We start from the raw sequence: 71472 nt of genomic DNA, 5'->3' as shown, positions 1-71472 counted from the left end.
AGTGGACCTGCAAGAGCCCCAATGGTGAGATTAAAAATGAAATCGACTTCATACTATGCGCTAAACCTGGCATCATTCAGGATGTGGCCGTCCTCGGAAAGGTGCGTTGTAGCGACCACAGAATGGTAAGGTCTAGAATTAGCTTAGACTTGAAGAGGGATCGGAAGAAGCTAGTGAAGAAGAAGACCATTAACGAGTTAGCCGTAAGAGGGAAAGCACAGGAGTTTAGGATAGCGCTGCAAAACAGATATTCGGCTTTAACTGAGGAAGATGATCTTGATGTTCATTCAATGCACGATAATCTGACATCAATAATTACGGAGTGCGCAGTAGAAGTAGGCGGTAGGACAGTTCGAAAGGATACCGGGAAGCTATCTCAGGTGACGAAAGATCTGATTAAGAAGCGCCAAAACATGAGGGCATCTAACCCTACCGATAGAATAGAACTAACGGAGCTATCAAAGTTAATAAATAAGTGCAATGTAGCCGACATAAGGAAGTTTAATATGAAGAAAATCGAGCATGCCATAAAGAACGGAGGTAGCCTAAAGACAGTGAAGAGGAAACTAGGAAATGTATGCATTAAGAGACAAGCAGGGCAATGTCATTAGCAATATGGATAAGATAGTTAACGTAGCCGAAGAGTTCTACACAGACCTGTACAGTAGCCAATGTTATCAGAGCGTTAATGAGAAAGACAGCAGTGCACAGCAATGCGTCATCCCGCCAGTAACGAAAGATGAAGTAAAGGAAGCCTTAGAAGCAATGAAAAGGGGAAAAGCAGCTGGCGAGGATCAGGTAACAGCAGATCTGTTGAAGGATGGAGGGGACATCGTGCTAGAAAAACTAGCCACCCTGTATGCGCAATGCCTTATGACCTCGACTGTACCAGAAGCTTGGAAGAATGCAAACATTATCTTAATTCATAAGAAGGGAGACGCCAAGGACTTGAAAAATTACAGGCCGATCAGCTTACTATCCGTTGCCTACAAAGTATTTACTAAGGTAATCGCTAATAGAGTGAGGGCCACGTTAGACTTTAATCAACCAAATGATCAGGCAGGCTTTCGTAAAGGATATTCCACAATAGATCATATTCACACTATCAATCAGGTGATAGAGAAATGCGCAGAATATAACCAACCTCTATATATAGCTTTCATTGATTACGAGAAAGCATTCGACTCAGTGGAAACCTCAGCAGTCATACAGGCATTGCGTAATCAGGGGGTAGAAGAGCCTTATGTCAAAATACAGGATGATATATATAGCAACTGCACAGCTACTATAGTCCTCCATAAAGTCAGCAATAAAATTCCAATAAGGAAGGGCGTCAGGCAAGGAGACACGATCTCGCCAATGCTGTTCACCGCATGTTTACAGGAGGTATTTCGAGGCCTGAATTGGAAACAGTTGGGAATAAGAATAAATGGAGAATACCTAAATAATCTGCGATTTGCTGATGACATTGCCTTGCTGAGTCACTCAGGAGGTGAACTGCAAATCATGATCAATGAGTTAGACAGGCAGAGCAGATCGATGGGTCTAAAAATTAACATGCAGAAAACCAAGGTAATGTTCAACAGCCTAGCAAGGGAACAGCAGTTCACAATCGGCAGCGAGAGCCTAGAAATTGTGACGGAATACGTCTACTTAGGGCAGGTAGTGACAGCTGATCCGGATCATGAGAGGGAGATAACTAGAAGGATAAGAATGGGGTGGAGCGCATATGGCAAATTCTCGCAGATCATGAGTGGCAGTTTACCAATTTCCCTCAAGAGGAAAGTGTACAACAGCATAATCTTACCGGTACTCACCTACGGGGCAGAAACGTGGAGGCTAACGAAAAGAGTTCAGCTTAAGTTAAGGACAACGCAGCGAGCCATGGAAAGAAAAATGATAGGTGTAACGTTAAGAGATCGGAAGCGGGCAGAGTGGGTGAGGGAACAAACACGGGTTAATGACATCCTAGTCGAAATCAAGAGAAAGAAATGGGCTTGGGCAGGGCATGTAATGCGAAGGCAAGATAACCGCTGGTCCTTAAGAGAAACGGAGTGGATTCCAAGAGAAAGTAAGCGGAGCAGGGGGCGGCAGAAGGTTAGGTGGGCGGATGAGATTAAGAAGTTTGCAGGCAAAGGGTGGATGCAGCTGGCAAAGGATAGGGTTAATTGGCGAGACATGGGAGAGGCCTTTGCCCTGCAGTGGGTGTAGTAAGGCTGATGACGATGATGATGATGCGCCTATTCTTATGTGCTTATGCGCTTAAGCTCATATGTGCCCTGAACGTCAAGCCCATTTTTGCACCATAGCATCTGTTGGGCAAGTGGCGTGACTTGCACATCAATTTATCGGCTTCTGAACGGCAGACAGTTTTAGTACAGTGCAAGACGAGTAACATCTTATAGACTTAGGCGGAATGTGTTTGTGAGGCACGTCTCTCCTCTGTAGACGCATTTTTAAGCTTTGTAATCTCCATTTCATGCGAACATGTCTTAAACCCACAATCGTGCGCTTATTATTTTTAATTGTTCAAGAATATAATGGTGAGAATTTTTGCTTTGATGTCTTCAGTTATGCATGATCCATAGTTTTTATGCTTATAACCCAGCATATGTCACCTACTCATCACGCTTGTTGGAGCTGTCGCTTGATGATTAAATGTAGAGTGCTGCACTACAGCCCAGACTGGAACGCTCTTCGTGGGCACAAAAAGTGTGGAAATAAATAAATAAACAAATAAATAAATAAATAATGTAGACCTTATGTACACTCTCTCTTTATCGGTCTACACACGAGTGTTTAAATGCAGGTGAACAATACATTCACGAAATCCATTTTCTCAGTTTTTTCACTAACCCGGCATTTCATAATCTGCTATAAGATTCAGTGATGATGTAGCATATGACAAAAGCTAAGCCACTGACGCAAGTCTTAAAGGGACACTGAGGAGAAATTGAAGTTGGCTTGTATCGATAGAATAGCAGCTCCTGATCACAAAAACGCCAGTCTTCCTGAAAACAAGGCTCTTGTAATGTAGAAAATAGCAAGAACCAAAATGCAGGTATCGCCGCCACAGGCCAATCTCGCAAGTACAGGCGTGATGACTTCTTAGGACAAGAGGCGCCACCTTGGAGGAATTTTCCTTACTTCATGGAAGTCACGAATCTTTGAGGCTGGCAAAAGAAGGTTGCGCACCGCATCACTAGCCGTCAGAAATCACGGAGTCTGCGTTTACGTCACGATTCACAACACTCCGTTCTGTGACGTCATAAGAGTTGCCGTGCCGTCATAAGAGTTCCCTCAGTTTGAATCAGAGGGGCGGGAAAAACTTTTTCAACTTCGAATCCAAATTTCTTTGAAATAAATGCATCTTTCGCGTCCCGACAAGCGGCAACAAAGCCATGAAATGCCGAACTATCAGATTTTGCTAACAAAAAAAATTGATAGGGTTCTCCTCAGTGTCCCTTTAATATCGATGTACGGTCCGGGCGGCGCACGACAGGCATCATCCCATGTCCTGGCGTGCTTCTACGTTACATCTTGCCCGGTGGCGCCAGCTGTATTCGGAACGCATTTCGAACTCACGAATCTTAACTTCTTACCATTGTTTCCCGTGGTGTGCTTGGTGGGTCTTCTGTCCTGAGATGCTAAGCCGACTAAGAGACAGATCCCGGCGGTCAAAAACACAAGCGCGGTGGTCAGTATGGCAAGCCGGCCGTTCATTCTCATGCGATGTTCTGCGAATAAAGCGTAAAAAAATGCAATGTAAATAGTATAAATTGATATCTAAAGTTCACGGGCAAGTTAGCCAGCAATATCACTCGACACGAACTGTAAATCTATATTTCGACAATACAGAAGCTGACAAGAAGCACGCGAGCGAATTGTTTTAAATCGAAGCCTGTGGCAGAATCTCCAAGTATACAACACACGACGCGAAGACAGACATCCTGAAAGTCATCTAGCACAAATATAATAGCTTTAACCTGCTGGACGACCGCTGAAAAAAAACTTGAGCAACCAAGAAAAATACGCCTGGCAGCGATCTTCTGAACGGAACAGAAGAGGAATACGGAAGATATAAGAAAGGAAAGAAACAGTGAATTAATTCGATAAGCGCCCGGGATTCCATGTTCCGCTGGACGCTGGCGGGGGGCTCTCCACACTTTATTATCTTTCCATTTCCTCCCCAACTTACTCCACCGCTTTTCACTTCTCTTCATTTTTAAAGCCAGAACAACATTTTACTCTATTCTACACTGTCAACTTACTTTATAATTGGCCCCTTTCACTTAACCAGCGATATCTTACTGGCTTTGTAATGTATCTTTATCCTCTGCCGTGATGAAGTGGTTTGACTGAGTTCATCTCCAAAACATTATAGTCATGGTACGGATACATATAAAGCGCGGAGAAGGAAGTGGAGAGATCGGGGTTAATCATACCCAGCAATTCTGGACAAAAGAATTTTTGAGCCGGGAACCGTTTATGAGCGCAATTTTTTCACATAATGTAAGATGTCGCTACAACAAACATTATATCCGCAGATCACCTGACGGCAGTCCTGTATGTTTTTTATTCTATTAACCTTTTTACTGTCGTCAAAAGCGTTCCCCATTGGCTTTCTACGACACTCCTAACTCGGTGGAAACACTTAAAAGCATTTGCAACATATTATAAGAATGGGCCATTACCTTCGATGTTTCCACAACAGTCTTATAATGTATCTTTATCCTCTGCCGTGATGAAGTGGTTTGACTGAGTTCATCTCCAAAACATTATAGTCATGGTACGGATACATATAAAGCGCGGAGAAGGAAGTGGAGAGATCGGGGTTAATCATACCCAGCAATTCTGGACAAAAGCATTTTTTAGCCGTAAACCGTTTATGAGCGCAATTTCTTCACATAATGTAAGATGTCGCTACAACAATCATTATATCCGCAGATCACCTGACGGCAGTCCTGTATGTTTTTTTATTCTATTAACCTTTTTACTGTCGTCAAAAGCGTTCCCCATTGGTTTTCTACGACACTACTAACTCGGTGGAAACACTTAAAAAGCATTTGCAACATATTAGAAGAATGGGCCATTACCTTCGATGTTTCCACAACAGTGTCTTATAATGTATCTTTATCCTCTGCCGTGATGAAGTGGTTTGACTGAGTTCATCTCCAAAACACTATAGTCATGGTACGGATACATATAAAGCGCGGAGAAGGAAGTGGAGAGATCGGGGTTAATCATACCCAGCAATTCTGGACAAAAGCATTTTTGAGCCGGAAACCGTTTATGAGCGCAATTTCTTCACATAATGTAAGATGTCGCTACAACAATCATTATATCCGCAGATCACCTGAAAGCAGTCATGTATGTTTTTTTTTTATTCTATTAACCTTTTTACTGTCGTCAAAAGCGCTCCCCATTGGTTTTCTACGACACTCCTAACTCGGTGGAAACACTTAAAAAGCATTTGCAACATATTAGAAGAATGGGCCATTACCTTCGATGTTTCCACAACAGTGTCTTAAAATTTTGCAATTTTCAAAATTTTTGCCCGCGAATGCTGCACATGTCTAAGAGGATATTTAAAACTTGAGAGCTAAAGCAGACATCTTACGGCGTACCTTTCAGCTATCGGTGTCGACAAAAAATGGAGAGAGGGCCTCGCACTCCAGTCGTTGTAGCCGCTCCTTCTAGCCATAAAGAACGAGCGTCTTCTTGAGCCGCGCAATATATGGCTGAGGACATAGTTCTGATATCACCGATAACATCAGGCGATGTGGCTTTCTTTTGCCGATAGGAATCCTTCCCCGTCTCCAAGCGTGAACTTGGCTTCTAGCCACCATAGGCCATTTGCGGGACTGAAAGAGATCGATCGAGGAAGAAACCAGAATAATGTTTTGAGAACCAGCAAGAATTCACCGCAAAAATTTACAATGAGAACGCACATCGGATCAGAAACAACATGACAACCATCTAGGATGTGCATGCTTAGGATACAGCCGCGAAGTATTCATAGCAGCGCCACTCACCGCACTTCCTGATTTGACAGGCGCTTGCGCTGCCATCTTTCCAGAATTTGACATGTAGAAAAGGCGAAAGAAAATTTAGAGCGCATAGCTAGCTATGTTTGACTTGCAATGTATGAACCTAAAGCTATAAAGAAGTAAAAGATGCCGCCATAAAATTGTTGCCTATACTCGATGTCGTGTTTTTGCTCTTTTTCCTACTTTATCTATATTTCCAAATGGGAGGTTTTAACGCACTCTGATTGCGCTGCCCAAGAAAATTTCATAGCCATTAGAAAGGCACAGCGATTATGATGATGACAGCAGCTAAGTGTATTCACATGCTGAAATTCCAGTCGCAGGTACCTGGGAAGTAAGCTCCAGAAGCCGTAGCCAAGCGCAGTTTTTCCGTGGCAAACGAATAATCCGGTGCGCTGACTCCCATTGTTCACATATACACTTTGACTTGAATGTCGAGCCGTAGGGTATTGCCTGAAGTTGCTTTTCAGCAGCTTGTTACAACTCTCCTCTACACCAAGAAGAACTGGAAGAAAATCCTTATTGAAGCTTTCTGTCAAGTAGCCAAATAAAGCAAGATAACTTATTACATGCATGGAAGGAACATTATATCCTCATCAAAGTCCTACACGTTTATTGAGTACCCTTGTGGCCGGATCTCTTTTTTTTTTAAATTTAGAAAACTAATGTAGCGGGTCGACGATTGGCAAGTTAAGCAGTGCATGTATATGTTGAAACTTTGATGTATTCCCGTAATTTCAGTCATACCGAATGTTATTCCGCTCTCGAGGAGACGAGGGTGAATATGTTACCTCGAGGATGATCTGTTTCCTCCCTTTGCTTTCCAGTTGTGCTAGCCGCAGTAAATGTACGAACAAGTCAACAACTCCATCATCCTCTTTGAGACTGAGAGTGGCCTGAGATAGACGAAGTCAGCTGTACATGCGTTCTCGCTTAATATGACACACATTTATGTGTTCCGAACAAGCAATTCCCAATAACTATCTTTACAAGTATTACCACAGACGGCTAAGCTATTAGAACTCAGCTTTCGTAAACAATTTGTCAATATCTTCGAGTGGAAAAACCTCATAAACAGCGCCTGTTCCTCGCCGAGCAAACTATTTTCAACCGTAGCGTAGGTCACGATTGGACAAGAAGCTAGCAGGACGCATAGCATAGCTTGCGATGGAGTACTTATCACAAGGAGAGGAAGGCAAAAAAAAAGATCCGCAGCGGAGGGCCAGATTCGTAGAAAAAGCACGCTGAGTATGGAGGATCAGCACGGGACCGAATAATACGCAACCCTAATACGAAACAATGTGCTCTTTCAAATCGTGTGGGACCCTCATTCCACGTGTGATAAGAGGCAACGCCAGCGCTGATGGGTCCCGCACGTTATCAGTATCGCTATGTCGAAGATGGATTGCAGCACTCAAGGTAAGATATAGATAGGTGGGCACATAAGATAGGCACCTGCCAAAATGCCATGGAAGCGTGTACGAGACAAAGAAGAAAGGGCGCCCATGTCGTAAGTGAGGCACCCTATCTCAGCCCGAACAACTATGCACCGTCCCCCCTTCAATCAGCCGCACCTCGAGCCCGAACAAAGAACAACCCCCTCCCCACGGTGCGTGAACAAAGGCACGCCCCCTTTCCTTTCCTGCCTAGCCTTGGCTCCAGAGCCACAGAAAGCTCTCGGCTGGTATGGATGCCGCTCTAGCACTCTTATGCGCACCGGTCGGAGTATGTATTGCGCCGAACAGTGTTCTGGCCTAACAAAGCACTCTTCCACAACACTGAGGGAATTCCTAAGTCAAAATAAATGTTGCGTCGTAAGTGAGGCTTTTGGTGACCTAATGTCACGATCTGTACTGGCGAGACACTCTTGAGTGTCCGTAGAGTCCACACATGGGTCTCCGTCCTTTGAGTTTGGCGCTTACCGCAGGTGTACTTTGTTTCTTATCAGTGTGCTGCCATGGATATCAATAGTGTAGGAGCCTGGAGTAGCGCGTTCTACAACAGTACCCTTTTCCCAAAGCAGTCCTTGAGCAGGTGGTTTTACTCGTACCTTGTCTCATTTGCGCAGTGTGGGGAGATCCCGTGCCGTCTGTTATAGTACATTTTCATCCGCCTTGAATTCATAGTCCACTGTGCTAGTTGGTTCAAATCGCGTGGCTTTAAACGTTCACCTGTCCTTGGAAGTGTCATCAGAGGCCTCCTACCCCTGATTAGCTGGGCTGGATTTGTCTTTCTCGTTTGACATGGCATATTGAGATGATCTAGGAAAGAGAAATATGGATCGTGGACTGTTTCTAGAGCCTTCCTTAGCAAATACTTTACTGCCTTGACTGCGGACTCGACCATTCCGTTTCACTGAGCCAAACCCACACTTAACCTGTCATGAAGTAACTGCACTTAGCAGCAAACTCAGTGAATTCATTGCATGCAAACTGCGGACCATTGTCACTCACAAGTATGGTTACAGTGCCATAGCGGGCAAAATGCGCTTTCAATTTCTTGATAATAGCTGGCGAAGTGTTAGAAGTAAGCTCGTCAGCTTCAAAGAAGTTACTTTGGTAATCAACGGTTACTATGAAATTCCGAGCTTTGTACTCCATTAGGCCTGTGCTGATTCTGTCCCACGGACACTTGGGCTCTAGATGGGGCAAGACGCTGCCCTTTTGTTGAGCATGGCTATACTGATGAAACATTAAACATGTCTGGATGAAGTCTTTGATCTCACAGCTGATTCCGGGCTAGAAAATGCACTGTCTTGCTCTCTACAGACAGATTTCAAATAATAGGTGGTATGCATAAAGTGTCTGCTTCATCTCTGCCCGCATGTTCGTTTTGTAATTCTTTGGCCCCTGTAGTACAAGCCTTCATCGATTTAAAGCTTCCCATGGAAGCTGAAGTATGCGTATGTTAATTCTCAAAGATATGACCTGGCATTTGGCTATCCTTCCTGGATCAATCATCAGTTTGCACATCAACAAGTCGGTCTCAGTGTTTTTTGGTTATAAAGACACATAAATAAATAAGTAAATAAAAATAAATAGATTAACCCATAGCAGCGGGGGGTCCTCCACTGCGATGTTCTTGATAGCACACCTGCAGCTTCGGAAAGTAAACCCCGGATAATCTATACAGTTATGGCACCGTACGTCATCATTCTATACCCACCATTTGCAAACATTAGACAATTAATGCTCTTTGTCCTAATGAGAAAGGCTCGTTAGTCTCGGCTAGGTCATACGCCCGTTTTTCGTGGCGTTCTCTCCTAAACATCGGCCTTAGCTGAGGCTTTGGTCGTTTTGGCCGCCTTTTCATTCTCGCATGCGGCCGCCTGAAGCTGCCGTTTCTAAAAAATCGATTACTTCTTTGCGCTTTCCAATCTGTGCGTAGCGTTCCAGAGCTTCTATACGCTAACTTTCTCGAGATTCCGCAGTGTGTTGCGTCGAATACGTTGCCAGAAGTCGGAAGCTGCCTTCGTAGGCCCAACTCGTGACTTCCTGCACGTCGCTGCTGGAATTTGCGACGACATAAAATGAAAAATAATTTCACGCTGAGCGCTTCACGAAGACAAAAGACACGCATGGAAGGCTGTGCTTTACCGTAACACGCGGAACGAGACTGCAACAAACAAAAGCCATGCAGCCTCCCCGCGTTGTTGGCTGCCGTCGTAAGTGAGCCAGCAGCAAAATATTTTGACGCCTTCCTGTTCCGCGACTGTGAAAGAGACAAGGCAGAGAGTAGTGGGAGAAAGTGTCTCGTACACTATAAATCCCAGCTCTTACGTGCCTTGGAATCAAGTCGCTCGGGCTTGCTTGGGACAGCTACTAACCAGAAGCAGTAATACTAACAAGTACTGAAGTATTCAGCCAGTGTGTTCCTGGAAGGATATAGTGACAATGATTGCCAACGTAAGTAGTGTTTATTTTATACAAATTCTGAGTATTGGTCTCGAAATTTAGTTGCACTAGCCCGTTATTGCAGTTTCGATTCGAAATTAAATTGTCATTTAAATCGTCTAAACATAAAGATATCGTTACAGCCTGTTGGCTTTCTCATAAAATTCCAACATTATCATGCAGAGAGTGAGCGTTAAGATAAATATCATGAGGACGTTGAATTAATAGCACATCTTAGTAGCGCCAAAAGTTGCATAATGTATATGCGGCTATGAGCTGTGAATCACGGCGAATGCGTTACGTGACAACGATGTGTAAGGTACGCGAGGCCTTTATTTACTATTAGGCCTCATTCGAAAGGCAGGCTGCAACGTCACACCTGATAATCTGCAGTAGGCGTGAGACGTGATTGCTTTCAATCTTTCTCTTCTGTTTCAGATTGTCGTTGCTTGCATCTTCTCCTGCGCCTTCGCAGAAGAAGTGTACAGTAACCAGGGCTACCTGTACGGCCGCTTTCAGGGCCCGCTTGTAGCAGCGGCTGCTACACCTAGCGTCTCATCCGTGGAGCCATTCTATGTAAGGCGTTTTCGATCGAATACAATAACCGAAGAATAGCCTTCTCTTCGCGGGTCATTATGTTCCTGAAACGCTCTTATAAGCGATCGGTCTATACATGATGGCTTTCCGCCAATGGTGTTATTATATTGCACAGCTGCCACAATCGAATCACCTATGACTGTAAGGTAGCGTAAAATTTTCAATGTTGTTTACTTCATAACCTGCTTGATAGAAGGACCTCCACTTGTTTTTGGAATTAGATTATTTGAATAAAATAAAGCTGGAGGCCATAAAGTACGCATTTTAAGTCAGGTCACTAAAGCACGTCGCAACCAGTCAGTGAGTGTGAGATTGAAGCGGTGTGAAAGCAAATTAGGTAGTTGGTGGAAACCTTGCGGAGGCATCCATTGAACTGTCGTTTCGGAGCACGGAAATTGCCGTGAACTATTTTTGCAACTGGCCGTGTTAATCTCTCGAATGCTCAAGTCTAGATCAAATGTTTCACATAGTAAGTTAGTTACTCGAGTACATTTGATCAATCTTCGCTAAGAAAAAGGTAATAAAATACCATTCACGATGAAAAACAAAATCGCAGCCGCCGCAGCCATACAGCTTCGGCTACGACAATGTCGACGAGTACGGCACCCAGTCGTACCACAAGGAGAAAGGCGACGCCAACAACGCGAAGACTGGCTCGTACGGCTACCGGGACGCCAGCGGCATCTACAGGCGGGTCACCTACGTCGCCGACGCCAACGGTTTCCGGGCCACTGTGGACACCAACGAGCCGGGCACCGCCCCCGGTTACAGCGCCGACGCCACCTTCAACGCCAGACCGATCCGCGTGGCCGCAGCAGCCAAGTCGGCTTCGGCTCCATTTCCCGTGTACGCTGCACCACCGGCGTACGCCGCCCCAAACAACGTGTACGCATTGCGTGCTCCGTGGTCTTCATAAGTCGGAACCTCGTTCAGCTCCAACTGCGCTGTAAGAATAAATTGTGAGTAAATGTCTGTGACTGTAATCATCCAGGCTTCCATGCCAACTTCTTGTATAGTAACAGTTCGACCTTTTACAGCCATTCGTCACAATACGGTTTCTTTAGGGGCATAGGGCTAATTACAGTTCAGGAAGGATGCGTATACAGTAGTTCGTATCTGACAGGAATAGAGAGATAATTGTGCTATAGCTGCCGTGTGATATGAGATACACTGAGGTTGGGCGCGGTGTGTTAGTCTACTAACAGGCGCCTCAAGAAAACAAAATGCACTGAGGGGTCATTAAACTGCTCTGCTAATGACAGCTGAATCTGCGCCCCTGTTACTAGCGTTGTATTTTGTCCCCTTACTAGTTTATGGTGTATGGTTTATGCGGGTGTAATGTCCCAAAGTGACTCAGGCTATGAGGGATGCCGTAGTGAAGGGCACCGTGAATTTCGACCACCTGGGGTTCTTTAACGTGCACTGATATCGCACAGTATATTGGTTTCTAAAATTTCGCGTCCATCGAAATCCGGACCCTCACTTGTGTTTCCTCCGTTATTTCCCGAGCTGACACCAAGAAATCTATGTGCCAATCGGCTCAGGTTCAACCACTGCTCTCACATGTGGCTATGACCGTCACATGGGGCCACAGGGCAGTTATATAGCGCATTGACGAAGGCGACGAGACTCGCAGTGTCTGGTGTCAAGAGGATCCTGACATAGCCAGAGATGCTGTTCAATCTCAGGTGGCCGTCGTCATTGCAGGAATAGGGTGCATCGGGTCTGAAACCAAGCAGACCCATTCGGCGGTACGGAAATGCTCGGCAGTAAGCAGTCTCCCCATGGTGGTAGCCCAGAGGTGTGCTGTACTCGATAAGTCAGTCTTCCAATGTCATGACACATGGGGAATAGGTGCTTGGCAGTTTTATTTCGCGCCCTTGAGAAGAACACAGTGGAATGGAAGAGGCTCTCGGAGCGCGCCTGTACTCGCCGCTCAGTGCACAATGAAGAACCTCATATGGTCGAAACATTACCCAGATTCTCTCACTATTGGCAGATGTCGTAGCTCTCAGTGTAACTGGGGCTCGTAATATTTCATTAAACTATAAAAATAATAACCCTTCACCGACCATTTGTCCGTTTGAGTTTCACTTCATTAATATATCACGTAATACGTGATGCAATCAACAAAAAATGGCAGGCCATGCTATAAAGAGCACGGTTTGAATGCGCTAGCAAGCGTTGACCGCAATAATGGCTGCTTGTCTATTTTTCAAACCACTGCAAACACCTTTTGTTGGCCATTCCAAACACCTTTCATTTACTCTTAGCTTCTGATGAACCGCTGCCACCACTGCCACCACCGTCTTGTTCCCACCGCGTCAATATTCTTCTTCTGTCGTTTTTATTCGCAGCAGTGACGTGTTTAAAACACTCTTTTATGACACGCTAAGGCAACGGCCATTTTGCCTGGACCATGATTGGCGCAAGGCCGATGTAACTGGGCGACACGCAGAGGCATCACAGGCGAGCGCCCGGTAGCGTTCCATGACGTCAACGGAGGCGGAGTTTGTATACGTCATCCATGTTCTGTTTGGTCACGCCACCTAGGATAGCTTCATGGCAAGTTCCGCCGCCGCTGCTGCTGCCTTGACTATCTTCACCTCTATCCACCACGTAATACGGCACTCTTTTCTAATGCTTCGTTGCTTATGTGTGTTGATTTGCCAGTTTTCTTAATGTTTGAAGGCAGTTGATATACGTGGAACTACGCATCATAGATATATTTTGCGGAAAAAAAAACGTGGCTATCAGGTTGCGTATTTGCTTCCCACGAGGTGGAGGAAAGAACTTTGATTATCGAACAGAAATGGCATTCCCCCACCCCCCTGGGCACTAGGCCGGAGAGGCAGGAGGCCCCGCTTTAGGTGCTGGTTAGGTCTTTTATCACGGCGGCCTCTTCAGCCAGTCGGAGGAGGAGGAGCTGGAGCTCAGGGTTCAAACTAGGCTGCAGGTTCTTCCAGCTGGATTCTTTAGAACCGATAAATTGCACGAGAAATTCCTGGGTTTAAACCTGACCCCTGAAACTTTTTCTGTTTTTTTTCCCTGACTTTTTTTGACGCAGCAGGACCAGTCACGGAACGCTGAGATTGCTCACCACGGCCAGTAATGCTAGAGCATTAGTAAGTGTACAGGCGAAAGTCCAAGATTCGCAATTTCTGGGTGCCTGTTCACGTGTCGGATACTTCCTTACTTTCATATTGAACCAAACCTGATTGTAGCTCAGTGTGTTTTACAGAGGCACCTGCTAATCGCTGAAACCACAAGATCTCTGTCATAGCGATGTCCGTATGACGCACACCTTCGAATGTAGGCGATCACGTGTGATCGCCTGCGCGCCCTCTTTGACGGTAGGGCAGGCACGCGCTCGCGCCAGCACATGCTGGTACCTAGAATCACGCAGGATGGGTTCTTCTCATTGAATGTTTCCATGGCAACCATCTCACAGTATTGACGTAGGCGTCTGAAAGAGGAGGTCATGCCCGGCTTTTTCCGTGCCTCAAGGGGCTTCGAAACACCTTCCGGGGAGAGCACATCAACTCGTTCAATCACTGCACTGTATTGTCATGAGCACATGAGCCAAATAATACACTTCTACACGCCGAATAGAGCCCACAATCACGAAATAATGGTGGCGAGCCCTTTCGGGCTACTTTTTCATGCTCGCAGCCTCCTCCGTCGCTCGCACTTGCGTGTACAAGTTGGGAGAAGACTATTGGTTAGATTCTTCCAGACGTCAGGCAGCTACCATGGCCGCAGCCAACAAGCCGAGTAGCTTCGGCGGGTCAGGAAGCTCCGCCCCCTGAGGTGGGACCGGCGGAGGAGCGCCGACCTTTCAGTGTGCAAAATATGACGAGAGGAGAGGTAAAGGTGCGAAGGCGATGCCTATAAAATTTTGACTACAGACAACTACGCTTCTACAAAGCGCATTAAAAAAATTTTCTGCACAAAATTCGTGAAGCGGCGTGCTTTGATTTCCCAGGCATACGGCAACTTCACTAGAGCCGCTTTCAGAGCTACTTGAAGGCACTGTTAAACAAAACTGCTATGTGAAGAGAAGAGCACCACCTGTGGAAGCCGGTAGCGGAGAGTGTGTCACGACAGCCGCGATATATAGAGAGGGCTTCGATATTGAAGCTAGTTGCGGATGGCGTTGGAAAGCGAGAAGTGGTCGCCACCCATGTCGTATGGTGCAAAAGGTCGGTAACGTCGGCGCTCTGGAGTTAACCGGCTACGTAGGTTTCCATCTCATACATGAAGTGGGAAAGCCGGCTGTAACACACACTGCTGCTGCACAAGTGTAACGCCTCTAGCTGTATAAAAAGCCGCCGCCGATGAGGTTTGAGACACCCATGTTGTTCTTCCAAAGTTGCTCTTCTAGCTTCTGATAAATTTCACTTTACTTTTCCTTGGACGTTTTTACTTTCTAAACTACTGTAGCGTAAATAAAGCCTTTTAACCGTCCAGTCTCATGGTTTCATGTGGGTGGACATGATGAAGGTGGCCGCATATTTCGGCACTCAGGTGAATGCGAATGAGCAATTACTCCCTGAACTGAACGGCTCTTTCGTAGCTCTACTGTCAATAGTTCATAACAGACAAGATTTTCTTCTTTAATTTTTGGTTGTTGAAGTGAAGCGCTTAATTTTTTTATTTGGTCGCTCCTTGCCCTGAAAGCGAAGGAGTAGCTTCAATGTTTTCATTAAAGCTCTTTCGCTGCGGGCAGTGTTTCCAGTGGAAAACCATGTGGCGTATTTCTTGGGCAGCTAGCTGGTAGACAAGCTGACACAAGTAGGGCACATCTCTTTGATGTAGTAGGAACTTACGTTCTACCCAGACCTGCGCCCCTGCAAGAGAATACACCGAGGGTAATTGAGAAGGCAGGCTGCACTGAAAAATATTCATGTCATTGCGGCTATGATCCGGGAGAGTTGAAATTGATTCATGATGAAAACAACGACAAACGAAGGAACACAAAGAGACATCACAAGCGCTCACTCGCAACTGACTTTTTGATCCAGCAGATGCGCTTTACCTTTACGTGTTTTTTTTCCGGAACTCCCAATGTATCTTGTACGTGATTGTACGAAATGTACATGCACTCTCTGTTTTCTAAAGCCTCATGCTCGCCACACAGAAAAATCAGATAACGCGTGAAATTTTAGAAGCCTTCCATGTTCACAATAATTAAGGCGCTTGCATGAGTGACCCGTCTGTAAACCTCCATGATAAAAGAGTGAGCTACTTATACTGCAGGAATCTCTAACTTTCTGTGCGCTTGCACCACGGCGAAGCTTGTGTTTGATGGTTAACTTTTTTTTCCTTGAAAGAAAAACCTTTAAGTAAAGCGGCTCCAGATTAGAACCGCCATATGGGGGGTCGACGCATGTGTTGTGTGAGTGTTCTTTTGTTTTTTAGTGTGTTCTTCCCGCGCTCTTTCAACCACAAAATATCAGCGTCAAGGGGCTGGATAATTTTTCCTCAAAATTGCTGGCTACGTTTAACAGTCACAAGAAAGAAAAGCTCAAATGCTTCCTTGCTGTTGAGGCAAATTTTCTTTTGTCCTTTCTGTATCTTCGGTGACCACTGTCTATACATTCACTTCACTGCTGTAAAGATTGAAAGGAGATAGCTCTATCTTTTTACTAAAACTTTTTGAGTGCTGGAACACAGGACAGTCATTTTATGTTTATATGATAGACTGGTACTCGAGTCTTGCGCTGATTCTTTGCATTCATACATCCAGGACCTCCGAGGCATTTCTTAATACTGTGGAAAAGTTGACAACAGGTCAGACTTTCAAGCATGTTCTTAGATGAGGTGGTTTTTGGGGACAATTCCAAAATCACCTCATCTAAGAACATGCTTGGAATTCTGACCTGTTGTCAACTTTTCCACAGTATTAACATTACAGACATTATACGAGCAGTGGGAGGCAGCCCTGACCAACAATGGTCCGGAGGACCAGTGTCGCATCATCAGACTGGTCCAGGCATCCGCCCAAGCCACCGGAGTCCTGAACTGAGGAGTCCGCCTACCTGACTCGTAGAACACTTCAATGAAATAATAAATGTTTTCTCTCTCTCTCTCTCTCAGGCATGACGTCAGAGTCCTGCATCAGTGCCTCGTGGAAGAGCGTTATTGTATCCTGTCTGCACCAGTACCACAACGTCAAAATTTGGCACATTGTTGGCCGTCCTCCGTGACAGGCTGTTCGTCTTTCCAAGGTTGCTATGAAGCGGAAACCCGTTGTAATCGCCTATTTGTGTAGGTTCTGAACTTCCCTTTTGTGGTCTGCAAAATAGCGACAACCACTAAAACAACAAAAGAAATTTTGCGGGCTAAAACGGAGTAAGGTTCATTTCGTTTTTGTTTCAATGGTACAACAACAGGAAAAGGAAAAAAACGGTTAATTTGCAAGGACTAAGCAGACAGCGGAGACGACTGCCGGCACTACACAACATTCCTGTGTTAGCGCCATTACCCCCGTTTACTTTCTTGAGTTGTGCCTTATGTTCTATCTTGCTGAAACGATGAGCAAACAGCAAGGGCCTATGTCTACCAGCTCTACGCGAAAGCATGCTTCAGAACATTCATTGCACATTTGTGTCTGTTGGTTCACTGAATATATAAACCGTCAAAAAAGAACTGACGATGATGATGGTAGCAACATTACTGATAATTGAGGTGGTTTGAGTAAGGAACTATTTAGGTGTCATTGTTTGGTCGTAAATGTATGTTTGCGTGAATTTGCCGTTGTTCCCGACTATAGCTTACCAAGGGATTTTGACTGAAGAACGGCACAGGACTCATAGTCTGCGTAAAGAACTCGGAATGTTTGTGGCGCTAACGTCTCATCTGCAAAAACAAAGAAAATAAAACAAGAAACTGCACCATTACCATTAATGACGACTGGACAGAAAAGCCAAGGAAATGAAGGAGGGGAAGATTTTACCAGAAAAAACTCAAGGGGCCTGAATAATGAAAGTAACGATAATGCTCTCAAATAGGCATAATACAGCACACACCAAAAAAGAAGCTAAAGCATTATCAGGAGTTTAGGACACCGGCTACGTTGCGCTGTCACCCAGTGGTCTGATGCTACACAACAGAGATTAAGAGGTTCTCAGATCACCTAAGCTCCCGCAGCGTATCTTTTTTATAGCAAAAGACGCATCCCTCAGTTTCTTTTCATGCGTCGTGTCGGAGAAAAACAAACCAAACTAGACCGCTATCCTCAATTTCTTGTAAAATTAACACCTGAAAACTCAATAAAGTAAGCCGTAAATGTATATATGAGTCATTTAACAAAAGAAGGTACAACAGTACCGTAATAGTGCCGAGGAAAAAAATGCAATAAATTCCCAATGAAAACAAAAATATTCTGTTAGCGGTGACTTTGGATGTTCTTAATTGAAAATTCACCATCTACTGACATCAGGCCTATAATATTAGTAAATACAGTGCTAATAAGATGCGCAACACACTTTAAAAGTTAGGCTTATATTTTGTCTTCCCCAGCGGCAGCGTTTTTCCTAAAGTCATAACATGTGTTTTCAATACAGTAGGGGTCGTTGGTGTGACAGCAGTAGAATAGTGTGACAGCATTAGTGACCATTCATTATTTATAGGACAGCTCTCCTATCTCTAGTAGGAGTGGCATAGCATGTGGCAGAAAAACGCACGCAGGAAAGTTGTATCCTGAAGAAGTGCTGTCCAAGAGAGGACGGTGCTTTAGCAATAGCAGAGTTCGCCATTGTACTAGTGACCGCTAGTTAACAGAACTTCAGGCGGTCTGGAAATGTCAACAATTTGATGCCTCGATAGAATACATGGTATTCGATCTTAGAGAAAATATGTGACAATTGCGAAAATGTCATGACAAGAGCAAAGGGACGGGAGCACGCGAGCACTCCACTTCTGTGAGTGAGAGGAAAAGAAGGTTATGAGAAGATGAAAAGCATGGTAATCAGGCAAGACATGCATTCATGCAGTATAGTCTCACTCAGCAGCGCAAAGTCTGGCCCTCACTTCGTGTTGGACACATACACAATTGTCCTGAATGATCATTGATAAACATGATGTCAAAACACGTTATACTGGCTGCCAGCGCTATTTATTTGCAAGAACAGATCCAAAATACCGAAAATATGTTTTTCATTCACTCTCAACGCTCGAGGTCAAAGACTTTGGCATGTGCTGCCTGAGTACTGCTTAAATTTACTCAATCCGTGTACTTTGCATAATGGCACAAGAAATTCAATACCACCGCATCATCAGCTACTGTTTAGTGCGCTTGCAGGCGTAGAACCTCCCCCCCCCCCCCCCCCCCCAGCATGCTCAACGCTAAAGGGTAAGCTATTTTATCGTTTTTGTACACGTTCATTCCTCATAGCATTACATCTGATACTTAGGCATTGTCACGATGTTTTCGGATAGTGACACATTTTTGTTTTTCATAAACGTTCGATTAAGTAGTAAAAACGTCTTAGGGTTTTGTTGCTTTACAAAACTATCATTTCACTCGTTGTTCCAAAGCTCTTATCATATGCTTACCAACAACATGTTTAACGATAATTTGATTGTAGTGCTTATAGGCTTCGTCTGTTTTGTTTAATGCCACCGGTTTCGCTCCTGTCTGCCTGAAAGAGAAACCATAGAGGGGAAAAACATGGGAAGAAAAAAAAGTAACAGCTTATTTTTTTGTTTATACATGCAAAGGCCTATCCCTAGTTCTCCCAAAATTGCTTTGAATTCTGATGCACGGTTGCATCAAACGCTCATGCGGGGTGATTGATTGCAAGGGAAAGGGTAATATTGATTTGGTTATTCATAAGATTTGTTCCTTAAAGAGTACAACTCCGGGTTTTTTTCGAAATTCATATATTCTGATCAAACTTTTGCTCAAGCTTTTTAACTATGTTTGGCAGAAGATGTCAAGGCAAATACAGTGTTCGCGACTTCTAAATCGTTAATATCGTGTGATTGCTCGCTTCACGCGTAAAAAAAAAACACATTTTGAGGCTTGTTTTATGCCTAATTAGGCATTTTATTGACGGATTCATCACTTTTAGTTGCTATTTGAGCCATTCAAGGAGCTCATGGGTGTTTTTCTGATATTTTACCTGACGTCATCGCTGCGCCAACCAGAGCATTGTTCCCGGTCACTAAAGAAGTTTTGGCTTCGGTTCTGGTATTTTTCTTGTTATAAAAATAATTATTTTTTGTAGTTTGAAAAACTTGTTCTTGTGGCGGATATAGGACAAATCAAAGAATACGATGCGACTTTAATTTAAAATTCTGGGAAAAAAAACAGATGTCGCCATTTAAAAACGCTTATATTGTGTAGTGGAATAAGGGGTGTTGTGGTGTCCTCATTTTAAGCATATTCCGTCTCTACGCTCCCTCTTTTCTGTAATCACTGCCATTACACCTGCCAGACAAAGCTCAAAGCTTTCCGAAACTGTGTTGTGAAAGTAAAAAAAATGGAAATTTGTTTTGAGGAAAGAAAATGGCGCAGTAATTGCCTCACATATGTCGATAGATACCCGAACCGCGCCGTAACGGGGAGAGAGAAAACTTTATTGCCGGAAAAAAGGGGTTCCTGGATTCTTAGCAGAAGGGCCAGGTGTCCCGTTAGATGAAAACTGGCGGCGACGTCTTCGGCGCACTCGATGGTTCCTGCCTAGACGGCGGGGTCCGAGCTATGCAGCACTGCTTCCCAGGCTTCTGGTAAGGCAGCTTCTATAAGAGCGGGCAGTCCCATAGTATATGATCGAGGGAGGCAGTGCTACCGCAGTGGATGCAGGTGGGGCCTATAAGGTCAAGGGAGATGTGGGCGTAAATGTACGGGTTCGGGTAAGAATTGATTTGAAGTCTTCTGCAAGCCACGTACCTCTTAATGTTTGGAGAATGACTTGTGCGAAGGAGGATAGATTCTTCTAAAGAGTTTTTAGAATTGAGAAATGTCGTGGTACGAAATCACTGCCTCAATCTCGGGTCCCCCGGGACGACGCTCGAATTTTTGTCGGCAGAGCGCCGTAAGGGAAGGGATAAAGGAGGGATGGGAAAGAAGAAAGGAAGAAAGAGGTGTGCCGTAGTGGAGGGCTCCAGAATAATTTAGACCACCTGGGGATCTGTAACGTGCACCGACATTACATAGCACACGGGCGCCTTTAGCGCTTCGCCTCCATCGAAACGTGGCTGCCAAGCTAGGGTTCAAACCCGGGCACTCCGACTCAGTAGGAGATCGCCTTAACGACTGAGCCACCGAAACGGATGAAAGTTCGCCCGCTAGCAGAAATTGTGTGTGCGCTTGAGCTTTCATGCACATCGCTTTCTTTCGTGTCGCTTGCTTACTACTAACAAGAGTATAAATATTTTTCTCTTTAATTCGTTCACAAAATTGTTTGATGCTGCAAAATGGAGACCTCGAAACAGAGTATGTAGATTGTTCACATTCTAATGGTAATTATTTTCTTATTGCGTTTCATGAGCACAATCAACATTCGACTGCAGCGAATAGGAAATTAAGATATTTATTTTGAAGAGGCATTACTTACCGCTCTGTTTTATTACGAGAAAACTGGTATAAAACCTTGGCCTCTTTTTCGGGCTCTTCTTTAAATGTGACTCGCGCGCACAAACATGGCATTTGTGTTCCGAATTCGGCGTTCTCGGAATGGTATACCAAGCAGTACAGTGTCGTAATGTGCTTCAGCAGCTGAAAAAAAGAACAAAAATAGTTTACTTGAGCGCATTGATATGTTTAGTCTTTCTTATGGCTAAACTTAGTTTCACCAACATCGAATCAGAAGGAATGTTTTTTTGTTAGTGCGTTAGCACATAGAGAGGCCATTCCCCGCATTCAGCCTTTATCTGTTTGTCGGTTGACGACGAGGGCAAACAGATTTTTCAAGAGGCATGGCGAAAAGATGAGGTGAATGTCTGTCCTAGTGTGCATACTCTTGCCGGAGATGCGGATGAATGCGCGATCAAACGCGGTGTACACATGCGCAGGGGTGCAACGACGCGGCGCCGATCAAAGAAGAGTTCAACGGTTGCTTGGAACCTCCGTCTGAACCCGAGCCGGAACATTTGGTTTTGTTGTACGCGGCAGCGCCGCCTACATGCAGCTCCGTCATCTACGTGGGCAGTTTGGTATCAAACGGCACCTCAGCGTCATCGCCTCATGACGATGCCTACCGCGAACCAAGCTATGCTCCTGAGGACCTGAACCCGGAATGCCGAGTGGCTCATTTGGAAGTGCTCGGTGCCTTTCCCAAGGAGTGCAGCGCCACCACGGAACCACTGCAAAGCGTCGACGCCCAGTTGTACTAGTCTGCGGCCATTGCCGTGGGACGGCATCACTTGAGGCTGCCGTGCCCACCGGCTGGCCTACCCAGATTCGCCATGGTCTGACTTCGGACTTTTATTGGACATTCTTGGACCGTTTTTCTCATCCGTTCTTTCATTCTAATGCAAAGATGGCAATACATAATGAACAATACCCAAGAAGAGCAATTACAATCTTATAACCTCCAAAAACACTTTATCGGCCAAATTCTCCCTGCTCGCATCACACGGGCGGATGAATAAGAAAGCAGGGTGGTGAAAACTTGGAAAGTTTTTATCAGACTTTGCTAAAACTCCGAAATCAACTACGGCAGCGTTGACTAGAGTAAGTAGGAATATGGTGTTAAACTTCCCAAAGTGGCGCATGGGCTATGACGGACGCCGTAGTGGAGGTATCGGTCAAGTTTAATCTGGACAATTTGTGATTCTTAAACTAACATCACACAGCACACGGGTGGTTTTGCATATCGCCCTCGTTGAAATGCGTCCACCGCTGGTAGGGTCCTATCTCGCGACATTTATATCAGCGGCGGATGCCGGAGCTACTGGTACCCCTGGTCGTGTCCTAGCAGCGGGTTCTCTATGCCTCTACTTTGTAAAGCATCGTTTACGGTGTGCTTTACCGGAAACTATTAAATATATTCGGCGACCAAAAGAAGAAAATATGTGGAAGACTATCAATGTGACCGCTCCTGCTACACTTTGGTATATAACGTGAACGCAGCTCTCCAAACACATGATCACTCTTTGGGTTGTGGCCAACCGCCGCAGAAAGCTCGCGCTACGGCTTCATCCCTGGTTGCGTCATATGCGCAGAAGAGTGGAGCAAGGAACACGACGACGCATGTGCAAGCATTTAGAAAATCATTAGGTAGGACAAAATGCTCCGCTAGATGAAGAGGTGCAGGCTATCTTTTTTTTTTTACTTTTTGCTCATACGGGTTGCAGCGACATCGCAACCCTCCAGGGATTCGACGTAAAATCAAGTTTACAAATAAAAAAGCACAACAGACCCGGCCTACTTCATTGTGCTGCTTGAAGGAGCCTGCTTGCATGTTATTGTAATGATTCATCTGAAAGCATCAAGATCTAATTACAGACCCGTCTCGCTTATCTGCACCGCTAGTAAGGTGACGGAGCACTTCGTTTTTAATCACTTGAGCAGCTTCCTGCAAAACAATAGTTTCTTTTCAGAAAACAGCATGGTTTTCGGCGTGGCCTATCTACAGTTACTCAGCTTCTACATATTACCAATGAAGTCACGGCGGCGCTGGACCTCAGCGGGCGAATAGATGTGCTTTTTTCTTGATTTTCAGAAAGCATTTGACATGTTTGTCACAAAAGACAAACTGAAGCTGCAACGTGCGCTGAAAAACAAACAAATTCTTCGCTGGCTTGACTCTTTTTAACTAATCGAACACAATATGTCCGTATAGCAAACTCGATTTCTTCACCTGCTCCCGTACTTTCCTGCGTACCGCAAGGTTCAGTACTTAGACCTCTTCTCTTTTCGATTTATCTGAACGATTAGTCCTTTGATTCCCCTGTACGATGCCGGTTCTTCGCTGATGATTGCATTGTGTATCACAGCATTCAATCACTCCATGATCAGACTGCTATAGAGGATTACCTTAGTGCAATCGATAATTGGTGTCAGTCCTGGCGTATGAACTTAAATGCCTCAAAATGCACTCAAATGATAATTACAAGAAAGAAAACACCGTCAATATGTATATTAAAAATCAACAATGTAGCAATTAAGACGGTTGACAAATTTAAGTATCTGGGTGTAGTCATTGACTCGAAGCTAACCTGGAGCGCTCATGTCCAATACGTCGTTTCGGCGTCGCTAAGGAAGCTATGGCTAATTAAACATCGGCTGAAACATTGCACTAGTAGGACTAAACTCGCCGCCTACACGACACTCATTAGACCATTGCTTGAATATGCCGATGCAGTGTGAGATCCCCACACAAAGTTCGGTGTCAACAACATTGAAAGCGTGCAAAAGAAAGCTCTTAGATTTATTTATAATATTTATAGTAGACGAGCCTCGATCACTGATCTCAGAAAACGGTCTGGCCTCCCATCGCTAGAATTTCGGCGCAGACTGCATCGCTTACAAACTTTGTTTAATATCGTTAATAAACAAACCAAAATGAATCCCGACATCTACATCAATTTTAATAAAACAAGGAAAACCAGAGGCAAGCATAGCAAAAGAATTGTGATGCCCCAGACAAAACTACCGCTTATCGCTTCTCGTTTTTCTCTAGAACTTTAGCAGAGTGGAATGCTCTACCGCAAGAAGTCTCTAGTATGTCCCCGGTCGAATCCTTTGTGTCTGCCGTGCAATATTTGCAATGAAGCGCGTTAGTTTGAGTCACCAGTTTCCTGTTTGTTTTTTTGCACTGGTGTGTTGCTTCTTTTTGCTGAGGTCAGTGTCCGCTTTGTTGTAATTTTGTATAAGCTGCCTTTACCGACGCAATAGTCCGTATTTTAAGCATTTTTTTTTCATGCTTCCTTGTAACTCGCGTTTTTGTTATTTTGATTTGCAGTGCCGACTTTGTACTCACTTGCTCCTGCCTGGACTGCCAAGAGGCAGTTGGTAGTGACTAATAAATAAATAAATAAATAAATAAATAAATAAATAAATAAATAAATAAATAAATAAATAAATAAATAAATAAATAAATAAATAAATAAATAAATAAATAAATAAATAAATAAATAAATAAAAATAAATAAAAAATAAATAAATAAACAGTAAATAAATAAATAAGCATTACACTCAACAAACTATCTAAACCCAGTTACAGCGCACCAAAAACTTTGGTAATCGGCGCCGGCTTCCAGCAGATGTATACCGTCTTTGCGAAACGTAATCAGGTTGCATGGTTTGCTTCTCATTCGTTCAGTCGAGCACTTATGAGAGACCGCAAGCTCCAAATCACTCTAACGTAAGGAACGCTCCTCTCATCTCTTTTTAGTTGTTAGACCTTTCCGTCTTTGCGGAAGCAGTGAAGGCTCCATAGACTACATAAGTCAAAAACAAACATTGCAGCATGGTTACTTTTCGCAAATGACGATACTTACAGTCTTGGCCATAAGTCTTAAGGCCAAAGCCTTTTTGCTTCAGCCGGATAACAGAGCCATTACGGCCCTATTAAACACTGAATGACCTTGAAATGTTAGCAGGTTTCTTCGCGCGATGCAGAAGCTTCCTCCTTGACTTGTGTTCTGAATAATCCGCTGCTCGGAGCATGCTAGGAATATTCACTTCGCAGCAGCTGAACGCTGTGGCCTCAAGACTTTTGACCGGGACTGTACCTGGCCACTGCCTCAATTACTATCTAGCTGCCAACAACGACCGGCCTGCATAGGAGCTCCTGTTGTTCAAGAACCGGTGTTATGTTCGGATTGACAGTCATTTCTTGAAGTGAGGGCTCTGATTGCCTTGAGTATTTTCATCCCGGTTCAACCCTGAGACAAGTTTTCAGTTAAGCAGCGTATATTTCATAGGGCTTTTCGTACTCGCGTCAAACACTATGCCACCAGGTTCCTGCACCCCGAGCAGGTTTCTTAAAATTGGGCTAAACCTGATTTTCACCCGAAAGGGCGCATGTTTTCTAGCTAGCACGCAAAGCTGAAGACACCACAGGAAGGACGAGTAAAAACGTTTAGTAGCCAAAGAAAATGTGTTGACTGAGCTGGTGGTTCCTCAGTCCAAAATTTCAGTGGCCTTGGCCGACGAGCGCGCCGGTTGGATGAGCGCTCGTTGGATCTCCAACATAACGCTACTCAATTGTACCTCCTGCTGCTCGGGTGACGTGTCCGGTGTCTGCAAATTATGTATGAAATTAAAGAGGGTGAGGGAAACGCTGCACAAAGGGCAGGCGTTTTCCTACATGATGGAGTCTGTGGAATATTGAAAGGTTTGAAACAATGTTTAAATTTGACTCCAGGCGTAGGCTTCCTCTGAGGTGAGGTGCCTATAGGGTGGTGGATAAATCTGGCGATCGAGTCGCTGAGTTTCAAGGCATTCTGAATACGGATAAGGGGGGGGGGGGGGGGGGGATGCTGGCAGCTTCGCTCAGTTGATAGGATCCGGAGCTAAAAGGAGATTAGGGTATGTATAATGCCTATTCCGGATTAGATCTTATCGCCAAACTGTGGCTTTGAACATGTTTTAACTATTCTTATTGAATACGCGGATTAATTTAAGAGTAAATTTGAAAATTACGTTTAAAAAGCCACAGCCGTAGCGATGGGCATTGGACAGACGTCGTATCTTCATCACTGTATCAAGCGCGGCACACACACTATAAAGACGTCTGGATCCAAAGCTGTTGTGGGCTTAAAATGGCCGCTGTGATTTTCAAGAAATGTTTCCGAGGTGTAGAGCAACGTTGCGGGGGTCTTGCACTGACAAGCAAGTTCTGCATAGGAGAATAAAGTACTGTTCATGGTTAGGTAATTGTAATCGATGAGACAGAAATATTTGCTAAATAAGCTAATGCCATGTTTTTAATAATGCAACTTATGTCCCGCACAAAAGCGAGCAGAAATAGTGAATTCACTTTTGCGGAAAGAATTTAACCGATATGACTACAATTATGGTTCCTTTTGATGATTAATCCGATATTTACCCGAAATTCAACTTTAAAAAATGATGCCTGATATTTACGTGCACCCCGACCGCCCGAACGTCGGGACGCCGAGTCACCTCAAGAGTGGAAAGTAATATCATTAGATTTCGCATTTCTTGCAGCTTCAATGGCTATTTCTGCTTGTGTTTGCGTCAGTTTCTTTGCAACGATCGGTGCATCCATCAGCCCAGATATTTGGGCTGCTGGCTGCAGTACCAGATATCCGGTACGCTGTAACGTTGCCAACATTTCCATATATTGCATTTTTACTGTTTTATTTCGCTTCTCAATCTGGGTTGCTGTCTACAAACTAAGTTGCTCACAACCCAGTGGGCAAGCTGTGATGACGTCACAAGGCTACGTGACCTCTCTCACATTTCAATAATTTAACTTCCACCTCCCACGATGGGCAGGTGGCTCACAATGTGGTGACCAAGTTGCCACCTTCCATGGTGGGTAAGTTGTGGTGACGCAACAGCTCACGTGAGCTCTCTCAACGAATAAGGGCGGATTACCAGGCCAGGTTGTCATGGCATCATAAGGTCACGGGACCTCTCTCCACCAATCAGCTAATTTTGTGACACCGGACATTTGGAAAGCTCTGATGTGACGACAACCTTAGTACTTTCGCATTATTAAAGCCTGAAAACGAACAGCCCCGCCTATAAATCTTCCCTAAGGTTGAGGCAGCTCGCAGCGATTAACAGGACAAGCCTTGCATTCCAATGCCATCAATTTCTCCTCCTTAGAAAAATTTACACCGACGACTAGTAAAATTGGCACTACTCGGTGCGAAATTCATTGTCTCAAACCGGCTCTTTCTCTACTCATACAGGCCCTCACGATTTTCCTTTATTAGTAGCGAGCACTCACTGAAAACCATCAACATTTGTGGGTAAAATCCATGTAATGAAGGAGTCAGCTGGTCCTCCTCAGCAACGCACGTTTCCTCCGCTTGAAGTCGACTTTTTCCAAAGCAGCCATGAGGCACCTCCTTTCTCTTAGATCCCTCTTTTCTTTCATATATAGGCTCGCCCTAGACGTGACCTTAACGCGCTAACGCGGTGGTACCGGTATGTGGACCGGCGTAGTGGCTTTGCAAGATGATGTTCGTGTCGCACCCCTAAATTTCTGGAATATAAACAGCGGTTCGCGCCCTTTATATACCGTATTCACTGACGTCAAAGTCGCCACCATTTTGTTGTCTGTGGAGCACCGGGAAAGCTGCGGACGTGTCTAATGGGATTATCGCCTCTTTCTCCCACCTGCACTGCTGAGGCTACGCGCTGGACAGCAAAACGGTGACTGTGACGTCACGTAAATACACCCTATAAAAGGCAGGTGTGGTCACTTTTTTTGCCACCTCCTAGCAGTAAGCCATTGTTGGAGGAACTCGTGCTTTACATTTGCCGAAGACTGAAAAATTTCCTCAGGTGGCTCGGGTGTTCGTTGATTTCGTAAGCAGCATGGGTGTCGACTCCATTGAGATCAGGCGCAGTAGTGATGTGTCCGTGCGCCTTCACATCTCTACTCTGTCCACATTGTCACTCAGCATATCTCCCTTTCTTCCTTCTCCCGTTTCAGATATAGTTACCTTACCTCTCTCTCTTTATTCTTTAGTAAACATATACTCACATCATCCCTCACTACGTTCGTGTTCGCCTTTTCTGCCACTGTGTCTTTTCTGAATACGCACCAACACGCCCAGCTACAAGTGCATCTACTCCCCTGTCCTATTCTGGGGTGAAAACAGGAGCCATTTCTCCGGGCCATGATGTGGACAGCCCTAGCAGGAACAGCATAAAGGAGGCTTCTAGTCTCGTCTAGCGCGAGCTACCGCAATTCTAGCTCGAGCAGAATACGTGCAAATGCTGCATAGCAGCCTGACAAGGTTGGGTGGGCGGAGTCCGTAGATTACCTTTGCGCTCGTTATCCCAACCTATGCAAATACTTTTCATGCGCCAGATATACGAAGCGCGATAAAGTCACTCACCCTCCACGCGTCCGGTCCCTCGCGGAAGTAACTGGAAATGCTAGGTTGGGCGTCGCATGTTTCACTGGGTATGGCGAAAGCCGAACGTAGTTGTATACACAGCGCAAAGACCGTCTGCACCGCAGGAATGGCTGCAAGAACCCGCATTGCTGTACGCTTCTCTGTAGCCGAGCGGATAAATGTTTCCTCTCTCTGTTCAACGAGCGTGTAACAACGAAGCGCCAAGAATAATTCATGGCGACGACCTTTACTAATGCGACAGCGCAAGTGTACGGCAAGATAGATCACCTCCTGGAGATTTTTGCACCGTTTAACTGTCAGAAATCATCACAATAGCGTTATTATGAGAAAAGGGACAGAAGATTCTGCCAAGTTAAAAGCCTACCAACGGCAAAATGCTAAAAAGAAAACAATACTAATTAAGAGTGCGTTAACAAGACGGCACAGCAGTTTTTATAGTTTGAGGGATTGAAGACATTGCACTAAGCAGCTGCGTTCGTTTATTTCGGCGCTGAAAATCAGCTGTCTATCTAAAACAAAAAAACAAGATGCTGCTTATCCGACGTCAAGTAATAAAGCAAATAGCTTCCAAGGCTTCTAGCCTGTCATTACAAAAGCTCTGAGCAAAAAGCACTGCAAATAGCGTGCTTGTCACCACTAATAAAGCAAGGCAAATTGTTAAAAGATGAGTGTTTGCTCAGTCCCGAGCCACGCGCGCCAATTCCGGCAATCAGTCAACAACTGCTCTTTACATACACAAGAAAACCACTAAAGTTACTGTAGCTCACTCTAGTGAAACAAGACTGGAGACCAGCCAATCAAGCATTTTTTTTTTACGTCCGTACAAAATTAAAACCTCGACGCCTGCTTAAATGATGATAACATGGGCTTGAGGAATACAGCTCAATACAAGTATGCTCATGGAACGAGGACGAGTATATTGCCGTTATTGTTCTCTGCGAATTTTTGAAACAGACTGGACAACGTCTTTCTCGCATAATTTGGTTCACAAGCATGTCGAGCACAGCAAGAAGCCTTTATAAAACTCTGGAACAGGATAGGGCGGAAATAATCAAGAACAATTTTTTTTTTTTTGCCAGAAGAAACACAGCTGCTCACTTGCACAAGCAAACACTGTTTAAAATTTTTTTTCTAAAGTCACATCTTTCCGGGCGACATTAGCTGTAACGGGGTGGCTGTCGCGAACAGTGGCAACTGAATTTTCGCAGCCCTCGTCTCCATTGGGTGACGCGCGCGCAAAGAAACGAAATAAGTTTTGCTCCCAGCATGGAACATAAAAGCTTGCGCGATGTTGAAACTAAACGTGACATAAAACTGAGACAGACGACGGGTCCTGGCCGAAATAGGACTATACGCTGACGCAGTAAGAACCTAGCTTTGCCTGTGCATCGACCGATCGCCGATAACATATCGCTATTATTGAACATCTTCCATGCTGGGGTGAAATACTGCGATAATCAGTCCACTGCAGAGGTCATTAGTAAGAAGATGCTGCCAGCTCGAAAGTAAAGATTTATTCGCCGCGGCAAGCGAACGGCTGCTATATCTCCTACTTCGACTTTATCCAACATGAACATCTACCGTTTTTGCCAAAAGTAGCCAGGCAAAGTTGGTTTGTTTCTTAGCCGCGCAGCGAAGCACTTATGAAAGCCTAGCTTAACCTGTTAATCTGTGTAAAGTAAGGTGAAACCTCGTCCTAACGTTCTGACACCTTTCGGTCTTTAGGGGTGCTGTAAAAACTGTTATACGGTTTAGGAGCAAAAACCAGTTGCTCGGTTACTTTTGGTAAAGGCGGTACGTACTATGTACCTCAGAAGAACAGATAGCGCATGATTTCAAAATGCTAATGAGACTGCCAGGTTTCCCTTATTTTAAACTGATAGATTTGTAGACTTGGAGGTAGAGAGGTTGGGAGGTTTGGAGGAAGAACCAAAGACGACCTTGCGTTACTGCGTCGTTTTGTGCGTGTGCGAAACACGGAGATCATCATGAAACAAGACACACTGCATTTTCTCATATTTCACATTTTTCCACGCACCCTCCCTACCCTTTAAGTTCTGTATTCGAAACACTAATGCTTTCGAATGAATTTCCTTCAAACAGCAAGTATTAGATGCTGAAGGGAGAATATAAAGGTACTCGGTTAGGTTAAAAAAGTATTCAAATCTAGAGAAAGCATTGCCGCAGAAAGACATACCAAGAGACCGACTGATGTGTCCACTGTTGGAACTACACATAAATTGCTAAGCATACTTAAACGTCGCTGTTTTTCCCGAATGCAACGCTTAAGTGGGACAGCTTGAAAGAATAAGTCCCTGCGCCTTTTTCGATGTCTTATATTATGCAAATACGTGAAACTTCTCTGCCATCCAGGCGCGACAACGATTGTTTTAGAGTCACTCACGCCAATGAACGTTTAACTTTGCATTTATATCCTTATCAGCAGCCCGCAAAACATTACCAATTCCCCTCATGATGTGCCTTTGCGTGTGGGTTGAATTCTGAGTTGTTTTAAAGCAACATTAGGCGTTTAAAAAGATTTGAGATGAGCCGGGAGGCGCAGCCGAAATTTGGTACTCTGCATCATTGGTAATAAAGTCGGCAAACGGCAGGTATCAAGAACAGTTCGAGGCATGTCGGCCTTTTTGAACACGTCTCGCGCTGTGTGTGATGGGATTCACAAAATGAACAACTGAGACACAATGCCGACGCAGTGCCGACAGCTCGACTTTTATATTCCTAGTGTTGTGGCCAAGGCAACCGTCCGGCCTACCGGAGACTGAACCGCAGCAGCGGCCGCAGCTTCGCTGGCCTCCTTGCGAGTCACGCTCAGGAAGATCTGCTCCAGCGATGTGTCCGTGATGAAGAAATCCTGAAGCTTAAACTTCTTCTTGATCTTCGCCATGCGCATGAACATCTCGCTCCACAGCATGTGAACCCGCGACATCCGAAACTCCAGCTGACCCTGCACAATCGAGAATGGGACGACTGAATTCTCTGCCTCTAGTGCGAGGTGTAACAAGTTCATTGTTCGCAGCGAGGTGCTGGAAGTGGTCTACTTAGGGCAGGTAGTGTCCGCTGATCAAGATCATGAGAGGGAAATACCAAGAAGAATAAGAATGTGGTGGGGCGCATATGGCAGCTTCTCTCAGATCATGAATGACAGTTTACCGGTATCCCTCAAGAGGAGAGTGTACAACACTTGTTTCTTACCGGTGCTCACCTATGGGGCGGAAACGTGCCTTCTAATGAGAAGGGTTCAGTTTAAGGAAAACGCAGCGAGCTAGGGAAAGGAAAATGATAGGTGTAACTTTAAGAAGCCGGAATCGGACAGCGTGGGTGAGGGAACAAACGCGGGCTTACGGCATTTTAGTCGAAATCAATAGGAAGAAATGGGCTTGGGCAGGGCATGTAATGCAAGGCAAGGTAACCGCTGGTCCTTAAGGCTAACGGAGTGGATTCCAAGAGAAGGCAAGCGTAGCAGGGGGCGGTAAAAAGTTAGATGGGCGGATGGGATTAAGAAGTTCGCGGGGATACGGTGGCCGCAACTGGCAAAGGACAGGGTTAATTGGAGAAGGTTAATATATCCCTTGGAGGGTTACTATACCCTAAGATATAGCTTGCAGCAGGAGGTCATGGTAATTCGTGGCCATGGTAATGCAGAGCTAATGCGCTGCGCTACCAGGCAGGTGTAAACAAGACCTTTTAATTGTGCTTTTATCCGCTGTCGTAAAAGATCCATTATTTTTCGCCAGGTGGCGCCGCTTACACTACGAAAAAGCATAGCGGCTTCCGCTGCGACTCCGTTTCAAAGGGGACACTCCAAGCATCCGTCCAGTCATCCAGCCAATCTTTGAGAAGTGACCATTCGTAGAATGAATAATGCAAGCCGAGCCAGGCAGAGGCGTTGGCGGCACACCCTGACAGGCCTTGGGAGAACCGCTTATGTGGGTGAACACAAACGCCAGCTACCGTCTCAAGGCATCAACGTGGCGTTTCTGCCCGCTTGTCTCGAGCCACAAAGTCGAAAAGGTATGCGCAAGAGATGAGTATGAAGAACACTGCTTCACCTGGAATACAGACTGGCAGAGCAAAAGACTGGCAGAATATTAGAAACAGTTAGTCTAAAAAACAAAATCTGACTGCTTTCCATTTCATTGGAAAGGTGATGACTAATCGGGTCACATAAAAAGGGGACTATAAATCCTTGTACTGTGTACCTGAGCGGCTGAGTGCTGACAATATGTAAAAAGAGCGGCGCGAAGTTGACCAGCACATGTTACATAAGGAACGGACACAAAGACAAGTACTAGCCACCGGGTTTGCTTTATAGCAGTATAGCAGGGCGCTTATAGCGTTTATGTCATTACCAATAAAACTCCATAATTCCTTTCCGAGATTTTGACTATTTGGTGTGTCGTAACTGACCCACTACAAGGCTGAAATGCAAACCACGTAGCATGGGTATTTTTAAAAGCATTGCATGCTGGCGTTAGAGCTTGCCTCTCTCTGCGTTTTAGTTAACTTGTACTATACTCGACGAGGGTTTTTCTTGGCAATGAATATATGGCTACAAGGGCGGAGAGCCCGTAACAGCCATTCCGCCCAATATTTCAGCCGCACAACGGTGCGCCTAGCCGCCTTGCACGTTGATCTCTTCTCTTGGCAGCTTCAATCTGTCGCTCGTGTAGATGGCGCCATCTATGGACGCTTCTTGTAAGAAGGCATGCCTAGCGAATTCGTTGTAATCAAGTAATTAGTTTTTCCTTTATTTTCTGATGTTGCAAGTTTGCAGTTGTGTTAGAATTAAGCCTTAAATGAACTGCATTTTTTTCTGCGTAAGAAGAGGCACTTGTTTGAGCTCCGTAGCTTCTGTTCCACTGCCACATAACGTTCTCACAGAGTATAGTCTTTCCATCGCTGCCGAGCTCATTAGCTGTGAAACATGGCGCAAACAAGGTTTTAGTTCACGAAATGCATGTATGGGTGCATTGTAGGCTTAATAAGGCATGTAGTACCTCGTAGCTGTGCACCAGCTCGGCTTCTTTGAAGTTCTTCGTCACATCTGCGGCCACCTCCTTATGGTAGAAAAAGTCTTGCTTGCGGTCAGGGTACGTCTTGACGGTGATGGTGTACCCCTTGCCGAATTTCTCCTTGAGGTGCGCCAGCGAGCCGAGGCACTGGAGACGGCCCTCACCGAGGATGGCAATGCGGTTGCACAGGAACTCCACGTCGGCCATGCTGCGATACGGTTACATGGTTAAGCGGGCTCAAAGGAGGAAAAACAAAAGAAATGGGCATTCTAACAAAGGTTTCACAGAAAAACGACTCTGAGCCTATTCCTTCCCTCCGTCCGGATACCGGGCACAACACAGAAAGACGACGAGGTAGCTGCGTGACCTCTATTGCTAAGCGCAGCATGCACAGACTCTTGACAAGTCTGCTAAGTCATCATTAACGCCTTTTCAACCCGTGACGCCGCAGAAAGACCCTGGCAGAAGCTTGACATGGATATAGCAGGATCGCTTCAGTGGGAGTCTTCAGTGGGCATCATCATCATCAGCCTGACTGCACCCACTGCAGAGCAAAGGCCTCTCCCATGTTTCTCAAATTAACCTTATCCTTTGCCAGCTGCGCCCGCCCTTCGCCTGCAAACTTCATCTCATCCGCCCACCTAACCTTCTGCCGTCCCCTGCTACGCTTGCTTCTCTTGGAATCCACTCCGTTACCCTTAAGGACCAGCGGTTATCTTGCCTCCGCATTACATGCCCTGCCCAAGCCTGCTCTGCTTGGGCCTTAATGGCATGAAGTTGCATTAGCACTAACTGCCGAGTCGGAGATAATCGTAGATTCCCCGGGAGAGGTATTCTGGTAGGAGGGATTTTCAAAAGATATTTTAACGGTCTACAGACTCCAGCTGAAGTCCCAAATTTTCGAGGAATTCCTAAACGATAGAATTGTGCTGTATCGTTTCTCTATAGTGAACTACCCTCATGGAAACGATGCAATCGAAATATTCAGAAGGGTAATCAGGAATTGAAAGAGATTGCGAACCTGGAGAAGGCCTTCGCACATTCTCTTAGTCGATTACCTTGAATAGTATAGGTCGACGCAGCACGCTGCGACTGGCGCGTCACCAGCACGGCTCCTGCCTTGAAGTCAAGAATACGATACACGTGTGCCAAGAATACGTCACAAAAGCAAGAGTATGCTATCGATTCTTTGCTCTCGAAAGTGGGAACTTTGTGCTGTGTGTTCCCATTAAGTGCGCTGTGTGTGTGGACATGCTTATGTGTCTGAAATCCAGGGTTTGACGGAAACCCATCTGGTCGGATATGTTCATGGCGGAAATTCCTCAAGCGCCGACCATTCGTTATATTCGTTATAAAGCTCGTGGTAGCCAATGCACTGGCTGATCATGCTGTCTCTGAGGGCCATGACATCGACTGGGACACCATGAAGATAACTGGAAAAGAAAAGAGCAAGACGACAAGGCTTTACCTGGAATCTGCTCATATTCAGATGACGGCACACACACTTAATAGCAACGACGGCAATCTGCCCCCGATATACTCCCGCTGCTTACGTCATATCATAAAAAATATATAACCTACCTCAATTTATTTTCTTTCATTGGTAACAAGACCCCCGTAGCGGGGCCGAAACGATAATTTTTATAAGGAATTGTCGGCGTTTGAAGAATTCCCGTTATGTGTGCTCGATGCTCGTATTAGATTTATTGCGCATTATTCCGTATAGTGAGTCCAACGAGAGAATCTGCCTATAACATTCTTCTCCGCGAACGCTCAAGTTACACACTGCTGGCGACGTGTATCACTGGCATCCTGCTTGGCAGGCGGGTCGGCTTGTGCCGCATGCCTTCCCGGGTGGCATCAGCCTTACCTGTGTGAGCTGAGCAAGATGGAGAACTTGGTGGTCCTCTGCAGTGCGCTCATGTAGCTGACGATGCGTTTGCGTGCAGTGGTGCCGATGCCGGCGTACGGCTCGTCCAGAAGCAGCAGCCGGGGTACGCCCATCATGGCCACGCATAACGAGAGCTTGCGCCTGTTGCCGGCACTGCACAGGATAACAGAGGACGCGTTACTCAGAACGCGCGTCGCGTAGATCGAGCCCCTGCTGTGTTTATTACCAAGTTCAGCTGCACATTAACCAGGAGCTTTTAAAGTACTATTTCATTAAACCTCCGAAGGCCAACTGTGCTCGCAAAACTTTCGCTATTGGCTATTCACAAAACTCTTGCTGTCAAGAGCAACAACTATTTCTTGGAGTCAACAAAACTAATAAAACGTCTACAAGTTTACTTTCTTGTTCGCGCATACTGTGGTTCTCGACTTTTTCCGGAAATATTTCCCACCAACCTCATAGTGCAGACCAGCTGCTCCGCGAATTCGCCGAGGTGGAAGATGTCCAGCAGTACGCTGAGGTACTCGGCCGACATGGGGACACCCTTAAGCCGCCCGAACAGCAGGAGCGTCTCGGTAGCCGTGAGCATATCCAGCAGCCCGTCCCGTTGCGGGCAGTAGCCCACGTAGCGCTGAAACTGCGGGTGCGTGGGTACAGCGTAAGGCTCTTAAACAAAATTTTGTTTAGCTGCGAGAACAATATACTAGCGCGTTACAATCTAGCTATTTAGAGAGTACCTCGGTGAAACATTTCATATCAAGATTCTCAATTTCATTATATGGTACATAGAGAGTTTCACAAATGATGCGAAGAGCCCCTACAGAAAAGTATAGAGTCCATACGACTTCATAAGCCTCGCGTGAATATTGCATGGAGACCATAAGGTAATGGTAAGGAATCCCTATGGACAACATGTGAAGTACACGCATTTAACCATGTCGAACATGTCCAGCGTTATCTGGCAAAATTCTTGAAAATTGAAAAATTGCTAGACACCGGTATCGAAATATTGAAGGTAAGGGTCCAATATTTCTGCATGAAGCAAAATCTTTCTTTCAAACTGTTTCCATCGATCGCATCGAACTGTTAAGACTGCCATAGAAAACCAATGGGAACGCTTTTTAAGATAGCAAAAACGTTAATAGAAAAAAATGCAACACTGCCGTCCGGTGATCTCCTTATGTACACATCGCCTCATGTTCATGTTCATTGTGTACATGAAGTGAAATCTTGCATATGAAAAAAAAATTGCGTTCATAAAGGGTTTCCCGCTCAAAAATGCTTTTGTCCAGAATTGCTTGGTATGCTATAGTGATCTGCTTACGGTACGTTTATTCAAGGTATGCTACGTGCCCAACTGGCCTTAGAAGTCTCGTTTTCATTTTATTTTCCTAGTTATTATTCAAAATTTCTTGGGACTAAGGTTATGCGATGAAGCCTAAAACTTGACTCCATTGTCGTTTCTTTTTAAATTTAGTAATTATAGGGTGCCCACGTTCGTTGGGTGTTGTTCCTTTGCTTCATTTATTTCTCCCTAGTCGATGATGCCTCACCATCGCCGTGTTCCAAACGAGGGAAAACCCCGCCACGTAGGCGTCTCCTTCGTGCGGCAGCAGCTGACCGGTCAGGACCCGAAACGTCGTGGTCTTGCCCGCACCGTTTACCCCCAGCAGGCCGAAGCACTCGCCGGAGCGGATGGTGAAACTCAGTCCCTGCGTACGCACACATGGAATATTGCGCGCCCCACAGCGGTCTCCACGATCCTAACCACGCCCGCATCGTGTTTCTTATACGGTGAGTTTCATTTCGTTCTCATGACCACAGATGGCGCTGTCATCCATTGTGTACATAAAGAAAACACATGAGGAATGTCCACCCAAAATGGAGAAGGGGAGCTAGAAAACTGACAAGCAAATATCCGAAGAGCAGTTTGGGCGGAAAACTAAGAATTATCGGTTAAGAAAAAGGTTAACTTTTCGGTAAAGGGCTTCATCCTACAGTTGAAAGGAGCGGGGTTGATTTATAATATCCATTAGTGTTTAAGGGCGGCAGAAAAAACAGATATTAAGCGCGTAGAAATATCCAAGCGAAGGTTATCTGATTGGTGGCTAAAATCAAGACAAGAGTAAATTTCACGAATCATGGCTAGGTGGCGTGAGCCACCCAAATATTTAAAGGGTACAGCCTTATCCATCCATCCATACATTAATCCATCTACTATCTATAAGAATAAATATCATGCAGCGCACCCTGGGCTGATTTTCTTCATGCAGCTGGTGTAATTTTCGGTGACTGCGCTCTGCGACGCCAAAGTCATCGGTCACAGACAAAGTCCCTCACGTAATGGTAGGAAAACTTTTTTCTGCGTTTAAGGCACAAAATAATAAACACTTATTCTTTATTAAGGCACACTTGGAACCAAATCTAACACTTAATTCGGTCATTCAGAAGTTCCCACTCTCCCGCCGTATATGTCCAACACTCTGTTATTTAATACAGCTCGCCAAGGTAAGGTACGCTAAGTGAACACAACAATCTACCCGCGATAGAAACCGGCCAGTTTCGTAGGCGGCCCTCACCTGCAGCACGGAGTTGGTATCGGTGTAGCCGTAGGCCTTGTAGAGGCCGTGGACGATCACGAAAGGGCGAGCATCGGTGGCCACAACAGCGTCTCCAGAGACAAGGCCGTTCACAAGCCCTTCCTCCCGCAACACGTCCGTGTCTTCGTGCTTCCCCGATGCCTGAGCACCGTGAACATAGGGCGGTGGACGGGGATGAGTTTTGAATTCACAGATACACGCGTAAACTCTTTTTTTTTTGCAGCGGGAAATCCGGCCATGTCAGGGTTGTACGCGTAAAAAGTTTATTCGATAAATTTTAACACTTTGTTTCATTGCAGCATATCGCAGTGTAGCTAAATGACCTGTCATCTTAATGACAAAGAAATGAAAGCTTATCCATTGATTACGAAATAAAAAGTCTCATTTTCGGAGACTCGCACAAAAATTAAAAATGTAAACATAAACGCACCCGCCGCGGTGGCTCAGTGGTTAGGGCGCTCGACTACTGATCCGGAGTTCCCGGGTTCGAACCCGACCGCGGCGGCTGCGTTTTTATGGAGAAAAAACGCTAAGGCGCCCGGTGCTGTGCGATGTCAGTGCACGTTAAAGATCCCCAGGTGGTCGAAATTATTCCGGAGCCCTCCACTACGGCACCTCTTCTTCCTTTCTTCTTTCAATCCCTCCTTTATCCCTTCTCTTACGGCGCGGTTCAGGTGTCCAACGATATATGAGACAGATACGGCGCCATTTCCTTTACTATGTAAATAACGAGTAAACAAAATTACAGAACTCTTCATAGTAAACTTCCTGATAAGTAAAAAAAAATTGAACTGCTTGTGCGCAGCGCTTTGGGATTCTCTACAGGGGACTGCCAAGGTCATCTCAGACCGTCCTGAAAAAAAAAATCTATGTGCTATTTTGTTGGTGACAAGGAATCATTCAGAACAGTAAGAGACGGAACCGATACATCGTTCGCTTGTCTTTGGTGGGCAATATCACACTGCTCTTGGTTCTGCGAGCTTTCAGAGCTCTAATTGTACTTGTTCCATAACTACTCAGTGTAAAACATGTCTCAGCGTTATAGTTGGGTATAACTCAAGAAGAAAGCGGCAAGTGGCCCTCAAAGAGGGCCCTCTGAACAATGATGTCGACCTACTGTCATCAAACAATGTATGCTACTGAGTGAGTTGCTTTTTAACCAATCTGAACAATAAGTGCGCTTTATTTGTCTTGAATTGGCTTTGTATGCATTCGCTTTGTTTAAGTGGTTTCATTTTCACTGTTCTTATTTTTAGTGTTGCTGACGCAGTGACGAGCTATCGGAACTCGCTTCGAGGGTTGAGACTATCTGCTGAACACTCGTAAAGTGAACTCATTTAATTTAAACTTCACTAATATCTCAACTCCATTGAACCTATAAACTGAATCACGAACCAACTTTGCAGGTTGATATTGTTATAAACTGGCTTTGCCCTCCTAAGTACGCAGCATGGTTGGCGGAGCCTCTTGCAAGCGCACACCCCTGTGGAAGACGGGCGGTAGGCCGGAGAACGCTTGTACCGATTTCTGAGCCTTCACTCAAAAATACATCCAGTTCACAGTCAGTGCTCATGAGCATCTCATCTTCACCCATTGCCATAGATATGGCATCGCGGTCAGTCGCTTTACACTTGCTAGCCACCTGCGATTCCATACTATAGCCACATTTACATGAATGCGACACCAGCGCATCGTATAAACTTTCTGGCGTATCGCGCTAATGTAAACAAGGAAAACGCGCCAGGAGTGCATATTACGCTCTATACGCCAGGCAGGTGCAGATAGAGAAGAGCAAGTCGACCTGCGTGGTGAGCGTAAACGGGTGTGTACAGGTTTGGAGGCGCCTCTCGTCCTCCCTGGGGTGGCTATACAATACACCCTGAGTCGGAAGCAGACCACTCTTAAGATGGGAGCGGCTGGCCCTCTCCATCGCGTGTACTGGGCAAGGGGCCAACAACCAACGCTAGGAAGAAATTTCGGAGGGCACCTAAAACTGTTTAAGTGCTGTGAACGTGAAATCACGTACGTGGTGAATACACCGGGTGCGACACTTGAGTGCGGACTATAGTCCAGAAAATACGGCACTTAATTATTTCGTTTGGCCCGCAAAAGTTTGACTCAGTCGTAAGAATGCTCTTTTGGCTGAGGCAAGAGAGAAATGCTTTGTTAATTTTTATATATGCCTAAAAAACTCGCTTTCGCTAATTTTTTTGATGAGGTGAAAATGCTTTACTAAATTAATTTAACCTGCCGAGAGCAGACAGCATCAGGGTTACAGGGGCCATATTAAGCACTACAATCCGGCGAGACATTATTTAGCTGCAGATGCGTGTTTTCAGCTCCCACACTAAAGTCAAGCCAAATACGAAACTGTATCGTCCCGGCATATTTGTGGTTTGTGCAGTACTGGTGTAAAACTAAGTGGAACAACGCTGAGTTTGTTGGCACTGGTTCTTCATATGCAGATTAAACATGCAGATTAAGAAACTCGCATGGCCGGCGCCAGTAGTTCTAAAGCATTGCAATTTTTTCTAATTAAATTCCAAATCTGTTCTAATTTTATTCAATTTTTTTTCTAATTCAAATTCTATCCAAATTTTATTCTAATTCTATTCCTTTGTAACTGGTGCAGTTGCAAATACTAGTACGTTGTTATTGGCTAACGTTTCGTATTTTCCCGCCTTTAATGATGTCAGACCATTTCGACTAATCGCGAGTTTTGTAACGGCGTCACTTTTTGGGCGACGCCATATTTTTGTGCCGATGAGTCATTTAATCCCTTTGCATTAAATGTCACAGCTACGCCTAATTCATTATCTGCCGGCAGTACGATCGCACTAGAAGCTGGTGGTGCCTTTACATCGAGTTTCGTGTCTTTCTTTCGTCGTTGTGTTTGTGGACCCGCACACGTCTGTCTGCAAACAAGCAGTCATCTTTTCGGGTCATCTAGAGGCCTGGTTAGACGTTTCCCTGGAAGTCTTTAGAGATGGTGACACAGACGCAGTGAAGATACATCGAAACGTATATTTGTCACTTCCGGTCCGCTGACGTCACTGCCATCCAGGTAATAGGAACATTTTATGACCGTGAAATGACATTTTTTGCCTATTAGACTTCTAACGAAAACTCTACAAAGCCAGCGCATAAATGTTCCTGCGATTAGGATTTCTCACTAATGCGTTTGGCCAGCTCAGCGCTGTTCCTGCTTTTTGTGATTTGTGCTTTCGCTAGTTGCGATGAAACAAAGAGAGACCACCAACACCTGTGTGGAGTGCGCTCCGACGACTCTTACGCTTCCGGCGATGTAACCAGTCGTGCGGCGACTTGTGGCGCCATGTAACGTGATATTATGCACACGACACCACTGACGCCGCAAGTCGGGCACTGACAGCTTCGCTCTAAAGAATTTGGGCTGAGGCTTAGCTAAAGTGTTAAGCCTGGATATCTCGAAGCGAAAAGCGTTTAGCGAGGCGTGCCTGCCGTGATTCTGGCGTTTCAGCCGCTTGTCTAGCCTTGCACTTTTCATATCTTCGCTGCTTTTGAGTCAACTCCCACGCTACCACTTCTGGGTCTTCTCGTCCTTCCATGGCGAAAGGACAGACGACGGAGGCAGCGCGCGGCCACCTGCGCTCCGCGTGACGTCACTCGGTTTCACGGTCAGACGACGGAGTCAGCGCGCGGTGGCTACGACGGCTGCGGCAGCAGCGACCACCTGATGATGATGATGATAACAACTTTAATATTCCACCAGATAAGGAGGCCCCCTACTCCCCGACCCCGGCACGCAGGCCTAGAGGACGGGGGCGGGGACCTCCGCGATCACAAGCAGGCAAAGAGGTCTTGACTCTTCGCGGCTTCTGTCGCCAGGCGGATGGCTTGTTGCTGTTAAGCAGAGACCTCGCTCCGCAGCAGGGCTTCCCAGGCTTCTCTACAATTTGTTTGCTTTAGCCCCTGGTGAGCTAGCGCATTCCCAGATTATGTGGTCCAGGGTCCCTCTCTCCCCACAGTGCTTGCACTTATCGTTTTTTCTATCACCGAGCAGCGACCACCTGCGCTCTGCGTGACGTCACTCGGTTTCGCGCATGCGCAGATGTGGCAAATCTGTAGTGTGGCTCACGCGAAGCCCGGTGTTGACGAGCCTAGTGAAGCTTTTCGCTCTAATAAGTTGGGTCAGCTTGCCTTCTTTGGTCCCGCGATGCCCTGTCCGATGGGCGAGTGGATAGGCCTGGGAGCGTACAGCGCCCCCTCCCGGTAGGCGGACGGCTCGAGTGCGCTCAGGTTGCGGTCCAGTCGGGGCAGCCAGTATTCGACGCAGAGCAGCAGTGCGAACACCGCCACGCCTTCGACGGAGAGAGTGAGCAGGTCGTAGAAGGCGGAGTAAGGGTGCATGTCCAATGGCTGGATGGCGTAGTCGTACGGGTCCGCAGAATCGGCGTCTAGTACGAGTGCCACGAAGAATGCGTAGCCATTAGTATGCGATGCAACATGTCTAAAGGAGTCTGCTGTATCCATAAAATTATTAGGCCCGTTTAAAGCGATAAGATTCCTAGGCCCGTTTAACATGCTGCTGTTAGAATGATAACATTTGGGACCGTCGCTGTTGTCGGAGTGTGACTTTCGGTGAGTGTTTTCACATGCTAAGCGTACATGCGCAACTTATTCAGTAAGAGCGACACGCAGGAGTTCTTGGTGTTTGCATCGGCAAGCCATGATTAAACATTACAGTAACTCAACGCGGAACGTTTTGGTGTAGTCATTCTCATGTGTACTTTAAGCTAAAAGGCAATATTTCATGTTTTTGATTACAATAATAAGCTTTGCTTCCTCGCGCTTAGAGAGCTCACCTCTTTTACAAGAGCTTAAATCTACTACGGAATAGGCTGTGTTTGTGTTTATTTTACTACGTACGCCTTTTTCTGGTTTTTCCTTTTCGTTTTTCACGCCGCTCTTATCTTGTTGCTGACAGGAACGATAGTATTAAGTACACACATAAAATACATCGGCCGATAGTTAACGCCATACCCGGAATAACAATTTGCACAGTCCAGATGCGTTTCGATGCCACCTAGTCGAGCCGAAAGCGTGGTTTCGTGGATGCGTAATATATGTATTCTACTCGGCTCCATGCCATCATAAGGCCCACAACACCTAAGGACTGCCGACCGGCCGTTCAGGATTAACAGCCGAGTACACCAACTCACGCAGGCAGCACTCCCACAGCGACAAGTGAGCCTTGGCGTCGGCGGCGTGACAGCGGCTGTGAAGCTCGATGCCTCCGCGTCGACAAAGGGCGTTCTCTTGGGCCAGCTGCAGGATCTTGGTCATGCCCCGTGAGTATGACTGGGAAGGCAGAAGCCGCAACACCTGCAGCGCCACCTCGAGCACGGTGGTGAGGCCCGCACTCTCGATGTCGTCGCTGTAGTGCTCCTTGAACACCCATCCGACGCAGCCCGCGGACGCTTCAATAGGAAAACGCAAGTATGCGATACAGTACCACAGTAACAATCTCGCGTTCATACTTTCAAGAAATTGTAATGAATTTGACGCATTAGCTACATAATTAAAATTATTAGTTCAATCTAGTGAGCTTAAAAACATCCTAATCAGTGTGAATGCCTTATTGCCTTTTTCTTATCCTTCACTTAGACCTTTTTCATTCTACTGACGTTAATTCTAATACGTACAGTCTGCGTCACCCTTGTATGGAGCGCTGGATTGGTGCACATCCGTACATAAAAACCAACGCCTCACCGCATCTTCTAGAATAAAAAGGGAACTCTTTAGACGAAGTAAGAGCCACATAGATTTGCAAGCAACATAAGTAGACCGTAGAAGAACTTTACCAGAAAACGATGGACTGCTTCTAATATCATTTTTTAATGTGTAGGGCACACTGTTCAAGCGCTCTACATGAGGCTGGCGCCGGCTGTAGGTTACATGATTACCCCAGCCTTTTCAGGGCCCACACTACTTAATATTAATGCGTAAAACGTTATCTTTTTTTTGTGTGTCACGCAGTACGCTTCACCTCTGAATTATACTCGTTACAACCTCATTACAAAAGTTTACGCTTTAGCAGTTGCGATTGCTTTACTTGTACAAAATAACTGAGCCTCTATTCCGTTGTAATGACACAGGAATACGTGAGTGAAACTCACTAGCAGTGCATGCCTTAGCGTTTTGCAACCTTATGACGTAAGGATGAAATTGCAGTACAAGATACGACCTTCAGAGCACAAAGACACTCTGGGAGCAGCCGTTACCAACAGTTGTACAGCTGAAAACTACGGGCCTCCAAAATCAACTAGCACAGTAAAACAATTGTGAATTTTTGGCCGCTGTAATATAAAAATTCTGTTTCAATTGTATTTTCATTCTCTTCGGCGTTTGTAACTGGCTCAAACATAAGCCTTTAATAGCGTCACGAGAAAATAATCTTCATAATGTACTGGTTAAAATGCACAGTTATAACTGTTAGTCACGGCTTCTTCGTCATCGGCTACCTGGTCGCTTTGCTGTACGCGTTATCAGCAGAGAAAGGTACTCACAGACGATGAAAGTGGAGATGGCAATCACTGAGAATCCGACTGTCGGACTGTCGAACAGGAAGGAGCACATGTAGATCATGGGGAGAGCCGCGTAGCCATGAAGCAAGTTAAGCATGAAGATGAGCCCTGCGAAGGAAGATGGCAATAAGCAACCATAAGCACTAGAATCTTCAAAGTATTTTCTTCATTCTCTTATTGTATAATATTCATTCCTTGAGCTTCCGTCGCATGCATAGAGAATGGCTCACAAGCGGGCCTTATCTCCCACCGTAGAGAGGGCCGCAAGGGCCATTCCTAGACGGCAGTGCACACTAAACATTCTCACCCTTAAGGGTGCAAATCAGCTGTCCAGAGACGAACACCCTTTTGGGGGCTAAAAAGGGTGCGAGAGATCAGCACCCTTCAGGAAGGGTGCACAGCATGAAAGGTTAGAGGGCGAGCATCAGGCCAAGGCTTTTGATTCATGGGTGGATCAATGTGGAGCACCCTTCCATCATGCATTCGTAGAGGTGTTATGAAAAAATAGTACCCTTTAATGAGGGTGCAACCATTACATCCTGTAAAGTATCATTAAGTGCACCCTTCCTTAACGGTTCTGATCTCTGCACCTTTTTTTAGCACCTAACAATTGGAAAAGGGTGTTCGTCTGGGGACAGCTGATTTACACCCTAAAGGGTGAGAAATTAAGTATGTGTGTCTAGCTCTCGTTTTGCACTTTTTTGCCGCCAATGCTAAAACTTTTAGGCTAGAGATAATTTAGGAATCGTAAAATAGTTTGCAATATTTTTTTCAGGAGATGCTGTGCGCTTTCCGCACGTGTCATGCGAATTCTTAATGGTTTCCCGACCTCAACATTTTATCCTTTCAATGTTCTATTTCCAATTTATTGCGGATTGTTATCACTTGAACATAACCGCTTGAAAATTCTAACAAGAATAACGTCGGCACACTGCTTATTCTTTACAGGGGCACCTGCGCCTTTCTGGAAGCAAACAGAACGTGAAGATAGCACAGCTTACGGATGTCGCTGCCTGTCAGCTGAGTATGCGGGATGAATGCCAGAGGCGGCAGGACCATCATGGCGGTGCCGATGTAGAACATGAAGTCGAAGGCGTAGTTTGTCAGCCAGTAGAGCAGCGGACCCATGCCCGAGATCATGTGCAGGTGCTTCACCTGCACCCGCCATATGCATAACGCTGAAGGTAAACATGCAGCTGCCAAAAGATGACAAGCGATCCAAGCAATATAAACTGCAGTGCTATAAATTTATATGACCCTCATGCTAAAGTCACGAAAGCAGTCTGATTTACTCTGAGTGATTAGCTGAAAGCTCTCACTCGCATAACCTTCAAACACGTGACCGAATTTTTCTGGCAGGTAAGACCGTGTGGGAAGGTGTGTAGAGGGAGGTGGTCGGTGGGTGGCAGCCTCCTACATAAAGAGGTAGGGTGGACAGGCTGGTTGTAGGGGGTGCTTGTGAAGTTCAGCTGGCTGTCCCATTGCGTCTGGGAATTTGATTTCGCCGTCGCTGTTTCTTTCGCTGCTGTTTGGGCTTATCGTGGGTGGAGACCCTGTGGACAGAGTGCAGGTGTGTTGGTAGTAGGTGACGCTTGTGGAAGGTAAAGTTAGGTGGGTGGTTGGCGTCTTTGGAGGTAGGTTGAAGGTGGGGCGGGGTTGGGACGTTCCTGAACGTGGATCCAGCGTGGCGATGAGCGGACAGGTGGGCTGGGTGTGCTAGGGGTGTGCTGTGAGGTGGTGGCTGGTGCTCTTAAAAGACGGAGGCTTCGCTTTTCTAGACTACAGGTGCCGGAATTTCCGCATTATTACACTGGTACTTCATACGCTGTAAATGAATGAAGCACGACTTTTATGATTGAGTGGTCAGTTGTATGCTGGGTTCGCTTAGGTGAAATTCTCTGTCTACTCTGTCTTCCCATTTCAAAATCTACTCACACGCACTCCACTAATTTTCCCTCCATTTTCTTATTTCCTATATCCACGAATTAGTTCGTGTGAAGCTGCCGTGCCTTACACGGGAACAACCTACTATCTTCCAAGTGACAACAGCAATTATCCTCAACCTCTTCGAACTTTTTTTTCTGCAGCATTCCGTGGTCGAGTAGCATACCCTATCCTCAATCGGTTAGGCACTTTATATGCTGAACTTCCAAGAAGATGCTTTTTGGTGTATGGGTGTTTAACGTCTAAAAGCGACTCAGGTTATGAGGGACGCCGTAGTTAAGGGCACCGGAAATTTCGACTACCTGGTGTTCTTTAACATGCACTGACATCACACAGTACACAGGCCTCTAGAATTTCACCTTCATCTAAGTTCGACCGCCGCAGCTAGGATCGAACCCGCGTCTCCCGGGTCGGCAGCCGAGCGCCATAACCACTGAGCCACCGCGGTAGCTCGACCGCCAAGAAGGGACGAGCCATAAGCATTTTTTCGAAGTTCTGGCTCCTACGTGGTGCTCGTTAAAAGCAGCATTCTTTTGAAGTTTAATGTCACAATATTGTAACAGTTTCTTACAAACGACTCTTAGGAAACACTTGCCTGCAGTGCCCTCTCCGAGATGGGAAACAGGACGAAGTTGCTGCACATCAGGCTGGAGACGAGCGGGAAAAAGATGGAGCGCAGTATTTTCGGCACCAGCGTTCGGTACGTGTTCTGGCTGCGAATGCTCTCCGACTCCCTGCTGGCGTGCTCCACTGCTTCTCGCTCCTCCTCGATGCCTCGCGACGTGACGTCGAAGGTGAACTCGGCCGTCGTCACGTTAGTGATGTTCCGCAGGCGAGCCGTGTTGTACAGCCTCGTCACCAGGGGCGCCATGTGCTGTATCTGGCCGTTGTACCAGAGCACGTTCCTGCGAATGGTCGGATGTTAGAAAAGCCTCGCTGGACAGCTGAAAATAAAAAGGAGAAAAAAAGCTCGCTGTACGTAGCACTTCGCAACCTTGTGTTGGGAAGGTTTCATTACAAAACAAAGAATGACTGGAACAAGAAACAAGACTTGGCTCTTCAGACATAGCGCAATGTTAATTCGTACCCATCGCCTAAATTCAAGGAGGCAGGATCGTTTGGAGGAGGGGTAAAGCCCTCTGAGAGGCCGCCTGCCCCTCCCCCCTCCGCCCCCCTGCGCGAGGGTGGTCGTTAATCGGCGAAATAACTATCGATCACTTCTTTTATCCCCAATTTAGGCAATTTTCGAGAGAACTAACTCTGCCAGCTGAAACAAAAAAAAACAAAATGAGGTTGGCATCATTTTATTATATTCGAAACTCCGAACAGTTTGCGAATTATATTTGATAGTCGTTTCACACTGCACTTTCACTATGCCGACCTCTTAGACATTTAGTGATTCGAATTTCCTGTTCACCTAAATTACCGACGAAACTCAGCGAACATCTCATCTTTACAAATTTAAGACTGCGCAGTTGAGGAACGCCAGCGGTGCAGTCGATCTGCCCATAAAAAAATCGAAATCGGCAGGCTTTCACCACTTTGTTCAGTTTTGCTTCAATAGTCAGCCACCCTAGACTTGATTTCGAAGTATCCGCATTCCTGATCTCCTCGAATTACTGACTGTCAACGTCAACTTTCTATGACTATCACGTAGAATCCAGCAGTGCATGTCTTCAGCCTCTAGGCCCCTTTTGTTCACTCTCGAGACCCTGAAAACTGCCCCCTTGTAGAGAACGTCACTCCGTTCTCGCGGCTTCTGCAGCACAGTGACAGTACCGCTTTTCCCGAGCATAACTAGGGGCAGCGATTTGCGCGGCCCCTTCAGGCCATTGACATTATGACTTGACAATAGGTGGCGCAGCATGTCTCGCTGCACGGTGCCTGGTAAGCATTAAGTAGGGGAGGCTCACCCAGCTTCCTGGGTCATCTGGATGCCGAAGTGAGCGTTGAAGACGTAGGCGTAGAGTGACTCCTTGGCTGATGTCAGCAGAGATTCCGTGACGTCAACGCTCGTGTGAATGGACTTCACGTGGAAAGGGGACACTAACAGCGGGTTAAGCCATCGGTCCAGGAAAGGCTTCTCTGTCGAGTCAACCTGCAGAAAACCCTGCACCGGCACGGTTACTTTAAGACAGTGTTGAACGAAAAAACAACCAATGAAAAGTAAATAAATACACAAATCTCGACCAAGTGAAACCGAAGCTCTTGTTAAGGAAGAATTAATTGAAAAAATTTAATTGTGTTGTTTGTTCATAAAACCTAGGTTACAGTTGCATCCTGCCAGAGATCCCCAGTGGGTAACGAAATTAGGAGGGTAAATAAGACTTGAAACTAGACTGAAACAGGGCAGTAAACTAGGGGAAGAATGTTTAATTGGGCAACAAAGGAAAGTAGAGCTTATGATAGCTTAGCTGATATGAAGAGGAAGAAGTGCACATGAGCAGGACATTTGCTGTGAACAAGAAATAACTGGACGTCACATATGGTGACAGAGTGGATGTCACATTAAAGTAAACGTATACCCAAAATCTGCCTGATCTCTGAAGGAGACAGAACATTACGCAACTTTCTGCGAGAATGCGGCGGCATTTAGCGAAGACAGGGCCAATATAAAACCAAGCAGTCATCACTGGCCTCGCTTAGGCGTAATGTGGCTGATGGCGGTGATGCGGCGGTTAAACGCACTGACCACACCGCGAAGGAAGCTCCAGAAAAACTTCCTTGAGAGTAATACCACCACAAAACTTCGCTTTAAATGGGTATAGTACATGCAAATTCATTTTATTAAATGCTTATTTTATTTTATTAAATGGACAAAATGTCATACGTCGCTATTATGTTATTTTTGCTGATATTGAATGGCTGGCTTAGTGGAGCACTAAGTACTTTTACCTACGCCAGATGTTGACACGTTTCATCCCTAGATTCGATTCTAATTGACTCACAGCTGGATCACCGCGAACATCACTAACACGGCGACGTTATCTCCGCGCAGCGTTCGCTGTTACAGCCCTGTGGCAGTTACGGCTGCATGCGCTTTGCTACATTGCTTCACCTGCGGTTTGTCGACCACCTCCGGAAACTTGTACTGGAGCGTGGGGCCCACGTGTTCCACGGCGCGACCGCTGCCCCTCAGACTGACAAACTCGAGGAAAAACAGCAACGCCAGCAGCGTTTGCGGCATTATCCAGCTGAACAGCGGCATCTTCATCTGCCGCCACATGTAGATGGCGCGCTTAACGAGCAGTGCCCAAACTTGCCCCATCACCGTTGGCTCGCTGGACATGGTGCTGGCCATAGTCTTCAGCAACGGGCCTGTGCGCAGCGTAAGGTAGCCAGCGGGAAACTGTGGTTCCGGCACCGGGGAGCTGCTGCACAATTTACTCAAAAGACTGCCAATAATAAACTGAATATTTTTATCAGAAAATCAACACTGTGCGCTATAAGGAAAGCCGAAGTGGAGGGGTGCATAGTCATCTCCCCACCTCTAGCTCTTTAAGAGGCTCCGAAGTCTCGAGGCAATTACTGCATGCCCTTAGTTGCCGGGCTTCGATAGTACCCGCGTCGTCTTAGTCGATGGGAAAGAAGGCACGTAGGTGAAGTTAATACTACAGCAGAGAAAAGGCGAAACTTTCTTTGATGGCATAAGCAGGACCTCGGGAAAATGGAACGCTCTTTCTCATTTATTGCCTCTTTATGGTCCGCTTAGTACGTACGAATGAATGACCGAACGTTTTTTTTTTTCAGCTTTTGTTATACAGCAACCAAAGGTGACGATAAAATACAAAACGGCTCGCAACGACCGCCTGACGGCCTTCGTCACCCGTAGAAGTTGACAGCATTAGCCGAGACAATTCATGCGTAACACAATAGAGTAAACTACATTACAGGACAAACATCGTAAATAGTGAAACAAGGAAAAGGGGAAAGACAGCTACAGAGAGGAGATAGTGAAGCCAAGAAATCTAGGAGGAAAGAGAAAGATATTCGATATTTTCGGTATTGATGTAATTAATACCCCTCGTATATACCCTGTGTATCAACCAGCGACGCCTCGCCGCTGTGATCCTCCTCCAGCTTGTGGTGACGATGTATGTGGTGGTCTTCGCCCACGCGTACCAGGACGTCCTCCAGGGAGGTCACCGTCAAGCCCACGGACTCGATGCCCAAGTTTTCGCTTTGCTTCTCGATGGCCTGCGATAAGAAGGAACGCCGACTCTACATAGCGTGCAGTGAATCTCAGCAAAAAGAGAATTGGGCCCAGAGGGGATCTTTCGTGCCCCCTTCAGCCTTAGATGCTCCGTTGAAATTGGTCTAAATGGCTTCAGAGTGATGTGTCTGTATACTTCTGTAGCAGCTGAAACTGAACGGAAGTTAGAAGTCTCCGACTGGATAGAGTATAAGCCATTAAGTTCAAAGAAGACCAGAGCAATCCCGACTAAAAAGGAATTTAGTAAGATCGCCCTCAAGCATTAACTGCGGCGATCATTCCTTCTTTCCAAAGGCTTTGCTGCCACACGTAGAACAGGAGCAAGGCGCGCATACCTTGAACATCGTGACGATCTTTCGCGTGGCCACGATTTGGCCTAGAATGAAGACCGCCTCGTTGTCCGAGTCCGTCTGTCGCTTGGCCTTGGGCGCGTACTTCTTAAGTAGCAACTCGATGCCCGCAATGTTGCACTTTGGTAGCTTGTTGATCTGCATGTGGTAGCCGGTGCCGAATCGCTGCTTGAGGAAAGTGGGAGAGCCACCGCACCTGCAATGGGGAAGCCGCCAGAATGTGCCGCGTGGAAGCGCTTTCCGCTGCGCTAGTGTTCGCGTTGTCGTTTCTTTTATTCCCCTAAGATGAGACGCTGTAGAATGCGGGAGGAAAGAAAGAAGCTTTAAAGGGCTTATTGCCGATTGATTGCGGTCTGGCTTAAGCCTTTCGTAGTCCCCGCCATACGTACATGGTGGCGTGGGAGCGTCACACGTGGTCGTATATCCGTACCTGTACGGCCTCAATCGTGAGTTTGAAAGCCGTACTGAAAGTAAGAGCTTGAAGCGAGATCCATTCTGATCCTAGAATTATTATACTCGGAGGTTCATAATAATATGCCATCAGTGAAAGAATCGCCAAAGAGGGCAGGTTTCACGATCAGAAATTCGACCGCCAATGAAATTTGACGCATGCGCAGTGATGTACGGCCTTCTCTCTGAAACGGTCCAAACGGTCCGCATGAGTCGCGCATCCAGAATTATAAGGGTACGGCATCCGCAAAACAAATACAGATGTGATCTTGTGCTTCTAATATGTTTTCTGTATGATTTCAGCATGGCTTCCATACGAAATAGCCGACATCATGAGGAGTGCAGGTTTTATGGAGAACTTTCCATATCTTTTGTCTGCATAGTCCGTATATATTCCGTATCTTCATTCGAGTAATGAAAATGATGTAGAATCGACATTAAATTGCAAATGGGCTATATCTAAAAGAGAATAATGTATGTTGAAACATGCAACACTTCATCGGGTTTAGAGGTCCAAGTTGCATGGCCTATACAGCCACCTTCGGCGTGCCCCACCTGATGCGGCCGTTGGCCATGATGAGTATACGGTCCCCGAGCACGTCGGCCTCGTCCAGGTGCTGCGTCGTGAGGAAGACGGCGCAGCTGCGGCGAATCTTAAGCAGCAGCTCCCACATCTCTCGCCGACCGTCGGGGTCCATGTTGGACGTCGGCTCGTCCATGATGATAACCTGGGGCGAAAGGACGGGTCACGTTTACACTGGGTATACTCTTCTGATTGACAAATATTTGTGAGGGCTAAAGTGCAAGACGTTCTTTTTTTTGCAAGGATTTTATATCAATCCAGCATGTCGAAGTAAAAACCGGTTCCTCCTGCGTACTATTCGCAGCAGTTGCATGCGTCAGGAAAGAGCAGAAAATTTTTAATTACCACGCTGTTTAACTAAAAATTGGCTAAAATTTCTCTCTTGCTTCTGAGTGCCTGAGTATTTTGGGATTTTTAGATTACTTCCTCCGATTACTTCGTCCGAAAGAATTCGTTACAAATAGACCGCTCATGCAAAACGTGAACGGGATGAATTTGTATAGTTCTATTATTTTTTCGAGACCTTTACAGGCAAACAGCATGAAATAGCGATGTTATAATGATCTTTTACGTGGCGGAGGCACCGTGGTCGAAATTATAGAGCTCCGCTATATTTTCGACCACCTGGGTTTTCTTATTAACGTTCTTTAAGAGCGCATTAAAAAAATTACGGACGAGTTAGCGGGTTTTGGCCAACTGCGAAGTAGATGCGCTCGCATTTCGGTTTTCACTTCGGTCGGCTCTGGATCCATTGCGTATACGCAGGGCAGTTGGAAAAACGACGACATCCAAAGCACAGCGCGAGCGACTGGCAGTTGAACAGTGGCCATTGAAGCTGATCTGCTCACGCCACCGCAGGTCGCAAACCCACTCCCGGCCATGGAGTGTTTTGCCGTGACGTATTTTGCAGAGTTCACCGCAAAGCCTTCTGGCAAGTTGCCCACAACCCGGCTGGCAGGCTTCCACCTGTCCACCGTGGCAGGTGGATCACCTGCCACGGTATGCCTATGTGTACACACCTTCGGTTTTCCCAGGATGGCCAGCGCCGCGCACAGGCGCCGCTGGAGTCCCAGCGAGAGGTCCACTGCTCGCACGTGGCGATAATCCGACAGGTTCACGTCGTGGACCAAGGTAACGAGCTCGTAGCGAACCTTGTGCAGCGGTATCCCCTTAAGCTGCATTGGAAGAGAACATGTGCCCGTTGCTATTATGAGGACGTGATCAAGCACTCCATCCGCTATTATTTCTTCCTAATTGCCCTCCGCTTTTAAATATAGAGGAAAGCTTGAAAGGAGAATATATAAAAATGTTCATGTAAGCCTTTATATTTTGTATTGGTAGTAAGGCCCCTTTAGGCACAAAATCCGGCGTCGGCGTTATCGGTGCTGTGAGCAAAAAAAATCATGACTATGGCCCTGGCAGGTGCTGTCCAGAGAGCAATCTAGAAGGCAGGTGGAATATCTAGGCCATGTGACCTTCCGGCCACAACCGGCCCACCGTTGCAGGTGGAGGTTAAATTAATGATTGGCCGCTCAGGAAAAGCAACCTCGGTCGCACAATGTCCACCGCTGGGAGCAATCGCCATCACAGGGCAGTGGAGCATCTCTTAAATGCTGCGCCACTGCACCAGGAGGGGTATCATGACCCTCAGGGATCTATGAATGTACAGAATTACCGAATAGGCGATCGCGTCTTCTTCGGAGCCTATGTGTCCCCTCCTTTTTGTCCTTCCTTTATTCCTTCACTGCTTGAACCTGTATGAATGTTTTCTACTTTTCGCCGTTATTTTCTGGTATGTTCAGTGCAGCACCTTGTGGGAGAAACACGTCTCGAGCAGAAGGCCGCACATGGGCGGCTGTAGGTGACAGAGCCAAAGGACAAATAGAAAGAAAAAGGAAGCGAAGGCGTACTATTGCGAAGAACACGAGGTGCTCCTCGACGGTCATTTCGTCGATTAAGATGTTGTACTGGGCGCAGTAGCCGATGCTCTCGCGCGCTTCTCTGGTGCAGCTCTTGATGTCGTAGCCTCCAATCAGAACGACGCCCGAGCTGCAGTCCAGGAAGCCTGCGTCCGGGATGGAAGAGGCGAGGTGCGTTGAAGACAGGCAGTCATAACATGTGTCAGAATCGTGTGGTCAAATGAAATAAAACGTTTTATATTCGAGCACTGAAGCCGCCCCTCTACTAAGGCTGTATATTTAGCGGCTGAAAGTTCGCACGGCTGCACTATGACAAGGCGCGCATTAGACCCCATTAGATGCGGTTTTGCTTCACACACGGAGGCATCTGCTGGTGCGTATACTCCTAATATAGTAACCCCGTTTTTAACACACCATTCTGGGCATCTGTGTCCCACGTGAGTCGTTGGGGCTCGGGTTTTCCTTCTATCCTATGCGGAACTTGTGGGTAAGCCAAAATTTGGTTTGCCACTATCGCGACTGCATCGAGCTAATCGACTCGCGAAACCAGCACTCATACTCATGTGGTGATTAGAATGATTCAAAATGGCACCAATGGGGGAGCTCAGTGGGCTGCCGGCTTTGGGTTGCGTCAGTGTGTTGGCATTCAATTCCAGCTTCGCGCAGTTCGTCAGCCCCTGTAGAGTTTGAATTTATAAGATTTTACTGTGCTTTAACCTTATTATTGGAAATATCTGTCTAAACAACAAAAAGGACCGCCTCACCGGTGATCAAGCTGAGCAAAGTCGTCTTGCCAGCGCCATTGTGACCTAATAGAACGGTGATCTGGTTCTCGAAGACTCGCATGCTCACGTCTTGCACGGCCACCACGCCATCGTAATCCTGCAACGTCAAAGCCCGTTGCACTATTAACGTACAGGAAAAAATAGCGCATAATACATCAATCCGTGTACCAAGCGAAAGATTGGGCGGTAGCGTTTACCACTGCGCGCTTATGTAAGGTGCATCAATAGCAGCGCTTTATTGAATCGCATCACCAATGTACAGCCTCACTCTCCCGCTTCTTTCGAATGCGCTTCTAGTTATGCACTCGCAATGTACGTCTGCGATCGGTGTACTTGTTGCTAGCGCTGCCGCTAATAACGAACACAATGTCTAACCGAAACCACTCACTTTCGGGGAGGTGTGAAAATGATGAGGTGAGCACTGATTCACAAAGCTTCGATTCCGTGCACACTTATGTCATTCTTGGGGTGACCAATCCTGATTTTAAAGGACCAACAGGAGGACCAATCACAAGCGTCGAGCCAGACACAGCCCATATACCTGCTAGGTATACAAATAGAAGTGCACAAGAAATCGAAGAAGGTGCACGAATGGTGCATTTGCGTAAAGGCGAGTGTCATTTACGTTCCTTACTGAGCACTACAAGAAGGCAAAGGGCGATAAAGGTGATAACTTTAAGGCAAAGTACATCTGCGTACAGGCCTATTTCCCCGTCTCCCGTCCCAATTCAAACATCGTCCTTTCCTCCAGACGTAGAGACCAATAAATTAAGGTAAAACATCAGAAAAAGACCCGGTCTTTAAGAAAAAGTAGACAGGGCGATGCTCGTCCTGTTTACTTCATCTTGTGAACGCGTCTTTTGTGCTGCTTTGTTTTCGTAAGCATGCACCAACTGGCCCAAGCTACGCACATTCAAGGCCAATGTATTCTGCACCAAGGATGATCGCTATCCCCCCTTCGAGGACAAATTTTCTCGAAACTTTAGTGAGTAGAATTACGATTCCCACGTGTTTCTTTGTTCAATTTTTGTCGTTCAAGGTGCGTCTCTCTTTTCTACAGTGAGCCACAGTCCCCGCTTCATAGAGCTATAACTCGTCGAACATAGATAACGGCAACAGGAAAGTTTTTTACCAGCAATAATGAACGGTATGTGAAATAGATGAGATTAGCTAGACAACTACGATGACGTCACATTGCCAAAAAGGAAATATAACGATTGCACTGGCATTGCCAGATATATCTCCGTTGCTAAAAGGGGGGCTTTTAGTAAAATATTCGTCAGTAATCAAGGCTTTCAAGTAGGCCTTCCACAAAAGTCGGCCTAACGGCTCAAAATGGACGAAGTGCTCACTGCCGTGAATTCAAAACATGTAATTCTTGAACTCCAGAGGTGCTAACAAATTTTGAGCTTACTTTTTAAATACTGGTAGGCTATCTCGTATGTTGTGACGATTATGACTTCTTTGCCCCATTCCTTATTTGGTCACAAATTAGTTAAACCGCAAACATCTGGAAATAAAATTTAGTAAACAGTTGCAGAAGACGAGCCCCGTCTTAAGTTAATCAGAAACGAGCGAAGACCTCTACACGGCACAGACCTGTCCTCCGGTCCTGTCTCCTCAGTGGTCCTTGCCATTAACGCTGCCTGCCTTGATAGATACACGCCGAGAATTAGGCTGCAAAGCCCGTACCTTGCTGACGTTGACGAGGTCAATGGCCGCTAATTCGTCGGTGGGATCTGGTTCGAAATTTAAAAGTTCCTGGGCGGGCCTTGGTGGAACTGTGACGAAGGTCATAGCTGGAACCCAGTAGCTAGCCTGCGGAGGACACGGGGCAAACACCGGGGAAGCAATAAAAAAATTAAAACTATGCCAATTGCGAACACACTCACGTGAGTGCGGAGATTATCTCTGTAAATTCGATCGCCGTGTAGAACGCAGGACTCTTCTACTGCGTACGAAACCCCACAAAGGATGAACCACACGACGAGCAGAAAATTCGCTTGAAGTCCGTTTTGAAGTAGCTGGGCGATCACCTCGGTGCAAATATGCAGTGCAAGCCATTATAAACCATGCTGGGGAACGCTTAATTACAAGCTGCACAATCCAATTGCAATTTTCGCGATATCAACCCCGCACTGTGGCGGCGCCGTGAACCATTCCAAGGAGGACCGGCGCGCGTGACAAAACAGTTTACTCCGTTGCCTGAGTTGTTCGCCGGCACATTAAAAAGTTCTCAGAGTTTTGCAGCAAAAAATCTTAGGAGCGCGTTACACAAATGTTTGCAGTCTAACTAGGTAAACTAGCCGCTATGTGTCATTAGGCGGGATTTATGGTGCCAGAAACACAAAGAAAGATCGGAACCGGAAGTTTATAAGTTGCAGTCGAACGCTTGTAGAACCAAGCCAGCGAAGCTTTCGTCAGATACAGAGCATATATTTCTAAATACCTGAACTAGAAGGGCCTAAGTAAATTTGAGGACATGTTTGTTACGAAACATCGCTGAGAACAAATGACTTACTGACTCATTGAATTCGTGTCACATCTTAAATTATTTTTCACTTCCGTCGGCCATTGCACTTACTGAAATCAGTCAGACGTGCGGTTGGCAAAAATCAAATAAAATGGGTCAGCAATAATTCTGTCATAGCGATCTTGCATTTATTACAAACTGTCGATGACCACCTTAAGAACAATCTGGGAGCATTTTTTTTAAAAATTGAGCCGAATCAACCTTGATAGAAACCGACAAACGCGCGGTTATTTTTTTCCGTAGAATTCGAAGCTGTAACTTGGAATGATCTAAAATGCTAGTTACATGACCCATTTAATTTTGATAGCTTTTCGATGGTACGATGCACGGGTGAACTGGCAATTGCAGCATAATTTCACTACTTCACGTTCTCTGGATTTGACCAATTTAAAAAAACAAAACCTCACATAACACTGGCAGTTAATAAACAAGTCAATGATCAGCAAAATGCGACATTATTATTCAGTATTTCCGCAAGAACGGACGAATAGAAGTCTGTATTCGTATTTAATGTACCACGTAGTTAATGTGAATCAGCGTGAGGTGACGAACACGAGCGCAGTTTTATCAGTTCGATCTCAAGCGACAGTGCCGTATCAACTTTTCTTAATTGTTTTCTGCTGAGCAGCATGGAAGGCGGTCATTGGGATTGCCTGTACCTGTCATGCTATACGCAAAGAATTGCGTTTCGAGTTTTAGTATTATCCGTTCTGCAAGAGTCTTCTCGATGATGTCACTGATTTTAATGATTTTAAATCTTTTCCAAAGCAAGCGTCATCCTTTTTCAAATACCAGTCAACGGTTCCTTTGTTTTTTATTGCTACTCATTTTTAGCCTTGAGAAAGAAGTGGCTGTTTCGTTCAAACAACCTTGCCAACATCGACAAACGAAGGGAGATTCTACAAGGCTGGCCCCGTACGAAGTCCTGCCTGACGTCACCCTATTAGATCACCTAAGGAACCCCAGGTCGTGAAAATTGTCAATACTGTTCGGTTTATGCGGGCTTAACGTCTCAAAGCGACTCAGGCTATGGGGACGCCGTAGTGAAGGCCTGTGGAAATTTCCATCACCTGGGGTTCTTTAACGTGCACTGACATCGCAAAGTACACGCGCCTCTAGAATATCGCCTCCATCGAAATTCGCCCGCCGCGGCCGGTATCGAACCCGCGTCTTTCGGGCCAGCAGCCGAGCGCCATAACCACTGAGCCACCGCGGCGGCAAGTGTCAATACGGGTTCCACTCCTCAAGAGGAGGCGACTTAACACAGGATTATCGGGGCCAGGGGAAATGAGCTACTCTCTGTGAGTGAGCACTCACCTTGAAAGGGAACAGGAAGGACTTGGCTATTCCCGGGCCTATGGGCAGCACATTCTCCACGTACCACAGGATGGTCACAATGACGCAGTCGGTGACGATACCGACCAGGACAATCTCGGCCAGCGTCACATTGTCGGGTGTGGCGGCGCGATCGTAGAAGTTGGTCCAGTTAGCACCGTTCTCCACTGCGGAGGACGCCGCCATTGGGGCTCTATGTTTGACGATTGGCACACTCCTGTGACCGTTTATGATGCGCTAATGCGAATTCAAAATTTAAGCGAACCGAGCTGATAACTGGTACTGGTATGAGTGAAAAGTCTGACATGATTACTTGGTATTGAAGTTGTATCAGCTGAACTGTAATGCAGGTCAGTCATGATAACGAGAATCAAACTGCCAAGACTCCGAGTGTTTCGGAATGAAGAAATCTGTGTGGACGAAGCAGTTACTCCGCCGGCGCCAAGGTGGGGATAATACAACGATCGCATTTTAAATTTAATTAGAATACGGTCACTTATACCGTGCGCTTGCCCCAATATCAGCGCACGGTAGCTACAGTGCAGAAAGCAGCGACCACTGAGCGCAGTGAATGGCAGCAAAGTGTAGCGCAGATTAAAGTGGATTATCGGATTATGCTGACCATGCTGCATAGCTTGCACAGAGCTCCACGGTTTCAGTGACGCGGTATGACGTTACCTGACAACTGGCTGGAGCCGGGCTAGATTCGTTTCGAATCGTAACTTCACAAAAGACTAGACACGAGGCTAGACTGCGCAACTAAGTGTCTCGTTGATAGCACATGACACACAGAATATCGCAACAGCACTCGGAGACAAGCAAGAACACACACTAGCGCTAACTTCCAACAGTTTATTGTGAACCGCGAGACTGTAAATATACACTAAGTGACGATACATTCCGCATGCGCGAGGATACGAACAATTTGAATTGTTTCTTGGTCTAATTCTTTGCGAGAGAGCCCAACGGAGGATTTTTCGGTGCACTTCTAACTTATTTGCATCAATAATTTCGCGAGCAAGTTTTCAAGCGTTTCTAGCGATGACAATGCTTGCTTCATAGATAAGGCTGCACGTGGATTCGCATTTTCTGCCATGCAAATCAAGAAAACCACCTTTTTTTTCATTGGCACTGTAATGATGTTCGCGAAGGCGGTCATTCAAGCACCTTGCAATTTGACCTAAAGCAAAGACTTAAACACCGCAGACATCATGATTTCTTCCATTTGTTTGGTGTTGTAATTTTCTCAGGTACGAACGTTTCGGCTTTAAATATGTAAGCGTTATATGAAACTTAGTTCCTAGTTGAGGCTTGTGTCTTCCCATATTCCGGTTACATCGACTCCCTTTAGCTGATGCCCAGAACAACGGTGTTAGGTTACTTTCGATCAGATTCTACACATCAATTTAACATATCCTCACAGCCATTGGGCATTAGGGCGAAGCGAATAACATTCATGGAGAAAAATTTTGAATATTGGAAAGTGAATATTAAAATATTGTACGGTATAGTTATGAAAATATTGAAGACAATTGTCCATTCTTTCGATGCGTACCAAAATCTTTCTTTTAAAGTTTTTCCATCGGTCGCATCGAGCATTTAAGAATTCTATGGAAAACCAATTGGAAACGCTTTCTGTAATAGCTAAAAGATTAATGCCAAAGAATGCACACCTGCTGACGGGATAACAGCGGATATATTGATTGCTATAGTGAAGTATTACAGTATCTGAAAAAATTGCGTTCATAAACAGATTCCCGTTAAAGAACAGTTTTATTCAGAATTGTTAGGTGTGATTATAAGCATATTGGGAAAAGAAATACACGAATAAGCAAAACAATACCGCAAATATAAAAGAAAAAAAGAAAAAGGCAGCCACATAATATGAGCTATCATAATAAAATACAAGCTAAAGGATCTTGAACTGGCAGTGGTCTGGCGTGGCACCAATTTGAGAAGACATTTTTTGTAGTGAACACCCTTCGGTTCCAGTTTGTCCACTTCACTCGTGTTGGACATACCGAACTTCTCGAAGCGCTCGAGCACCCTGAAGCTCCAGTGGAGGCTCATGCCGGGGAAGATGGATGTCCACAGCTTGTGCTTGCGCTGGATGTAGTGGTAGCCCTGGCCGCCGGCGTGCTCGAGCGTCAAGAAGGGCATGACGCAGCTGAAGGTCCAGTAGAGCATAGCGCCAGCCACGGCCGTGTGGGCTGCACCACGCAGGCATCGAAGCGTCGCATTAAGGCACTGCTTGTCAGTGCAGGCACCCTCACAACGAAGAGCTACCACAAACGTTTAGATACCAAGCTGCTATTCAGTCCCGGGCTTATACTTGCCGGGCTCGTAGGTATCCTTGTCAGTCCTAATACAGCCTCATCGGCACTGAACTAACGTTTCAGCTAAACGGTAGAAAGTTCATACAACCACAAACTATAAATGGTGCTGCGACTACTTTAAGGGTCCGAAATTGGCTTTTGAGGAAATATATACTTTATTGAAAGGAGAAGGGCAGAAGACCTCCTTTTCAAATAATATGATGTACGTCTACCAGTGCTAGTGTTGGTAAAAGAGGCTAGAAGACGTGTTATGGAATTGTTTAAAGGCATTTTAGACTAAGACAGGGTACGAGCTACAGTAGAAAAAAATATTTTATTGAAGACATCAATATATACGAAGAGAAAATATTGTGTGGCCGTAAAAGGCATATTGTCGGGAAAAATCTAAAAACAGAAATAAATGCAGCGCGATTTCAGTAACTGAGCTGCAAGTAACGTGACGTGTCCAGCTTCTTGTGTCCTTGTCAAATTTCGCACTTTTCCCAGTGAATTCTTGCAGTCGTCTTCATATGTTGAATTTATTGGAGATTATAAACAATATGTAAACGGCATCGCTTTTACGTCACTGATCCCACACCAGCCTAGCACCACCGTTGCCGTCATAGCACTCGCCCCATATTCTACGCACCTCTAGTCATTGATGAGCTCAAGGCAGTACATCAACATGTGCTACGATGTATTTGACTGACCTCTGATCAGACTGAAAGTGTACGCATGCACTCTTTCGCACCCGATCATCTATAACGTGAATAAAGTTGGGGCACTTATATTAAGGCTTGTTTTAATGCCCAGTATCCATGGGAGAATAAGCTGTCTGTTTTAACTTACCGGCCAGCTGTTAACACCAGACAAACCATTCACTGCGACAGGCTCTACTTTCTTGTCCATTATGCATCTTCACAAGTCACGTCAGCTTTTATCCCTTCAATTTTTGAGCGCACTGTGGTCGAAGAGTTTACTTTAGGTAGACCGCGCATATGGAACAGCGTAAATGATGCGAATAAGTCCGTGCAAAGATACATTTCAGCGGCGCACGCCAGGGTGCGCCACTTACGGCTGGCGAAGAACAGGGAAAGGAATATGGCGTGCATGAGGCACGAGCTGCAGAACTCCATGAGGATGACGAAGAGTAGGGAAGGGTCGCTGAACTGGATGAAGGCCCGTCCTTCTTCGTTCCTCTTGACGCTGACGAAGAGCATCATCAGCGTCACCGTGATGAGGTGCATGAAGAAGCCGCTGACGTAGTGGCTGATCCAGTAGACCCAGTCGTTGAGCCCCATCACCCGCAGCATCTCCTTCATCCCTGCAAGTTGAGGACAAAGAGTGAAGGGTTACAAGAGTGACGATAGGAATCGACTGAAAGCGAATGGTCTACCCCGTCGCAGGCTGTGGCTGTCAGTACAGGTGCTTACATGTACAGGTACAGGTGCAGGCAAAGATAGAAGGTGGGAACGGCGCAAAGTCAAAGCCAGCGAAGGACAGAGCCACTGCTACTACCACAATGATAGTGGCCAGCAAATTGCTGTCCTCGCTCTATTAACCACGGGAATCAATTTCATGTGCAACTGCGTTCAAAGACTTCTAGCAAAAGTCAATCCACATTTAGCAAAAGCCTTACGACGTAATTCTGGACAGGTCCTTCTCAGGCCCAGCATTGCAAGCGCGCCTATTGGCGGCGCGTACGTGTCGTCCCAGGCGAAAACTTCATGAGCTGCTGTTGCTTACAAAGACTGTTTAAAAAATTATTTTGGGCAGGTTTGCTTACTCAATTTTTCGCTTACTCTGGCATTCCTCTAGTTTGCTGCATTCAACGTACAGAAAATAATTTGTCGGCGCGCTGATAACGTGAATTTATACGGCCTCACATATGGGGAACGACGCTGCAGTAACTAATTTGGTTTAATTTATTGTTTCGCAGCACAACTTTCTTCAACCGAATTGCTGTATTTGTCTTGGAATCTGACGTTCAGCGTGAAATATGGACCCTTAACCTCATGCGATAAGTTCTGAAAAGAACCGGTGACAGAAAGGCCCTTTAGTCCAAAACAGTAGGTTTCAGGGGAACCATAATGCAGATGCTGGTGGCAGACATTAGCTTGGATTAGATGGTCGTGGATGACGCGGGATAGAGTTAATTGGGAGCCGACGAAGGGACGTTTCCGTCCAGCAGTGGACGTTACCAGGTTGATAAATGATTGCGAGGATTTGCATCTCTCACTCACCGGTGGCTCTTTCATCGCTGAGCCTGGCGACGAACACCGAGAAGGGGATGAGCATGCCGATGCAGAAGCGGGTGAGAACCAGCGCGTAATTCTTAGTGTCCCGGTACTCGAGGTACGTCGGGTACGGGAAGCGCTGCAGCTTCACCTTCTCCACCGGGTGCGGGTGCGAAAAACGCTTCGCCTGTAGTTCCAGGTGGCGCTGCTGCAGTTCCCCCACAATGGGCAGCAGCGTGTTCATCTCGGGAAACTGCTCCTGCTCCACGGGGCCCTCGGGTTCCGAGATGAGAAACTGCGCGTAGAGCGCCTGCGTGGGGAAGAGCTAGAGGTTACGTTTGAGCATCCATAGCTCTTGGAAAAAGAGTAGTTCGTTCACATTCGTCTCACCAGATGCCGCAAGTCACTTCTGCGCTATAGAGTTAATGTACAGACCGTACAGACTCTCACGGGAGGTCCACCGAGTTGCCACCGAAAGCATCTAATTTATCGAGAGAAAGGTGCTACTGTTCCATGTAGGAGCATTTTGACGCAGCAGTTGTATAGCATTCTTCTTTGAAGCAGGGCAGTTGTCAGAAAATGTATGTAATGGGGTAAGGGAGGTTGTTTGTCGTAAGCGGACTGCGCGATGGCCTATGTCAACAAGTTATCAGCGAAAGAGCCGTCCTGCGGCTGCCTGTCTTTTGGAAACGATGTCCTAAAACTTTGTGTTCTAAATAAAAAAGAAACTGGAAAAAAATACGTGAACGTGAGCAACTAACAAACTCCACCATGGTGAAAAGGATATGCAAACCAAATCGTTTAACGGCGGCATTCGAGAGCCAGATTGGGCGGGGAAGTCGGTTTCTCTACACTGCATGGAATCTTCAAAGTCGAAGGGGTCGCGAACGCCGCAGGATATGCAAACTTCAAACTGCGGGTCTCGTAGGAAGCCTTTGCAGTAATTCTACAGAAGTAGATACGTTTGTCGCCGGTCAATCTACAACGGCAAATGTTTTGTACCACGCGAAACGAACAGCACGACCTAAGCCGCAGCTAAGATTGAATGGCTGACCGCAATGCTTTCATAAACATCACTATCATCATAATCCTCAACAAGGACAACAATTACGTCTATATGTCGCTCTAGTAAGTTCTGTCATTTGCCATCTGAGGCCACTTCATCACCCCTAACTTCCTAATCTCATCGAGATACCTCACTGTCTGACTCCCCCCCCCCCCCCCCCCCCCATACCGCAACGCTTCCGCTCTCTGGAATCCAAGCAGTTACCTTGAGGATATATCATTAACTCGCGTTTTAAGAGGCGCCGCCTCCTGTGCAAAGTGAGGGCTCCTTTCTTTAAGCGGTCCATAGTGACGCATCGCATCAACCATTGCGGCTGTCGAGAGGCGCACCTGAAGGTCGTAGGATAGGCGTCCTGCGAAAACCGACACGTGGAGGCTCACTGGCTCGTCGTTCGTGTTATTAGGGTCGACGCCCGAGTAGAGTAGCGCCACCTTGCGGGCTGGCAGCGAACTGTTGGCCGCCAGTCGCGCCGCCTTGAGGAGCTGCTGCTCGGTGCCGACAGCCACCACGTGCTGGACACCCAGCTTTGCCATCGCTGTGCGAGTGAGGAGGTGCAGGTATCTATTCCTCGGCGCGAAGTACACCTGCGTGCAAAGCAGGCTTGACGTTAGCGTTAGGACTAACAGGGCACGTGATGTATGTGGGCATTAGCTCTCAGGTTCTAATACAACACTGACGTAGCGAGCAGTGCATGTGGAAGTGATGCACAGATCAGGCAAAGTACATCCTATGTAGACAGACGACGCTGAAAGGTAATCGCACGTAGTTGAATAGTGAGTATGATGTGCCCCTGTAGACGGGACTGTTACTAATTTAGGCGCTATATTGATGCTTTACATGCCTTTCAGTTCATTCTATCTTCATATGCACCGAGCTACAAGATTGAGTTTACATTTTATTGCAGCATTATTTGCATTATGGAGGTACTCAGCTTTCCACGGCATGCCTGTGGAGCAGAATAGTGCGTCGAAGACGAACTCCCAAACTTATCGTACTGCCCCGTGTAAAGACACAACACTGTCAAATCTAATTGAATAATGTGACGATAGCTGGCGCAACATTCCCGACAGTGCAACATGGATAAGACTCCATGACCACCAGGAGAACGTGACGGTTTCTGCTTACGACTCCCTGGGACAAAGCCGGCCGAGATGCTGCTATAAGCAGGGAACGTCCCCCTCTCTTATTTTTTTATAAGGCTCATCGACGCCACAAAAACAGCCTAATTCTTGCATATGGGGATGGGTGAAACCATGTTTGCCTGCGTATATTGAGATGACCCCATGTGTAAGTTTGGTCCAGTGCGGACCGGAGTGGAGAACTACTCAGTGGATGAAAACGAAAGTGCCGATATGAGCATTCATATCGCATTGTTTTCACTCGCGCAAATCGACTATAGACAAGAAGGCTGGCTCACCGTGTCTATGCTGACCATGTCTCGCTGCGTGTTCCAGAACTCGGAGGTGCGGTGTGCCACGTACACCGTGTCCCCTCTGCGCAGGAAGGGCTCCCTGGACACCGAGTCCTCCTGGATACCCAGCAGCAGGGACGACGTGCAGCGCCACCTCCAGCACCGTCGTCGGGTAGTGGCGGCACAGGCGCGTCACGTAGATGTTCTTCCAAAGGATGATGTACAGCTGGCGCGCCCACAGGAAGGAGCGGCCGTCCTTGCCACGAAGCGCAGCGTCCACTGCAAAGGCACGCCGAACGTCATGGAAGAGGAGTCGTGTGAACGGTATGATGATAATAATATTAATTGGTTTTTGCGGAAGGAAAATGGCGCAGTATCTGTCTCGTATATTGTTGGACACATTAACCGCGCCGTAAGGGAAGGGATAAAGGAGGGAGTGAAAGAAGAAAGGACGAAAGAGGTGCCGTAGTGGAGGGCTCCGGAATAATTTCGACAACCTGGGAATGTTTAACGTGCACCCACATCGCAGAGCACATGGGCGCCTTAGCGTTTTGCCTCCATAAAAACGCAGCCCCCGCGGTCGGGTTCGATCCCGGGAGCTCCTGATCAGTAGCCGAGCGCCCTAACCACTGAGCCACCACGGCGGATAAGTTGGGTAGCCGTGATCGTATAGTGAACGGTATGGGAGGTTATATTTCAGTGCAATGTCGATCCAAAGGCAAGCCCAGGCAACGTGTCAGTGAGCGCACACGTTTCGTGCACACAAAAACTACACTAAAAATGCAGCACTGAAAATTACGTCTTCTCGGCTAGTTTATTAATACTGAATTTTTGAAGCAGTATAGACGCGATTCAGTGTTATATCATCTCGTCTGTCGCACCGAAGAGCTGACAAATGTTTCAACCTTTGCAAAAGAAAACACAAATGAGATACATTCGGTTTGGGTCACACATGATAGTGCCCAAGCGGCCTTGAACTCTACAGCCGTGTCCATTAAGAGCTACAAGCCGAAGGTGGCCGCTGAAGTGCGTGTTTGCATTTATACTAGCAGAACGCACTGCAGGTACGCAGAAGCTCTCCGCAGGGCTGAGCACCCTTTTATGTTAACGTAGTCATGCATGGCTTGCAGACAGCCTGGGTCAGTTCGAGAGCTGCGTAATTTTCGTTGGACTTCCTGCATTTCGGGACAAATTGCGCTAGAATACGCGTGATATCACGTGACGTTTCCGTCAGAAGAGCACTGCCGCACCTTCAAGCTTACGCGGCCGCTTTGGAAGGGATGAGAAAGTTCTCTGGAGTGTTATTACATGTTCGCACATCCATTAATTCACCTACTCAGTCAAGAACCCATGCCCGCCGTTCTAAGGCCGCTAGGTTTCATGAGTGGGACATGGGGTAATTTACGTACACATGTGTGACCCGTGAAGCCTAACGGCATGGGGTAACGGCATGAGCACGCCGAAACTCGTAGGTACCGCGAGTAGCATTAGCATACGACCACCACTCACTTGACTTGGTCTCCTAGATATTGATGCTGGCGGTGGTTCCGCGGCTGTTGCTACGGGTTTCAAAAAAGGAAACAGTCGAATGACGTCCGCAGTGCTGAGGCTCTGGCGTTCTTCTCGTGAAGGAGCCGCTCGCGCAGCTAGCACGACCACGAGGCGCGGGTGGACTTCTTCTTCTTCTTCTTCTTCTTCACCCCAGATATATGGCACATACCCACGCGGGGGGATTGGTCAAGGAGTAGTAGAATAAACAAAGAAGTTTCCATGGAAGATGACGATAAATTGTAGCACCAATCGTGAATTTTCAAAAATCAATGAATAAAAACAAGAGAACAATATTGACAGTTAAATAACAGACAGCATTTTGGTGAAAATGAAGAGCTCGTAGAACTTTAAAAGAATTAGCACATCAACCTACCAGTTGCAATTATGTAATCGTGGAGAAACCCACAAATAGAACCAATGCAAATCCCTTGGCGTTCGCACCAAATGATAATAATACTGGCAAAGATAAAGGAAGCCCTAACCTGGAGAGAGGGACCTCCAGGTAAATCTTTCTTTGAAGTGCGAACCTTGGGCAGTAGAGGAGAAAATGGTCTAAAGATTCAACTTTCCCACATGCGTCACATAGGTTCGACTTCTTCTTCTTCTTCTTCTTCTTCTTCTTCTTCTTCTTCTTCTTCTTCTTCTTCTTCTTCTTCTTCTTCTTCTTCTTCTTCTTCTTCTTCTTCTTCTTCTTCTTCTTCTCCTTCTTCTTCTTCTTCCTCTTCTTCTTCTTCTTCTTCTTCTTCTTTACCTCAGTAAACATGGCACATACCCAAGCGCGGGATTGGCCAAGGTGTAGTGGCCTGAACAAAGAAATTTACATAGGAGATTACGACAAAATTTTAGCACTACGCGTTAGCTTTGAAAAATGTATCAATAAAAACGGCACAATAATATTTTACGGTAAATAATAGACAGAATTTCGGTGAAAAAAGAGAGCTCGATGAATATTAAAAGAATCAGCAAATCAACCTACCACTATGGCACTACGTCATCTCCTGAGCCGAATTCTTCTTCTTGTTCTCGTTCTTCGTCTTAAAACATGGCGCATACCCACATAGGAAGATTGGCTAAGGTGTAGTGGCATAAACAAGAAAATCTCTACAGGCGATTACGACAAAATTTTAGCGCCAAGTGTGAATTTAGAAAAATATATCGATGAAAAACAACAGAAGAATGTTTAAAGCAAAATAATAAACAATTTTTGGTGCAAAAAGAAGAGCCTGAAAATTTTAAAAGAGTTAGCAAATCAACCTACCAGTTGCAAATATGTAATCATGGAAAATCCCACAAATTGATCCCAATGCACATCTTTTGGCCCTCTCACCGATTGATGATATCACTGGTAGAGATAACCAGAGCCCTAACCTGGAGAGAGGGACCTCCAGTTAAATCATTTTTTTTGGAAGTGCGAACTTCGGAATAAAACGTCTTCATTTTTTTTTACGACGGCTTTCTCAGCCCACTTATCAGCACGTTTTAGCAGCAGAGTTTCAACTGTACTCAAGCTCGCATCGTGAGTGTGAAATTGCCACCGAAATCATCTTAATTCGCTACGGGTGAAGTTTGCGCAGAATATTTCTGAGTACAAAGTGCTGTTTTGTGTGGTTCGGGCAACGTTCCTCGTCTGCCAGACGCTTGTTCCTCGTTTGCCAGACGCCACTATATTTCGGAATTTCGAAATCCAATACTGCGAACAGCAGCGAAGAAACTACGATAGACGACATGGCGTACGGCAACTTCCGACCTTCTGGAAGGGGATGAAGTCTGGGTTACAGACTTAGAGCGAAAAGGAAACGTGGTGGCACCCGGAAGCGAGCCTACGTCATATATAGTTGACACTGGGAACGGCACAATACGGCGAAATCTAACCCATTTTATCCCTTTGCTCAAGCCTGCGGGGAGAGGAGAGAGAAAACCAAGACATCGTATACGAGGAATCTCTGTATGGCGACATACATGAAGAATGCAAGGCACTAACACTCCCCGGAACTTAAGTTTCTCCAGAAGATTCACAAACATCTGCGCTAACTCCTCCCACCGGCACACCAGGTGTGGACGTTAAGCCATTCCTTCCAAGAGTTTGCTTTTTTTCAGGGGAGATGCTGTAGGCAGTATATAGCCACATGCAGTGGTTACGCCGGTTAGCTTGGCTGCGCTGCTGCGTGCTCGCGCGATGCTCGCGGCGGCTGCCACGTCTCTCGTGCACGTGCCGGTATTCTCCTGGTGGAATAAACCGGTCCGGTTGGAATCGCAACAGGAAGTTGCTTGAATATAGCACTGAGTAGTAGCTATGGTTTAGCAATTAACATTTTGTACATGGCGAACTCGCAGCTTGTTCGGAGCGTGTGCTACCCCTAGCAATTATTTCAATAATCACACGAATTCAGCTATACTGTCGTTGAAACGGGGTATAGCAAACGCAGAAAAATATATATAAATAACTGAACTTAGTCTGAATCTTATAATTATTTCAGGACTGACAAAATGGCTGAAAACATTAATGATCTCTCGACCTTCATCAACTCATGCAGCGACCACATGCGATGGAAGTTTTGTGAATAGCGACCTCCTGGGCAGAGTTTCAACTTTAACAATAGTGGCTACTCTAACATCCGTAACCTGCAAGGTGTGGTAATGCACAGCTTACGACACTTCGTCTAATATGCTTGCTACCTGTCCTAACCATGAAGATTAGGAAAGCGTCGTTCATCCAGTCGTCTCAGCGGAGCAAATGCACAATTGTATGGGCCGAACTTCTCTCACCCACCTACTTTTGTTGTTGAATCAGCTGTGCTGAACTCCAGTCTGTCTTGCGAGCTTCCAAATGCAAAACGTCTATAACCGAACTCTGAGGCTATGTATTCTCTTTACTAACATTTGCTCATCATGCTGATGCAACTGTACTACAAATGAACACACATATAGTGCACCGAAACATTTAGTTCGGCTGCTCTTATCGTAATCTCTGAAGGCAGTGTTCGCGAAGTCTGTCTCAAATGCTTCAGCCATGCTTTCGGACGGCGACCGTTCTGGTAGATACTTCGATGGTGACCTCTTCTAAAGGCTTCGTCTCGTTCTTGGTTTCAACTGAAAAAAATGAAGGCAGAGAAGGCACCAACAAAAGCCATCTGTTAAAATGGTATAAGTTAGCACCGCGATCAGGAATGCTAACCTTAATCTGAACCAAGCTGGTGCTGTTTCGCATGGCCTCAAATGACGCATGCGCCTGGTAGCTAGCGCAGACCAAAGACGGGCAGTTAATCACTGTAGCAGAACTTTGTTCACGCACCTTTCATCAATCCCATTTTTCGCCAGTCGTGAACGAGACATACATCTCTTAAGTAGCTTTCTCCTACTGCAGTCTCAGCACCTCACGTTTATTCGACAGTGCGTGACAGAGACAATGACACGAGCAGCTGTTGCTTCAACGCAGAAAAAAGCAAAAACAAACAGATCAAAGAAACGTAATTCAGCGGAGAACCAAATGCACAAATGTACAAATACTTTCCTTTCATTTCTTTCACTTGCAGTTCAGAACTTTGACTTGAACTTCCCAGTATGTACATCATGAGTTCATGAAACGTGACCTTGGTATCAGGCTATTTAGCCCAGTGCCTTCAGGATCAAATCGTGATGCTCCATTTGAGAAATTATTAGTTTTTTAGGAAATTTGAAAGAAAATTAGGAAAATTCAATTTTGACGACTTTCTGGAAAATTTAACAACCGAAATTGTCTCATTTATACCAAATTGGCCGAGTTTTCAAGCTTCTACAGAAAAAAAATCGCCTGAAATGTCCAATTTCAGGGATCTAATTGAAGGAATTCTTGGTTACGGTATAGAACATCAATGGAATAAAACCTGAAAGAATCAAATATGGATCGTCGGTTGAACATAATGCCTAGGTCATGCCTGTAACCCGCAAAGTGAGAATCATTTTCGTGCACAGAAAAAAGTTCGCTGAACACCGGCAGTTCAACCTCACCACAGACCGCAGTCAATCGCGGTTTCAGAACACTGCCCAGATGCTTGTCCGTTGTCCTGCCTCACATTCCGTGCTCGCCCGTAAAATTCGAACGCGTACTGCGTCTATCGTCGCAGGCCACTCAAACTGAGAAGAGAGTGAG

General features: G+C 46.1%; 3 protein-coding genes, 1 long non-coding RNA gene and 1 pseudogene across 5 annotated transcripts in view; 1 reads left to right on the top strand and 4 right to left on the bottom strand.

Annotated features, from left to right (window-relative positions):
- The window catches only part of LOC144107975 (uncharacterized), a 17141-nt gene extending 11357 nt beyond the window's left edge, over positions 1-5784 (bottom strand). Inside the window, exons 1-2 of the mRNA XM_077641231.1 lie at positions 5628-5784; positions 3603-3737 (exon numbers count right to left, since the gene is read on the bottom strand). Of these exons, the coding sequence (XP_077497357.1) occupies positions 3603-3729 (127 nt within the window). The 5' untranslated portion in view covers positions 3730-3737; positions 5628-5784. The remainder of the gene's footprint in view (positions 1-3602; positions 3738-5627) is intronic.
- A 4159-nt stretch (positions 5785-9943) lies between these two features.
- On the top strand, positions 9944-11468 carry LOC144108120 (cuticle protein 10.9 pseudogene; annotated as a pseudogene). Its single transcript, XR_013309465.1, has 3 exons — positions 9944-9955; positions 10382-10519; positions 11097-11468. The product of XR_013309465.1 is annotated as a cuticle protein 10.9 pseudogene (transcript).
- Positions 11469-15227: 3759 nt separating this feature from the next.
- Positions 15228-19186, bottom strand: LOC144107872 (uncharacterized). The gene is made up of 3 exons (XR_013309423.1): positions 19100-19186; positions 17321-17401; positions 15228-15390 (listed from the first exon to the last, which is right to left on the bottom strand). It is a non-coding gene; the product is annotated as an uncharacterized LOC144107872 (long non-coding RNA).
- A 12106-nt stretch (positions 19187-31292) lies between these two features.
- Positions 31293-45805, bottom strand: LOC144108119 (ATP-binding cassette sub-family A member 7-like). Its single transcript, XM_077641399.1, has 10 exons — positions 45653-45805; positions 44634-44759; positions 43287-43544; positions 42265-42521; positions 38065-38214; positions 37039-37197; positions 35941-36122; positions 35465-35638; positions 33580-33802; positions 31293-31526 (listed from the first exon to the last, which is right to left on the bottom strand). Exons 1-10 carry the CDS (start codon positions 45789-45791, stop codon positions 31293-31295), a joined length of 1902 nt encoding a protein of 633 aa, XP_077497525.1. The 5' UTR covers positions 45792-45805.
- Positions 45806-47175: 1370 nt separating this feature from the next.
- Positions 47176-70651, bottom strand: LOC144108118 (phospholipid-transporting ATPase ABCA3-like). The gene is given in 18 exon segments (XM_077641398.1): positions 47176-47500; positions 48509-48705; positions 49654-49913; positions 50630-50792; positions 51144-51354; positions 52164-52336; positions 53211-53366; positions 54102-54256; positions 54875-54992; positions 56588-56713; positions 58746-58930; positions 60785-60973; positions 62154-62402; positions 63322-63625; positions 64711-64965; positions 65799-65930; positions 65932-66071; positions 70636-70651. Coding segments are annotated over 18 exon segments (3354 nt in total).
- Between the last annotated feature and the right edge of the window lie 821 nt (positions 70652-71472).

This window comes from Amblyomma americanum, chromosome 10 (assembly GCF_052857255.1).
Source record: "Amblyomma americanum isolate KBUSLIRL-KWMA chromosome 10, ASM5285725v1, whole genome shotgun sequence".
Classification (NCBI taxonomy): domain Eukaryota; kingdom Metazoa; phylum Arthropoda; class Arachnida; order Ixodida; family Ixodidae; genus Amblyomma; species Amblyomma americanum.
Note: the sequence above shows the minus strand (reverse complement) of the source record. Positions and strands in the feature narration are given on the sequence as shown.

Coding starts and splice junctions, on each gene's coding strand:
- LOC144108119 (XM_077641399.1), bottom strand. CDS start 45,791: ATGATCTCGGGCATGGGTCCGCTGCTCTACTGGCTGACAAACTACGCC. Junction 43,545..44,633: donor CATCTCCACTTTCATCGTCT/GTGAGTACCTTT, acceptor TTCCTATTGAAG/CGTCCGCGGGCTGCGTCGGA. Junction 37,198..38,064: donor ATACCAACTCCGTGCTGCAG/GTGAGGGCCGCC, acceptor GTGCGTACGCAG/GGACTGAGTTTCACCATCCG.